This window comes from Ylistrum balloti, unplaced genomic scaffold (genome assembly GCF_031769215.1).
Source record: "Ylistrum balloti isolate Yb309-2 unplaced genomic scaffold, AGI_CSIRO_Ybal_v1 Utg371514, whole genome shotgun sequence".
NCBI lineage: Eukaryota > Metazoa > Mollusca > Bivalvia > Pectinida > Pectinidae > Ylistrum > Ylistrum balloti.
In genome coordinates, this window is record NW_026782782.1 from 110818 (window position 1) to 182906 (window position 72089).

Here is a 72089-nt window from a genome sequence, read left to right on the forward strand (position 1 = left end):
AAACAAGCTGGTCTAATATGTAACTGTATATGGTATATCACCCCAGCAGTAAACAAGCTGTTCTAATATGTAACTGTATATGGTATATCACCCCAGCAGTAAACAAGCTGTTCTAATATGTAACTATATATGGTATATCACCACAGCAGTGAACAAGCTGGTCTATTTTGTAACTGTATATGTGTATTGCCCCAGCAGTAAACAAGCTGGTCTAATATGTAGCTGTATGTGGTATATCACCCCAGCAGTAAACAAGCTGGTCTAATATGTAACTGTAGGTGTGTATCACCACAGCAGTAAACAAGCTGGTCTGTATGTGGTATATATTTTGTAACTGTGTACATGTGTCTATTTTGTAACTGTATGTGTGTATTGCCCCAGTAGTAAACAAGCTGGTCTATTTTGTAACTGTATATGTGTATCGCCCCAGTAGTAAACAAGCTGGTCTATTTTGTAACTGTATATGTGTATCGCCCCAGCAGTAAACAAGCTGGTCTAATATGTAACTGTATGTGTGTATTGCCCCAGCAGTAAACAAGCTGGTCTATTATGTAACTGTATATGTGTATCAGCCCAGCAGTAAACAAGCTGGTCCATTTTGTAAGTGTACATGTGTATCGCCCATGTAGTAAACAAGCTGGTCTATTTTGTAACTGTATGTGTGTAATGCCCCAGTAGTAAACAAGCTGGTCTATTTTGTAAATGTATATGTGTATCGCCCAAGTAGTAAACAAGCTGGTCTATGATGTAAATGTATATGTGTATCACTCCAGGAGATATTGTCTAATACTGATTATATCTACACATCTCAAGCAAACAATGGAAAAGTAAAAGTTTCAAAAAGCAGAAAAACAATATGCATTCTAGAAAGAAATTAAAATTCTTTAAATTAGCACCCATAATTCTTAAAACCTATCATGAACAATGTGTTGTTTAAACAGGGATTTGAAGGAAGCAGTATGACACTTCTCCAAGGCAGTTCAGAAAAGTTTCATCATTCACTTCTAATCAATCAAAATATACCTTAAACAAGAGCCCCTACATTTGATCCATATCACTCACTAGAGAGCCAAGGTAATTCAGTGTAATCAAGATAGAAATGTAGTCCAGCAAACCATAGGACAAATACCATGACATTTGGCTTAACGGTTCTGAAGAAGACATACAAAAAGTTGATGGAAAAATAAATTGACATAGGATAAAGCACCATTGTATGATTTGATACTACAAATGTTCTTCATACCAAATGACCTAAAATGGGTATGACCTGAATTATGAACAGTATTCATATTTTACAACATTACAGTCATAACATGCCATTTTTTTTAATCAACCATAACTTTTCTCAGTTAAATATTGCACTCTTGTTTGGTTTTTAAGGAAAGACGATAATGCATTTCTCCCTGATGAAAGGTGACCTCAATGATGGTGTGCAATCACTGTGTGGTGATGAGGCGGACAATGGTGTCTATTATTTTACTGCCCTTTGGACAAGTCAGAAGGTCCATGTGAGGATTCTGTATCTTATCAGACAGAAGTTGGTCCAGCTCTAACCTCAACTCCTTCACAAGCTCAGCAACCTAATCCAAATGGAAAAGTGTTTTACTGTTTACCCACAATGCAATGTTAAACACACCATATCTCTGTCATTTCCTGTAACTGAAAGACCAACAATCCCAAAAAGGTAGCTGGTATTTCATAAGTGATCTATTTTCCATTATTTCTACAACTGAGGAATGAAGACAATATATTATAAGTAAGTAAATAGTCTGGCCAAATATAATCTTCTGTCTTCTGTCCTTGATCAATGGGAAAACATCTTTATTAACAGACACATCTTACACCAATAAAATAGACTCAACAAAATTAATTTTGTGTAGCTTTTGGGACTTAATGACTGTTCCAAGACTGGAGTGATACTAACTAAAAGATTTCTGTAACTTATAAGGATTCGGCAGCCATTTTTACTGACCTGATGTGTGTTTGCCATAAATCGTATCCATCCATCGTCAACAGATAGAATAAAATTGCCTTTCTCCAGGTCTACATTAATACTACCACCTCCGAACAACAGCAAGGGATAAATGCTGACCATAGTACAGTCTCGAATATAGATCTGCAACAGGGCATTAGAAAACTTTTACACATTTTGTGAAGACATGTTAACAATCACTTCAGACACATGACTTTATATTACAGGTGACTTATAGGAACAAATGACTCAATATTACTGGTGACCTTTAGGACAAGTGACTGTATATTACTGGTGACCTTTAGGACAAGTGACTGTATATTAATGGTGACCTTTAGGACAAGTGACTTTGTATAACTGGTTACCCTTAGGACAAGTGACTGTATATTACTAGTGACAATTAGGACAAGTGACTTTATATTACTAGTGACAATTAGGACAAGTGACTTTATATTACTGGTGACCTTTAGGACAAGTGACTTTGTATTACTGGTGACCTTTAGGACAAGTGAATTTGTATTACTGGTGACCTTTAGAACAAGTGACTTTATATTACTGATGACCTGTAGGACAAGTGACTGTTTACAACTGGGGACCCTTAGGACAAATGACTTTATATTACTGGTGACCCTTAGGACAAGTGACTTTATATAACTGGGGACTCTTAGGACAAATGACTGTTTACAACTGTGGACCCTGACTGTATATTACTGATGACCCATAGGACAAGTGACTGTATATTACTGATGACCTGTAGGACAAGTGACTGTTTACAACTGGGGACCCTTAGGACAAGTGACTGTATATTACTAGTGACAATTAGGACAAGTGACTTTATATTACTGGTGACCTTTAGGACAAGTGACTTTGTATTACTGGTGACCTTTAGGACAAGTGAATTTGTATTACTGGTGACCTTTAGAACAAGTGACTTTATATTACTGATGACCTGTAGGACAAGTGACTGTTTACAACCTTAGCACATGTACAGATGACTGTACTTTACTGGTGATCTTGAAGACTGAGAACTGTTTCTTACTCGAGACCCTGAAGACAGATGACTTTATATTGTTGGTGGACCCTAAAATACGTATACGTATCTTGTTGGTGAACCTTAAGACAGGTGACTTTATATTGTTGGTGACCCTTAAGAAAGGTTACTATATCATTACTGACCCTTAAGACAGGTGACTTCATATTACCTGCAGTGAGTGACTGATGTTTAACACAGGTCTTTAAGAAGGTTATCTGCCCTGACTACTTACACGACTAGTCTTGACTTTCTCATGGTAAACAAGGTAAGGACTCTCATAGTGGTTCACTTGGAAGTTCACAGATGATGGATGGATGTGGATCTTAAACATAAAGTTTTGATAAAAGAAATTACTCAATGACATCTTCATGTTACAGTAGAACATCATATTACTTATTTCATGTTAACGTCCACTTATTTTTGTTTATATATGGTTACCACTGTCCGATAGGAAGCATACCAATGATCAATTCACCAACATTAGATCAGCTTTGGTTAATATGAAAATTAAACCTCATAATTATACTTGTATAGAGATGTTATTTGACACCAGGAACTAACAAACATTTAATATTAAACATTAAGAACATAATTACTTTTTACAAGTATACATAGATTAAAATGAAAGTACAAATCTTGTCCTGAAATTAATGTGATTCAACAGTATGATGATTCATAACCATACTCACATAACCATCTCCCTTTGTTTTAAATCGTAATTCATCCGCTCTTGGAAGCTTCGGAATAGCACCTGAATTAGAAAATTTACATTCAGAAGGAGAAAAACATCTGGACTCTAACCACAAAATTTGTTACCTTTAAAATAGGAGACACATTTAAATAAAGAAATTTGACAAAGGAAAATATTTTTTTGAAATTCTAATTCATTAATGAATTCATAATATCGAGACTTTCTCTTTCCCTCAACACTACGCTCAGTGAAGATGATAATACTTACCCATACTGCTCATGCTGAACTTTGCCTCGGGAGTCAGGACCTGTACAACATTAGGATACAGTGCACCTACTAGTATGGCTGCAACAATCTTCCAGTTAGAGGAGTTGATATTTGCCTGAAAGACAAACTTAATACTTTAAGAAAGAATGCACTGTTCAAAATCATCATATACTTTTTGAGACAATGCAATAAATATAACATTGACTTCATATCACTAATTGTTTCAATAGCAGCTTTCCTTATAATGGTAGACAGTTGCATAAAATCACAGTAAATCCGTGATGCTGTGCACCCATTCAGAGCCCCCCTGACCTGGATGTTCCATGTCTTTTTGACTGATTCCACAACTTACCTCAGGTTCAATTATACCACTCTGACTGATCCCCTCAACCTACCTCTGAACCTGTGATGTCATGTACCCCGTCGGAGCCCCTCTGACCTGCACGTTCCACGTCTCTCTGACTGATCCCCTCCTTCACAAAACCAATGTCTGATAGTAACTCCACAAACTGCTGTTTCATACTCGCCAGCATCTACAAGACAAGTGAGGTTCTTAAGCAAAGTTTTCCAGTAATAAGCATCAAATAACAAAGTCTGTACAAGTTTGACATAGCTCTTCTGAACCTTCCTGTCTAACATTCATCAATGGGATACTGGCAATTCTTTCTTTGTCCAGTCAATTCTTACCATACCCATATACACGAAAGATTTGATGAATGCTGACAATATTCAAAGGGAATTTGCAAATTGAATGGTAAATTCTGTGTGTGAAGATAAGAAAGGAATAAACTAATATTAACTTTTATATTTCAAAAAACTTAATTATCTATAAAATTATGTCATATATCATAAATCTGTGACATATAACTTGTACATAACACTTAAATATCCAGTGGGTGTATATCTTTTAACACAGATTTTGATGACCATAATATCAGTATTTAAACCTAGAACTGTCATTTGGACCATGGTGGCACATTTGGGTTATCTTCCAGTATCAAGTATTTAGTACAGGATATTCAGATACATGTTGGTAAAATATCCCATTCATCCCTACACCTATTGCCAAAATTTACATCTGTTGATCAGAATAATTTCTTCAAGAAAACAAGATTAAATATTATAAGTTATTACGCACCTCAAGTGACCTCTGAGACAGGAAGTTATCATGACAATAGCTATATCCAGCATACTGACTTCTTTTTCTGGCATCAATCCATCCCTGATAATAAGAGCAAAAATAGCTTTTGTTGGCATCTCATTTGATTTATGATAAGTAAATTACACAAAATTTGTAATTGCATATATATGTTACTTTTCAAGAACTGATCCAAAAACAACGAGCCAAATAAAGAACAATGTTTTATTAGAGACCTAACAGTGTGAACCAAGACCTGTTTATCATCCTACCTGGTAGGCTTTCACCATGGTCAGGTGATCAGAATTCCCAGTGGCAAATTCCACCTTTTTCTTTGTAGCCTCATCTTTCTTATCAAATGGGGTTACCTAAAAAGGAATCAGGTTTGGAAATGAGTTTAAAGGGAAATATTTCCAGAATTACAACAGTAATATCCACTGGTTCAATCAAAGTTATCACTATACTTTCTACAACACATTAAAGTAATTTTTCTTTTATGGAATATCATTACTAAGATATTTTTTATTTGTACCCAAATTCATTTAAGAGATTAACTTATCTTCTATTCCATGCAAGTTATGAAATGCACTAAATTTGAATTTTTGTATCCAATTTGATTAAAATGTTCAGTTTGTGAATAATGTAGAATATGGTAAAATGATTCATCATGATATAGTCATATCTATTCAACTCACAAAAGGAGACTTGAAGCTGAGTGAAGCTGCTATTGTCAGAGCAGGGTCTAGGCAGCGGAAAATAGCTCCAAACAGCATCAGTTTACCGACCCTGGAAAGACACAAAACAAGTTCATGTGAACATTTGAAACAGTCAAACAAGAGATCAAAAGACCTTCGCCCCAATCATCTTGTGATCATTATTTACACTTGTCTTTCCTTACTTTAACCTCTTCATTGCTGTTACTGTGTCTATAGGTTAATGAATCAAACATCATTTCACAAGAGAAACTTCTCTATATGATATTTAAGAAAAATCAATCTTCAGGTATTAAAATGTAAGATGGCTGCATGTATGTGTGTATACAATGTCTACCATTTTTTGTTTAGTATCAAAATTTAACAAACACAAGAAGAAACCAAAGGGAATTGTCCAATATGAGAAAGATCCATCAAGTATTACTCAAGAAAAGGCTGTCACAGATTTGACAACTAAGCTTGCAATTTTCTGGGCATTCCTTTTTCCCAAAAATGTCACTCAATTTCTCCAGTGCAACGAGAAGCCAAGAGGAATCTTTATATGAAAGTGCTTGATCGGTAGTATGCAATTTGATATGACGTTAATGTGAAAAATTAAGTCATTGTGGTCAATTTCAGTAAGTGCACATTTATATTACCTGACATTCACCAGAATATTTACCTGACATCCACAAAGATATTAATATGACAATTACCAAGATATTAACGTGACATCTACAAAGATATCTACCTCACTTTCAGGATATTTACCTGACTTCCACAAAGATATTAATGTGACAACTACCAAGATATTAACGTGACATCCACAAAGATATCTACCTCACTTTCAGGATATTTACCTGACATCCACAAAGATATCTACCTCACTTTCAGGATATTTACCTGACATCCACAAAGATATCTACCTCACTTTCAGGATATTTACCTGACATCCACAAAGATATCTACCTCACTTTCAGGATATTTACCTGACATCTACAAAGATATCTACCTCACTTTCAGGATATTTACCTGACATCCACAAAGATATCTACCTCACTTTCAGGATATTTACCTGACATCTACAAAGATATTAACGTGACAACTACCAAGATATTAATGTGACATCTATAAAGATATCTACCTCACTTTCAGGATATTTACCTGACATCTACAAAGATATCTACTTCACTTTTAGGATATTTACCTGACATCTACAAAGATATCTACGTGACATCCACAAAGATATCTACCTGACATCCACAAAGATATCTACATCACTTTTAGGATATTTACCTGACATCTACTGGGAGAGAGCCCAGATGATATCCCAGTGGTGTCAATTCCTGTATAATGTATAAAAAAACAGCATGACTTCAACCTTAAGATTAACAGGAAGAAAACGCAAAACAGTACAATTTGTTATATTATAGTTAACCAGTTGTTGTATTATTGTAAATTGAAAAATCATTAATATGTGTACATTTTCTAACAGATTAAAATAATACGACCAGAAAAAAAACTGTTTTGAACATTGCAAATTCAACGGTTTGTTTATTTACCGCTCAAACTGTTTATAATGTGACAACTGAATGAAAGCAGTCCTGATAACACCCCCGCCCTCCATCCAACAGTTCATTAAAGCCAAATATACAGTTATTTTTAACTTTACGTAAATTTTACCAGCAGTAAATATCAGGTAATTCAGTTTGATATCTGATTGGGGCAGAGTGATTTAATTATTTACTTATATTTATATATTTTTTATTTCTTATAATGGTTGGTTGGTCATGATACCAGGAGGACAGAAGACACAAGAGTTGACATTGTTGTAATAGGTAAACATATACAGTACACAAAGCAAGTAACTGACTTACATCCTGTTCATCCAGTGCTCCTAGATCTTGAAGACGTCTGATAGCAGCTAAAATGGACTCTTTCTCTGGAGGCTCTGGTAACTGTTCCAGTACTTCCTGTATATATTTACAAACATTTATCTGACATCTTTAAGAAAGGAATAAAATCAATGAGGAACATCAGTTTCTTAACACACTTGTCTCACTTTCTTCTGATAAAAATACCATATGGACATCAAGACCATTTGTCAGAAATCATTATATGAGTACAATATCAAGCCCTACTCCATGAAATCTAGCTTAACTACTCCAGATGTTTAGAATGTGACAATTGTTTGAGAGCAGTCCTGATGACACACCCCCACTCCCTCCAACAGCTCATTAGTACCAAAAAATATTCAGATCTAGTCCCTAAACCCTAAAATTCTATCAGAGATGCAGCAACAAATGTCAACTTTGAAGTTCTGAAGTTTAGGTTCCAAACTTTAGAAATGGGCTGCTTATAGATATTAAACTGATTTCATTTTTACATTACATTTACCACTGTAATCGATTCCCTAATATTCAAGTCATATTACAAAACTTCTACAGATCCTACGACCTACCTGAGCATGTAATCTGTTAAAAATGTCCAACATTTTTATCCTTAGAACAATCTGTTCAAGTGGAGCTCGCTGTATTTCTGTACAGAAGAGAAAGACAAAAAAATACTTACTGGCTTTTTTATTATACTGTGAGAGTTGAGAAACAATGCTTGGTTTATTTATGTCAATATTGTACATTGTACCTGGTATACCTAGCTAAGTTGATTTTTATCAATATTTTACACCGTATCTGGTATATCAATATTTTATTCAGTACCGGTCTAGGGTAATATTTACTTATATTTTATAATCTACTAAGTACATCTGTATTTATTTTTTACACTGTACCTTGTAAACATGTATCTATATTTTACACTTTATCTGGCTAGACTGATATATATTTTTTGAACTGTGGCATATATACCTTTATTTTACACAGTACTTCATTAAATTAACATATATATCTATTTTATAAACTGTACCTGGCTAGGTTTATATATATATATGTTTTATACTGTATCTGGCTAGTAGGTTAATGTAAATCTATATTTTACCCTGTATCTGATAAATCTGTATTTTACACTGTACATAGTATACCTGTATTTTGTAGCTTGTCAGGTTAATATATATCTGTACTTTACACTGTACCTGGTATGGGTTGTTCCTTCATGTGGTATTGATACCTATGACTGGTAAACAGATGGAAACAAACACCATTAGTGACACGCCCAGCACGTCCCTTCCTCTGCTGGGCATTAGCACGCGACACCGTCACTGTCTCCAAACTCTCCATACCTTTAGAAGCATCGTACCTGTATAAGTCAAATATCACTTTCAAACCTTACTTAATACACCTGCCAAGATAACCTGATGATTTGCAACTGCCAAAAATTGAAACCTTTCTTAGACATGTACACCATTTAAAACATTAGCGGATCAGGAACTTTAAAAAATGACAGAATTTACCGTTTTTCCTTCATCATGCCAGCATCGATGACATACACAATGTCATCTATAGTGATGGATGTTTCAGCAATATTTGTTGCTATGACTATCTTTGTTACTCCCTCTGGTGGTTTTCTGTAAAATTTAATTCAAACATAAGATCTCTCTAGCTTATGCAAACACAGTGCAGGTAGGTGTTTTCAGAAATATCATAAAATACTGGACCAGGTATAAAGTTGTATACATAAGATATATAGATAGGTAAATCTGTGGTTTGGGAACACATGTTCAAATACTTGAGAGTACTGTGTAGCACCTCATTAACAGATTAACAAGACATTGCAAAAGGATCTTAGTGCCCAACATTGTTTGATCTTTATTTGTTCCTTAAAATTTGTTTCTTTTCACTTCTATTCTCTTCTCTCCTCTGTCAGCCATTTTCTTTTTTTTCCACTCCCTAAATCAAACGGGCACACCTAGGGACCAAGAAGAACCTACATGTTATCACTCCTCACAAAATAGTGACAACAAACTTTCATTGTTGAAATCCAAGATGTCCAACTTTGTCTTCATGATCAGTCTTAAAATCAAACAGGCATAAAAAGGGACCAAGGGAGACTTAAATATATAGAAGTTGAGAGCAATCCATGCAGTACTTCTCAAGAAATAGTGATAACAAACTTCCTTTGTCAAAATCAAAGATGGCCACCTATTGGCCATTTCATTTTTCTGATCAGTCCAAAATTAAATGGGCACTACTAGAGACAAAATGAAACCTAACAATGCAATTCGAGGAAGATCCATCCAGTACTTCTCAAGAAATAGCAATCACAAACTTTATTAGGCAAAATCAAAGATGTCTGCATATCAGCCATTTTGTTTTTCTGATTAGTCCTTAATCAAAAGGGCACAACCAGAGACCAAGAGGAACCACTGAGAAAGATCCACCCAGTACTTTTCAAGAAATAATGATGACAAACTTTCTTTTATAAAATCAAAGGGGGCCGACTGTCAGCAATTTTGATTTTCTGATCATTCTAAAAATCACACAGGTATAGCTAGGGATAAACGGGAACCTACAGGTGAAATTCATGAGGAACCCATCCACTAATTCTTAAGAAATAACAATGTCAAAAATTGTTTTGAATGGATGGAGGGTGATTTAAACAGCCCACCATCTGATTATGGTGGACTAAAAATGATCTGCATCTCTATAGTATTCAATCCACGCAAAAGTCTGAGTTCTGCGTTCTTCATTCTTCAGATGTTTAAACGTAGTCAAATACTCCAGAAAAGTTTTAACTCATTCTATGAGTGAGTTTTTTCTCTTTTCTCTACATTCTAAAATAGCATCACAAGTGTCCAGACCAGAAACAGAGGAAACAGACAGCATTATGTAGAGTGACAGAACAGTTAAAAACTTACAAGAATACAGCATGTTGATCTTCACTGGACAAAGTGGAATGCAGCGGTATTATCTTGTAACTGTTTGAAAATAATTAACAAAATAACATAAAGGAAAAATGATGTATTATCTTTTTACCGATATCTAAAACAACTAATTGCTGATCTGTGCTCAGGATTGCAGAATTTCAATGGATCAAAGTTAGTAAGATTTCTCATCTTAATAGCTGCTATACTGAATATATGAATATTCAAATTTAATTTTAGGATTAGGGGAACTTTTTAGGAAAATCATAAACATTTGACCTTGTTATGTTTAAGATTTAATACTCTAAATTGATGAATATCTAAGTCTGAACGACAACAAAAAAAAATGCCATTCACACAGCACCAGAATACTGAGTCATTTGACTCAAAGATCCTGAACATTAATCAGCATTAAAACAGTCAAAATAGAATACAGCGTATTGTTACAGAATCAATCTTATGGAAACAAACTTCTGTTGTTTAGTAATCATAATTGAACAACTTATACATGAAGTTGTTCTTTTCAAAATGTATTTGACCAGCTTGTTGATTCTAAATTTGTTGTACAATTCTAAAATCAATAATATTCAGCACTGGTAAACCTAACTTTATACTATACTGTACTATATTGTCAAAAAGTGGTCTCTATCATAGGTACAATGTGAGCATTTCCAATGATTGGCTAGATCATGTAAGTTTTGTAATCATTTTTGTTAATTGAAACAGTTGGATTATTGGCTGGTTTTGCACTTTTCCTTACATTTGTATGTAAACTGAAGCATGATTATCTTTCTTATGTGACATATGACTTTTAACCAAAAGGAAGATGTAGTGGAACTGAAATACTTTACCTCTTTTTGTTTCGATTACCAAATGTTGAATTTGATTGGAGCATCTCATAAAGAGTTTGAATTTCTGCAAAGCCTGGAAGGAAGACTAGGACAGCCCCATTTGGAAACTGAAACAAATATTGTCGACAATCAGCAATACATTGACAGAATGACTGTGGACTGTGTGTAGACATTTTTGTAAGATGGAATAACAAACTGTATATTTTTCTACAAATTCTGAGAAATACATGCCAGTGTAAAATAAGGCTACCTCCCTTAGACTCCATGTACAATATATTTTGCACTCCAGAATCAGAGAATTGCTATTTAAGAGAAGAATGATTTCTAATCATGACATGTTTATTCTTTTTATTTCTGAGATTTTAGCACTCAATCTATGAACCATCCAGGAAAATGTGAAAATGTAAAAAGCAAAGTTTCAAAACATACTAGATATAACACTTAACATCTAAAACAATCTTTCAAAGAAAAATTGAACAAGGAAAAATTGTGAATTAATCGATTTCAGATCACAGATTTCCCCCGCCGCTTTGTGCCTTGTAATTTCAAGGTAAGCAAAATGCTCCAGAATTCTGGTCCTACCCCTTCCTTCTCCTCGACAATCCACTCTAACAAGGTGACAATGAGGTCGTAGTTGATCTTGTTCATGTCCATCAGAGCCATACATCTGCATGTTGACTTATGATAATCTGAAAACATTAAGTACTAAATATATCTTGTTATAGAATAAACAACCAAAGATGAAAATATTGAAATCATCCATAAATTTACACCTTTACATAACCACTTCTTACCAGAATATCTCATAAATAGCTGCTTCACTGTTAGATTTTCATCCTTGGCTTTTTCCTTTGGTGGCTGTGACGCCTCTGTCCTGTCATCCTCATACTGGTTTGGGTCAATGAATCCACCCCTTCCTGGCACAGCATTGCTGTGCTTGAGTGGGCGAGCATAGGGTGAGGATTCTTCCATAACAAACCTGCAATGTATGATATTGTTAGATTTTTGACTAATGAATTTTATCTTTTTGTGGACTTGTGTTACTAACTTTGAGGTACCATGTACCAGATTTATCAGACAATAAGCTTATGTCTGGTTTTATGTCTTCCTCCCCACTGTATATTGCTGTTAAAAGTACAAATATCAAGAAATACTTTCACATCATTCCCCTGTAATAATCCTTTCATCCTTATTTGAATCAGATATTGGGTGTTGACATGGTGGACATGGATCTTATTACTAAAAATACAGTAAAATTGCTGAAAATACACCATGGTGGACATCTACATAACTGGAAATCATGTTTTTTTCCAAGGTTTAATTCTAACTATTTTAGTAGTTAGACTACATAGTGAATATTGAACTGGTGAATTTCAATTGAGAAAGATTAATTATCAGTACTTTTAAGATTATTTTTTTCACTGACAAATTTATTACATGGTTAAGATTAGATATGCTGCTCTGACACCATTATCTGACATCAACATTTCCCTTTTCAAACTAACCACCTCTTTTAGGTGAACTTAGCTAATCAGAATTTCCTTTTGCACTGACCTTGTGAACTCCACAGCATCCTCAAGGAAATACTGATCAACAGGAAATGTTCTCCCTGGAAATACAGACATTACAGGATAACAGAAAATCCTTTTCCATATAACTTCTGTTCTATCTCAATTAATAGAGTCCAAATTAAAATATGATTTCTTTGAATGAACTTATATAAGATTTTGGCCATTATCTTAAATTTCACAGTAGGGAAAATTGTCCTGAAATGATGAAAAAAGAAAGATTTGAGTTGGATTTGAGATCGGAAGTTTTTTCATATTTTCTATATTTAGAAATATATCTGGAGATTATGTTGGTGAAGATATATTTAATTATCTTTTTTTTTAACCTTTAAGACGTCTTTATCAATAAAACATAATTATCATATCTCAGCGCCCGCATAAACTAAAAACTCTCCACTGTAAATGGTTACCGGGGATATCTATGATGGAGCAGCCACCGAAGTAGTCAGAGAACAACTGGGCATTGAGCGTGGCACTCATCAGGATCACCTTCAAGTCTTTACGTTTTGGCAGCATGTCCTTTAGGTACATCATCAAGAAGTCACTGTCATCACACAACATCATTTATCATTAAGATTTGAAATAAATCTGTGAGGGCCAAGGAATATTTCATTTTATAGATATGAAAAGTAATGAAATAATTCCCTCTTAAGTCTGTGGTGATCAAGTACAAGTACAGACCAGAATTTAGAAATATTATAACTTTATTTTGAGTATCATAGTCATGAAATATTCTTCAATTTTATACAATTGATAACAAGCTTTTTTAAAGGAATATCAACTTGGACATATGAATAAATACAGAGAAAGTTACGATCACCCTACCCTGCATTATGTCTATTAATGTTTGAATCTTTATGATCCTTCCCAAAATATCCATTGAACTCTTCAAGTTAGACAGCTGTCTGTATGTAATGGGAATATATAACCAATAAAAAAATAATTGAGGCATAAGTAACAGTACTACTGAACACCTACCTCTCCCCTGACTGTTCATTGACTTTGTCTATAACATACAGTACTACTGAACACCTACCTCTCCCCTGACTGTTCATTGACTTTGTCTATAACATACAGTACTACTGAACACCTACCTCTCCTCTGTCTGTTCATTGACCTTGTCTATAACATACAGTACTACTGAACACCTACCTCTCCCCTGACCGTTCATTGACCTTGTCTATAACATACAGTACTACTGAACACCTACCTCTCCCCTGACCGTTCATTGACCTTGTCTATAACATACAGTACTACTGAACACCTACCTCTCCCCTGACTGTTCATTGACTTTGTCTATAACATACAGTACTACTTAACACCTACCTCTCCTCTGACTGTTCATTGACCTTGTCTATAACATACAGTACTACTGAACACCTACCTCTCCTCTGTCTGTTCATTGATCTTGTCTATAACATACAGTACTACTGAACACCTACCTCTCCTCTGTCTGTTCATTGATCTTGTCTATAACATACAGTACTACTGAACACCTACCTCTCCCCTGACTGTTCATTGACCTTGTCTATAACATACAGTACTACTGAACACCTACCTCTCCCCTGACTGTTCATTGACCTTGTCTATAACATACAGTACTACTGAACACCTACCTCTCCTCTGATCGTTCATTGACTTTGTCTATAACATACAATACTACTGAACACCTACCTCTCCTCTGTCTGTTCATTGACTTTGTCTATAACATACAGTACTACTGAACACCTACCTCTCCCCTGACCGTTCATTGACTTTGTCTATAACATACAGTACTACTGAACACCTACCTCTCCCCTGACTGTTCATTGACCTTGTCTATAACATACAGTACTACTGAACACCTACCTCTCCCCTGACTGTTCATTGACCTTGTCTATAACATACAGTACTACTGAACACCTACATCTCCTCTGTCTGTTCATTGATCTTGTCTATAACATACAGTACTACTGAACACCTACCTCTCCTCTGTATGTTCATTGACCTTGTCTATAACATACAGTACTACTGAACACCTACATCTCCTCTGATCGTTCATTGATCTTGTCTATAACATACAGTACTACTGAACACCTACCTCTCCCCTGACCGTTCATTGACCTTGTCTATAACATACAGTACTACTGAACACCTACCTCTCCTCAGATCGTTCATTGATCTTGTCTATAACATACAGTACTACTGAACACCTACCTCTCCCCTGACCGTTCATTGACCTTGTCTATAACATACAGTACTACTGAACACCTACCTCTCCCCTGACCGTTCATTGATCTTGTCTATAACATACAGTACTACTGAACACCTACCTCTCCCCTGACTGTTCATTGACCTTGTCTATAACATACAGTACTACTGAACACTTACATCTCCTCTGTCTGTTCATTGATCTTGTCTATAACATACAGTACTACTGAACACCTACCTCTCCTCTGTATGTTCATTGACCTTGTCTATAACATACAGTACTACTGAACACCTACCTCTCCTCAGATCGTTCATGGACCTCGTCTATAATGATATGTGTTATACCCTCGAGTGTAGAATCTCCCTCCAGCGTCCGCAACACAATCCCCGTAGTACAGAACAACAGCCGTGTCAGAGATGACTGTACACAATAATTGTTATGGAGGATTACAAGTGAGTGAACATTTAATTAGGCCATTTTTAATATCTTGTGGTAATTTTAAGAAAAGGGATTAAGACTTACCCCCATGATCAAGAAGATAAGTTTTATAAATCCCTCAATTTTTCATAGCTGTATGATTTTACAAATGCAAAAAAAAGAGGGTTATCATACCATTGATTGAAAAATAATGGGAATGAGGTTTGACAAAAAATGCAGCACCTTAGACCAAATTGAAGAAGACAATGAAATTTTACACCTACCTGTACACTGACAATAAAAATCTCCTATAATTGTAAGCAAGTACAAGAGGCCCATGGGCCTTAATGATCATCTGAGTTCTAACATCATCATAGTTGTGTTTGATATTTGTGACCCGATTTTAAGTACATGCAATTAAACAAAATTGCTGACAAATTGTATTTGAGCCCTGCGACTCAGAATCTAGAGGGTTCACTGGAGCATTTGTTATTCTACAGTATCTGAGCCTGGAGAAGATTTCTGAAATAAAATCAAATTTGTCCCTTTTTGTCTTGCCCTCCAGGCCTCAGGGTGAACAACAGGTAAGGTACAAAAATGGACGACGATAGATCAGAAAAGGTCACTGACCTAAAAATGACTTCTTTTTGAATGTCCCTCATTAACCTTACTAATTAAATGTCTCACATTAAACGTACAAGTAATCTCCATACAATATTCCTTTTTCATTAGCCCCTTTACTACATACAATCTGTCAAAGTCAACTTCTTCATGGTATTTAATGTTAAATTTTTAATCTAACAGCTAGCTGTTCATAACAGTAAAATTTCACTTCACGCTGAACAGGATGGCCTGAATAGGAGAAATACTAACTAGGGGTAAAAATACAGAAAATATATAACAAGCATCCTTAATGACAAACTGCTAAAGCAGTTAACTTCACTGCTCTTTTGGTCAGCAGATGATCAAAAGAGTAGTATTGTCAACATATCAAATGCTCTATTGTTATCATCCTGTACTTTCTACTTACCTGAACTTTCTCCAGTCTGATCTGGTAACCAACAGTCCGACCAAGTTTCTCTGCTCTTTCTTCAGCCACACGCTCAGCCACAGCCATGGCCGAGATACGGCGTGGTTGGGTACACAGGATTGAACACATTTTCAAGTCTTTAGACTCCAGATATGAATCTAAGATAAACTGCGGGACTTGTGTCGTCTTACCACACCTAAAGATAACAATAAGTGTTTTTATATATATATAAACCATATTTATAAACAATAATTCAATATTTGTTTTCTAATAAGATTGGTCCCATGTATGAGCAGTTAGATAATTTGAAGAAGCTGTCATAGGTTTCTAATCATTACCTTTTTTTACAGGTTAACACAATATCTGATATGAAAATCCAATAATAAACAAAACACATTAATTGTTATATCTAAGTATATCATTATGGTATGATTTATATCCCAAACTAGCTAAAATTTTACTAATATAGTGAGATACGACATGCTGGTTACAGTTTGCTCATTTAATCTATCATCTTCAAAAGTACTGTTATAAATATACCAGTCTTGAGATCAATGTGAATGATCTGACGATCATTTTTGAGTGGTCAATATCAGTCATACCACTGACCTCAAAGACCTAGTGACTCAATATCATTGGTCAATATTTTACCCATTCATACCACCAACCAATAACACCTGGTAACTCTAGACCAGAGGTCAATATCTTACCTAGTCATACCTCTAAACACCAACACCTTGTGACACTAGACGTGATGTCAACATTTTATCTAGTCATACCTCTAAACACCAACACCTTGTGACACTAGACGTGATGTCAACATTTTATCTAGTCATACCACTAAACACCAACACCTGGTAACTCTAGACCAGAGGTCAATATCTTACCTAGTCATACCTCTAAACACCAACACCTTGTGACACTAGACGTGATGTCAACATTTTATCTAGTCATACCACTTAACACCAACATCTTGTGACACTAGACGTGATGTCAATATCTTATCTAGTCATACCACTAAACACCAACACCTTGTGACACTAGACGTGATGTCAACATTTTATCTAGTCATACCACTTAACACCAACATCTTGTGACACTAGACGTGATGTCAATATCTTATCTAGTCATACCACTAAACACCAACACCTTGTGACACTAGACGTGATGTCAACATTTTATCTAGTCATACCACTTAGCACCAACATCTTGTGACACTAGACGTGATGTCAATATCTTATCTAGTCATACCACTAAACACCAACATCTTGTGACACTAGACGTGATGTCAATATTTCATCTAGTCATACCACTAAACACCAACATCTTGTGACACTAGACGTGATGTCAATATCTTATCTAGTCATACCACTAAACACCAACATCTTGTGACACTAGACGAGATGTCAATATCTTATCTAGTCATACCACTAAACACCAACACCTTGTGACACTAGAGAAGGTAACATTTCATCTAGTCATACCGCTGACCACCAACATCTTGTGACACTAGACGTGATGTCAATATCTTATCTAGTCATACCACTAAACACCAACACCTTGTGACACTAGAGAAGGTAACATTTTATCTAGTCAAACCGCTGACCACCAACATCTTGTGACACTAGATCAGAGGTCAATATTTTACCTTATCATACCAAGGACAAACAACTGGTAATTCTAGATTTGAGGTCAGTATCTTACCCAGTCATACTACTGACCAACAACATTTGTTAGCTCTAGATCATACCACTGACCACCAACACCTAGTGGCCCTAGATCAGAGGTCAATATCTGACCTAGTCATACCAATGTACCACTGGAAAACAATCCCTGGTAACTCTAAATCAGTTTTCAATATAATACCCATTTCTCACTACTGACAAACAACACCTAATGACCCTAGATCAGACGTCACTATCTTACACACTCATACCACTGACCACCAACACATGGTGACCCTAGATCAGACGTCACTATCTTACACACTCATACCACTGACCACCAACACATGGTGACACTAGATCAGACGTCACTATCTTACACACTCATACCACTGACCACCAACACATGGTGACCAGAGATCAGACGTTAATATTTTACCAGGTCATACCACTGACCACCAACACATGGTGACCCGAGATCAGAGGTTAATATTTTACCAGGTCATACCACTGTCCACCAACACATGGCGACCCGAGATCAGAGGTTAATATTTTACCAGGTCATACCACTGACCACCAGCACCAAGTGACTCTAGATCAGACATCCAAATCTTACCCAGTCATACCACTGACAACCAACACCTGGTGGCTCTCTAGAGCAGCTAGAATTTCATCTTGCATGCTCCAAGCTGGTAGATTTTGTCTCTGGTTCATCATATTCTGCAGAGCTTTGGAATTCTAAAATAAGTGTAAACATCATTTTCACTATTATCTCTTATAATACATGTGCATGAATTCAACATTTATAATGTACGAGTACCTATAAATCCAATGCAGAAATGCACATAATCAGAGTATCTTAACATCAAAATTTCACTTAGAAAAATACTCAATTTTTTTCTAATTCACTTTAGACTTATGTTTACTTTTTTATAGCTATTTTTTTATAGTATATGTATTGATATTGTCAGATTAATTGGCTCCTTTAACAGAAAGTAAAAACATATCTTTATTACAGTATCACTATTACATAAAATTATTTCATTATAAAACAATTTACTTCAAACTGATTCAGATTGAAGTTTTTGACATTTTAAGTTACCGGATACAAATGATACACAATAGATTTGACATTCTCTCACCTTTTTCCTTTGGTATTCATCTTTCAACTTTCTGTTCTGTTTCAGTGTCTCACCCATGTTCATTTGTTTCATGATATTACTATCTTTTGTATTGAATCGCTTTTTTTCCATCTTAATTTCTTCTTCGTCTAACTGGTTTTCACGTTCTGCCATTCTAATCATTGTAGCTGTCTCTGATTTATAGTCTTCCTCCGAGGATGTCTGTCTTTTGAAAGGAAACATAACTGCAGATTGTTCCTCCTCCAGTTTTTGTTTCCGTCGCCAGGACTGGTTACACTCAGGCTGACTGTACTCTAGTGGCGGTTTATTATACAAATGTACAACAGTTGTTTCATCGTCCAGAACACTGACTAAAGAAAACACAGCAGGTGCATGCATTTCCGCACAGTCGATAGCTTCTTTTCGCAGGCGCTCTGTGATAAGCAGACACACATGAGGAGGAAAATTTGGCAGAGTGGAGGAAAATCCAACAATAGGTGCCTCTACAGGGTACAGATTATCTTCAGGAAATCTAAATTCTAATTCAAAATCTGGCTTATTTTTCATAAGCTCTTCGTTTGGTATAAAAATCTTTTGAACAACTTTTGGAATTTCATGAGAATAATGACATTTCTTTCCAAATCGACAAAATCCTTTCAAATAGAATCTACAAACTTCAACATTTTTATCTTTTTTCTCCTGAACTGTCTCTTCCTCCTCTGGTTTTGGAGATTTTATCAAGTCTTTAAGAGAAGGAAGATCTAGACATAGTGACCAGACTTTATTGGGAATCTTTTCAGTAAAATTGTCTTCATATATTGATTTCAAGGCCATTATTTCTTCATTTCTTTGTTCTTCGATATCTTCCCATGTCAGACCAAGTTCTGCTAGGATTTTTTTGGGGTCCTTTTTATCCTCATCTAAGAAATTCTCATCAGAACTATTGTCATTTCCATTGTCATCAACTTCTGTCTCTAAGTTTATGTTGATGTCAAAACATTTACAGAATAAGTATTCAAATGCTGTTCCTATGTCACCATCATGTAACTGTAGAGCTTCGACGCATCGTTTCTTCTCATACCCATATCTGTAATCAAACACAATGTACTCAAAGCATACCCATCAATTAGGCCGTATAATCATTCATCTTCAAAGTACCATTACTACCGTAAACATCCTGCAATAAGCCCAGGGGCTCCCACACTTGTCATCTTATTGAAATTCGGAGGACTTGCAAAAACAGGATGAAATTGGATTAGTTTATGATTCTATATAACTGCAATATACATAGGTGGACTTATTACATATTACCAGGCATAAATAAAGTAAGGTATAAAATGATAATGCAAATGACACTCAACTGAATAATAATTTTAACCATGAAGTGAAAATTTTTAAAACTGCATCATACACCTGGTATGTGTCATGTGTCCTTTTAGGACTTACCAGTGATGTTAGTGGCCTAAACACATAAATCCAGACCCAGGTAGATTAAAATCGAAACCTATCTAAAGGAGTACAGATGATGGTGTGCACTTATTCAGCTGTTAAATGAATCTGGTTTATTTTTTATATTGGCATCTCCCTATAAAATTTACAAAGCATGATTATAGCTATCCAATAACAGTAAAACAGTAGTAATCACTATCAAATCATATTGTTTGTATACAGTCCATTATTAAGTATACCTGCAGCTCTGGTAGCTTTTTATGATACCTTCCTGAGATATTTGTCTATCATATCTGAGCATATTTAAAGTAGTGTAAAAAGTTTGAGTATGAAATTGGTCTTTATAAATGAAACTTACAGATATTTGTGATGATGAGACCCTGAGTTAACAACTACGACAACACAGTTTTATCTATACACCAAAAATAACTACATCATGCAAGTGCATAATTATTGTTATCAGTGCTTTCATATTGATTAAACTTTGGGAAGATACTAATTGAACACTGAGTTTGCTCATATTTATAAACAGCTATAACTCCAAAAATCATGAGTAGGCATCAAAGTTTTTCAAACACTTATGCAGTGATTATTGTAAGATATTCTCATGCAAGTCCAGACTTGAGTGGTCGGGTCTATGTGGCGCAGTGATAATGCACTCAACTTTCATCTATCCGTCCGGGGTTTCATTCCCAGAACGGATGTGAAAAGGTATGAAGTCACCTGCCTGACCATCTGGGTTTACCGTAGATACTCTGGTTTCCACCCACAGTAAGACCCCTGTTCATTTCCATCAAGGCCAACAAGAGTAATTTAATACAAGTTAATAGTTAGTTTCGCAATTGCTGTAAAATAAATAAAGTCCATCCTGTCTTTGAAGAGTACCATTACTAAGAGATATAGTAGGTTTTGAAAACTTATGCCAGTCCCATAAGAAAAGCAAGATTTAAATACTTTAGTCCCAAAAATCATTCTCAAGATAAATCCTATCTACCTGTGAAGTCAGAAGTTGATTTGAAAATCTTGTATTTATGGACAAACATTTATAAACAGGAAATTGCTTTTCATATCAGGTTTACCTCATCAGTTTGTTAATGGCGATGTGACTAATGCATTCAGCATCCATTTTACTGCCCTTCTTTTTGCCGTAGTAGACCTGGACATCTTCTATCTGTAAAGGATCTTTGGTCATCCAGTATTGGTCCTCAGTTCTCATATCTAACTCATCATACTCCTCCTCACTGTAAGGTAATTAGGCTTAACATTGGCTAAACTGCATTTATCAAGTAACATCATATGTAAATCCTGATATTTCATAACCAGTTGACAAAAAATAGTTTTATAAAATTAGATACATTTCATGCAAAATATGTTCACCTTACCAAAATTACATAATTGCATATTGTATATGTGTAAAATATTCATTCATGGGAAAAATAAATTTAATGATGATACCTAAAAAACAGATATATGTGTTGTCACCACAAAACTATAGACAGATTTTATATTAGAAATATTTATTTGAGAAAGAGACTTAGTGAGAATGATTCTAAACAGGTGATAGATTTTACAGTCATACGTAATACTTTCCAATAGTGTACATCAAGCTCATTACCTCATAATGTCAGGTTCTTCTCCATGGAGATCTTTGAACATGTCTCGTACCATATCCTGGTTTTCCTCACTCATATACAGTGTTTGTAGTTTAACACGGACATCCTGTCTCCTGAAATTTTTAATATAATCAATAATATATACATTTCTGGTTTGACCTTACCAACAAAATTGATGTTACACTTTGGTAAACATGAAGTCTGGCAACATTTCCACCAAAACTGAATAAGCTATTTTGCTATTCCATCTGTTGTCAGGCTGATTAATCAGTTTGTATAACATCCAATGAATGATGATTATTACTTTTTAAAGTAACATAAATAAAAACAAAACTGTTAAAATGCAAATTCTTTTTCTATTTTGTTGTTACTGGTCTGTAAACTGCATTTCTTTTTGGTATTTCAACATGCGTCATTTAAAACAGCATACATACCAGTATGCAACAAAAAAGAAAAATCTTTTCTTAAAAGCCAGCTGTAATTCCACTAAGATTACTATTACTTAATATACCTTAAGCAAAGAAGAGTAGACAATGGTTAGAATATACCAACTATTAACAAGCAAGGACAGACATCAATTGCAACAAGTTTTGGTACATTGCTAATTGATTTATTGGTTTGTCGACTGGTTTCGCCCGAACTATGTGGGCTTCGTCAGAACTATTGACAAGGCGCCACTGCCATATTCTTAGTGTCAAGCTTTGTGGAATTTCATTTCCAAGCATATAGTTGGTAATCAAAATAACCATCATACTTACAACTAAAATTTTTGAATAGTTATGAAAAATATGAACTCTAAAGTTCTACAATGTGATTACGTGGTGCATTTTGCACAAAAATATTTCAATTCATGTATGTTTAAACTTGAAAAAATGGAAGTCGTAAAGAGCACAAAATGAAAGTTTAAATTTCGTGACATTTTTACCTCAATATTTCACTATTTTTACTTTAAAATCTAATTTAAGGGAGCTAATGAACTTCCTGTAAATAAAGAAAACGTTTTATAATATTCTTTCTATTGATCATGAGTCTGGGATTATGTTGGTGATTATTTTTCATAAAAAAAGGACCAATGTCACCTTTTAAAGCTGGTAATATAAAAGATTAATAGAAACAAGACAATTTAGTGAACTACAGCTTCCTACTGAAACAGCCTTGCCAAGTTGAATCCATATTCCAAGTATTAAGTTCCAGTGACAAGTAGTATCAAAGGTAGAGCTCCGACAAACTTTGTCTTTGATATAGCTTAAAGGTCAAAATGTAGGTCACAGTGACTTACTTTTGACACATGACACATTGCCTTTCCAATGTGAACCCATAACCCAAGTATGAAGGTTCAGTGAAAAGTAGGGTAGGAGATGGAACTCCACCAAACACTTTCTTTGATCTAGGTCAAAAGGCAAATGTGGGTCGACACAATTATTTACTTTTGATACACAACACACTGCCTCCTCAAGTTGAACCCATATCCCAAATGATCAATCAATGCCTACACCGAGCAGGGTATATGAATTACCTTTATGACTGCATAAGTAACATACACAACAATTATAACATACAAATGGCATACAACAGGATTGGCTGAAAATATTACAAAGTTATCCCCCTTTTTGCCCATGTTATATTTTCTTGAAATTAACCCTTTTTACTTCAAGTGTCTATTGTTAATATCATTTATCATTAAAATATCTTGACCAATTTAATATCCTTTCAAGCTTTCATGTGAAAAATAAACATACTAGAAGTCTTAAATAGATACCACAAATAAATTTAACAAACTGAAACATTGCATTGGCAGTTTGAAATGCATGTTTCTGAAAACTTAACTATTGAGACACAAGTAAATCTTATTTCCTGTTCACCTGACATATAAGGCTGGAAACCTTAGTGATTGTAAATGAGAAATGTGTTGTCTCTTATGTTAAGTGGAACTAGTGAGAGGGACCCGAAACATGAACCTTTCACATAAGGGGTACTCCATTCGTTTATTGTATCGCCTGCATAGAATAAAATCTGATTATTTAAATTTACTGATAAAATAATGAAAATATTTACTGGAGCCATGAAACAGACAGTTCAAGATGATATATATCTAAAAGGAATGGGTAGATGTGTCGTTACATTTATTGTTTATCTTGTAACTTGTGTTACTAAAACAGCATCAGAGAACACTAGATTGTCATCTGGGTGTAAGGAATCAATTATGGCCTGTATTTCAATATGGGTGTTTCAACTGGCAGGTAACATTGGTGTAACAAGTGTAGAAGATTATGATTATACAACAGGTGTGAAAGTTCAAAGCTGGATGTAATGATGAGCCTGGTCATTATGCTTTGCATACATGTACATATGCTTATGGGATATTAGTAACAAGTTATTTCTGATGAATGCTTGCTCATTTTTGCAGATGTTGTAACTGACCAGAAACCAATGTCTGCCAGCTAATCAATCAATAGATATGACATAAACTAGCATTTGACTTCACACTTCACATTAAATAGTCTCTGTCACTAAGCTGATGGAGCATACTTCTATGGCTCAGCATGTAGAACCGTTGATTATTACCACAATGACTCAAACTTGATTCCCTGAAGAGCATTCGGCAAGAATGTGACTATCCCTCTTCTTTCAAATATTCATTGTACATGTATATTCAAGTGTTTTTCGTCTTGGTCAAATCATATGCCATTTCAGGCTATTCACATTTCATGTTTGCGTAATATTAATTTGTATATATCAAAATGCTACTTATAAATGAACGGAGCGACCCAATTAAAGAAATACTGTAACCTTGGTCGGTCAGAACTCCTGTGTGAGTCACTCCATTGACCCCTCTCACTCTGGCCTCGACCTCTGTCACTATAATGGCCTCGCCCTCTGTCACTATGACCTCGACCTCTGTCGCTTCCCCGAGCCCCTCTTGAACTACCACCTCGTCCACGGCCTCTTGTAGATGGTTTTCCTGTCGGCACCATACTACCAGGTCCTTCCAACACAATATCATCGTAGTCGTAAACGTCACTTTCATTTGCCTTCCTGCCGCTACTGCCACCACCACCTCTACCTCTGGAGCGATTAAATTTACCACCACATCTATTCGGCTTGCCACCTCTTCTACTCATTTTGATTATATATTGCCAGTCAGAACACCGTTGCACATATGGTGTTCAACTTTTGGTAGGTGTCAATTATAAGCTTAAATTTAAAGCAACATTAGATGTAGCCCATAAACGTTTTTCTGACTATGATGATAACTCAATATACTAGATTTAACTTCACATTAAAGACTTCCACAACAAAGCCCATTCATTGCCTGACGATACCAAACATGGAACCGGACTATGCTTCTGCTTGTCATGTCTAGAATTAACATTGACTACCGTTTTTAGAGGAGGGCATTTCATTTTATACGTAATATTTTAAAATTTGTTCATTTTATGTTTTAAGTTATTGGGCATACAGTGGGTTAAAGTTATTACAACTTATTTGGTGGACATTTTTACCTTAGAAAGAGCAAGTTTTATGCATGTATACATTTGACCCAAGAACCACTAAATAGTAAAATACAAAACTATAGCCCTTTTATTTTTCCGTTATCACCAAATTTTTAAAATGGCATGAAGTGGTATGCACTTAGTATGGTCATATTAACTATGATATCAAAATTACATTAAAATGATATTATCATTTATTTCCTAATGATCACTTGTAAATATGTATCATAATGTGTATCTGTATAAACTCCTATATTAATTTTTCTGATTTACATAAATATTTACACCAGTGCAAACTTTATAGGGTTTGATTACCTGGTTGATACAAATTATTTTTTTAAATGGAATTGAAATACAGCCAATACATTATGCATGGCAAACAGCTACTGACCTCATCTATGATTACACTCATATACATTCATGGCCATGATGTATTGCCAAACAAGGCTAGTACCTGTGTATAATCCAAACACAGTAATGTTAGATGGCTCAAAATGTATGAACTTGTATATCTTTCAAATTATTTTTCATGTTTCAGAATCATAATGTATGGATTTGTGAAAAGAGATGTCAAGAGCAGTGTGTACAAAGCAGTTTCAGATTTTCTTGTGAAAAATTCAGCAGATGATTGGAGAAAGTTGCCAGCCAACTCAGCGTCATTCCAACTCATGTTTGGAGAAAGGAATAAATTGCCATTCGGAAGACTAGGTATATGTAAAAATCATAATTGTACAGGTGTTCAGTATTAACTTTATTTATTTGAACAGATATATGAGTTGTGTAACAAAGGTAATTATTTTTCACTGCATTCACTCTGAATCAAACCCCCAAGACCTCTGGCTGAATAGACAAACACTTGAAGTATTCTACCAAATGAGTTCAAAATCTCTTTTAGATCTAGTTCTTAGCAGAAGAAAATCTTTCTTCAATTTCTCTTTTAATATGGGAATTCTACATGTAATTCCAAAATTTAGGACCTTCCAAATCAGTATTTCCTGCATAGATTTTTTTAAATTCTGTAGCTACTTTTATTTGTGTATGCTTGTGGACTTGAGAAATTTCTTTCAAATATCAATGTACATATTTTTGACATGCATTCTAGTTTAGAAAGGAAAATCATATAAAAAGAAGGTTACATACATCCTTAAGTAAACTCCATATGCAGCGTGAAAAATGTAAATTTGTATCTTCCAGGACATGACCCCGGATTGGTACAACTGGTTAACTACTACAGAGGGTCAGACATTCTCTGTAGGAAGACAGCTATGGTCAGGTACAAAGTAACTGTTACATAGAATATGAAATCAAAATGATCTACCTTATTGAAAACCAAATATGTAGCCTTAACCTACATATCCATGTCTTCAAACATGTCATACTTAGTTATGACAAACAAGGACCTCATATTGGTGTCATCAATGATCAATTCTTTATACCAGTAACAGGTAAATTAATTATTCTAAAGACATGGTCTGGTCTGGCCTGGTTACTGACTTGTTATGACAGACAATTTTTTTTTTTTTTTTTTATTATTTTAAATGTTTTCATTTTATTAACTTAGTGACACAAATTGTAGATACCATATTTAGATAATTTCATTTGTTTTACTTCATTTTTCTAAAGTTAACTAACATTTATGAATCAATGTGTTGTTTTTCTTTTTCTTTTAGATTATTCAAGGATTTCTACAAATCCACTGCAAAGCCAGCTCCTAAATGGTTACCAGAGTCCTTTATACTTTGTCCAAAAGATATTACAAAAAACTTGCAGAAAGCAGGTGAACATGGAGCTGTATTACTACGCAAGTCACCCAAACCTGATGAGAGGGAAGACTTTATAAAAGCAGCTGAAAAACTGGCAAAACAAGAGGCAAAACCTGTTATATGGATAGCAAAATCTTCAGCGGGCTCAAAAGGTACTGATGTTTTATTTGCTTAGGAAGTATTAGCCATTTAAAATGCCTTCCAGTTAACAGATTGTACTAATGACGTCATATTGGGATGTAAATAGCAAAACTTTGGAATACTTTACAGGAGATACAATCACAGGAAACATGTGATCTCATTAGCTTGTACTGTAACTTCCTCGTGTGGAATAAGACCTTCTAGATGTTTAAACAGATGTGAAATTTCAAATCAAAGGACCGGGCACTGATATAGGTCAATTGGTAAATAATTAGACTTAAGATCATGTTAAGATCTATGGTAAGTGATTTGACTCTAGTGGTTTATTTTTCTCAGGAAACTGAAATGTTGTTGAAATATTGATTTGTCCTTTGGCAAGACACTTTACCCTAATGGCTCAGGATGAAATGTTATGGTTCTCCTGTATGTTGCTCAGTGGAGTAGTCACCAGCTACTTCAAGGATGCCCTGTCGAAAAATCACCCTGGCTGTCGAGGGGCAAGCAAACATTCACATCAAATATGTTATTGACTGAAACGCTGATCCATACTTTTCAATAAATGACATGCTTGATGTGCATATTTGTTTGCCTCTCAACATCCAAGGTTGATATGTGTTTACAGTAGATAAAGAAAGTACTGATATCGACAGCCTGCATTATTCTTTCTGCAGAACACCTATTTATTATGACATTTATTTTTTTCTTTTATTTACTTTATTTATCATAAACATTTTCATACATGCAAAACAAAAATTCAAGAAACAACCTTGCAAGCTTCATGCACATCATCCTTGATATCATTGTTGTTGTCATTAATGTCATTGTCTTATCACCATTATGTCATCCTCCTTCTCATCATCGTCATGACATTTATATGATATTTCACTTACATCAATGAAAAAAGTTATGCTTACACATGATATATTTTTCAGGTTGTTGATACTACATGGTAATCCTGAGAGAAGTCTTTGTATTCTGTGTTTCCTCTGTTTTAGGAGAAGGAATCATGATATCAAGTAATCCTGAGGAGCTGATACAGTTTGTAGATACACAGACACAAGGATTCATCGTCCAGAGATATATAGAAAAACCTTACCTGCTGAAAGGCGACAGAAAGTTTGATATCAGGTAAATGCTGTTTAAGTATTATATCTATCATAACTAGTCACTGAAGTGGCGCCAACCTCTAGACATCTGATATTTGGACAAAGCCCACAAATCCAGAGTAACAGGTTGCATGAAAGGGTCATCATGGAAAAAGATGGTATAATCAATTCTATTGTATAGTTGTATAGTGTTCAGGAGAGGTTCTATCTCATGTTTGAACATTTTCACAATAGTTAATCCAAAAATTTGGAATTTTAAAATCTTGAACAAAAATCTAGAAATATGCGGTGATTTTTGCATTTTTTTCCCATATTTGAGCTTGTCAACTCTATGAGCAACATCAGGTTGATCTGACAAAATCAGGTGAGTTGGTAATACCGTTAGTGCCCTAGAAAAGATTCCAAAATTGATCACTAACTATTTAAAGCTTAATGTTTGATTTGATCATCATGTTACAGAGGTACTGAATTAGGGGATAGAGGTGCTTATGACAATCCATATAGTATTACACATTTGAAGCATGATTAATATCTGTATGTGTATGCATTGTAAGATTGTAATTTGAATACAGTGTATGGATTGGCACTGACATAATTTGGAGAGAAACATGACATTTACACCATATCATGACAGTGAAAAGAGTTATGGGTATTGTCATCCCATTCATACTACTTGGAGGTCTTTTTTCTGAGGGGATGGTATTGTTTTTCTGTTATGGCTATTATTGGTGCATGGGTTTATCACCAAATATTCAATTTGCATGGATACAATACTACAGCGTAAGATGCTGATAGAAATCCTGACCCTAAAGCTGATGATTTAGGCTGTAGGTGCCTACTACCATTATTATATTATTGATCTATTGGTAACATGGTTATGTGTTGATACCTTTGTCATGGGGTTATTCTTTTTCAGAATGTTTTTACGTGAGGGAGAAAATTAGATATCAAGTATCTTTATAAAGTCAGAAAACAGGACAATACCATTATTGTATTTTATACAGCATTTTCAGATTTTTCAGCCAAATAGTTGTAATAAACAGGATGTGAATCCAATCGGTTCTTTGTGATATCCATTGATATCCAGGATGACTGGTACCAGCTACAACTTCATATAAGTTATCAACTCACAGAGACAGATGATAAGATGATGATATGAGGAGATAATGTAATCCTGCTTAAATACTAGCAAGCAATATACTGCTTGGCTAGAGAGAACTTCTCTTTAGCTTGATCGGGTAAGCGTCAGATTAGTAATCCAGGTATCCCAGGTTCCCATCTCCTCGTGAAAAAGGAGGTGAGGTTGGATGAGGGGGTATTTCTTGCCTCAACTGAATTCAATTGTAACAGAAAAAAATTTCAAACTTGGAACGTTTATTGATGTTTTCTACAGTGAACTGTTGACCATGAAATGTTATACAGAACTGAAAATTATTGCTTTTCCATCATGTCATTATGTGTTAAATTTGGCTGTAATCATTAGTGTAACCATTCGGATGAAATCAAAAAGCATTAAAGGTGTAACATGTATTCCAGTGAATCAGGATTTGATTTGATATATCCCAGTCAGTTTACCATTTGTCATTGTTTTGGCCAGTTTACACTTTTCTATCATAGTATGCAAGCTTATAACATTTAATGTATGAGGTTTTTGGGTCACAAACATGTTTTCGTTTTGTTTCCAAAAATGAAATCAAACAAAATCCACCAGGAATATTACTAGCTATAGGAATATGTTCCATGTTCATCCGTGTCGCCTCGGTGATAAAAACAGAATAAGAATGATTCTAACTTATTTCTTCATTTTTTATGTTGCTTCAGTTTTTATCACCTTTGAAATTAGATGCAGCAGCAAGTGTTCCAAATGACCTATGTTATTGAAATAAATATTCAATACAATACTGTTTGATAAAGTTGAAGTGCTATGTTTGAAGTGAGTATTTAGGAAATCACATGGGCAGTGCTATATTAATATATAGACTAGGTACCAGGATATATTATCTAAAATATCAGATCTAGTTTGAAATCCTGAAACAATCTTTGTGACTAATACAACACATGAAATGACACGTGATAATAGAACAACAATATTATAAGAATAATCATCATATCAAATTTATTACAACAAAAGTGCCTGCATTACATATAAGCTCATCTGAAATGAAAACATAATGACTATTAAAGAAGAGCACTACAAATTTTGTGAATTCCCACCAAGGATTCGCTTCATCAGTCAAGGATTTTTTCAATATTTAGCATTTTACAACAGTTTACTATAAGTTTTACAATAGTGAATGCAAAATCACAGAAGTTTTACAGGAAATACTTGGCTGAAAATGCAATAGATGTAGAATTACTAACATGTACATTATAACATCTGCTAGATATATGCATACCAAAAAAGCTGTTATGAAACAGATTTGTACAATAAACAATAACAAAATCATTTTTTACACAACAAAAAAAATCATGAGCATGTGTACTATTACAAATATATCAAAACACAAGAATGTATTATTACAAAACATTGCAAAACACAAGAATGTTTTATTACAAAACATTGCAAAACATAAGACATTTATTATTACCAAACATAGCAATACATAAGAATGTGTTATTGCAATACATAAGCACTGTATTATTGCAAATTATTACATAACATAGGCAAAACATAAGACATTTATTATTACAAAATATAACAAAGAATAAATAAATACTACTACAAAAGGTGACAGAGTAAGACATTTACTCATTACAAAAAAAGGCAGAGCATAATATATTTATTATTACATAATAAAACAAAGCATAAGACATATTTTAGTACAAAATAAAGCAAAACATGATATTTACTGTAAAAAAATATTTTCTAAAAATGAGATATGTATGGCTGTGAAAGAGCACTAAATTTTAAACAAAAAATTGAGAATCAGAATATTAAACACCCCTCCAGAGAACACTGTAGTTGGTTGTAGACATCCTTGCTAGTTCATCCGTTTCCACACTCATTCCTGCTGTGACTGGCATCTCCAAGTCCATCTCTCCTCCCAGGGATGAGAGGATAAGGGCAGATAACTCCTGGACCTGGTATTGCTTGGTAGATCTGTACTGGTCAAACATCTTGCGAACACCCTGGATGATGGACTTACGGGTCAGTAGGTGGAGGACTAGGCTGTGGGCATCGTCTATTGTAGATAGAAAGACCTGGCGGTCAAGGCGGATCAATTGGTCATCTGGAATGAAAAAAAAATTTATTGTACACTATTTATGTCCAGAGGATCAAAACTGTCATATATAATTATATTTATCCATTCTCCTGATACACAGTAGCCATTGGGATTTGAACTGAAGAAAATGTGTATCTATGCATGAAATGAGTTTTTCAGGGTATGGCAAAATGATTATTTTAACAATAAGCTATTTATTCTTTTTGATTTATGACTTGAAAAAAAAACTAGTGAAAAATTTATATTTTAAATGATTATAGTTACCTAAGAAGTGAACCTGCTTGGCAGCTCTATCATGGGCAATTAGAAGACTGTGGAGTTTCTTGGCATAGCAAACAATGTCAGGTGTTGGCAACTCAGCCATGGTGCAGAGTAGAGGTCAACTGGTGGTAAAGTAGATGTTGAGAAGTTGGTAGTGATGATGCTAAGGCAATATTGATTTCAACTTAGAAAAAAAATGATTATATAGACTCTGCTTACTTGTGATTGGTTGCTTCAATTGGTTACTTGATTGGTTGCTTAGAATGGACTCCACCTACACTTGAATGCAAAAACAAGCTTTTCATGATGTCTTAAAGGAATGTATGTGTTAGAAGTGTTCACTTCTGATAAGATCAAAGGTCTCTTGTCCAGGCATGGCTTGGTGTTACGGTACAGGTAATGAGGTCAGAGGTGGTAATGTAGGTCAGATCAAAGGTCTCTTGTCCAGGTATGGCTTGGTGTTACTGTACAGGTAATTAGATTAGAGGTAGTAATGCAGGTAAGATCAAAGGTCTCTTGTCCATGGATGGCTTGGTGTTACTGTTCAGGTATGAACGTCAGAGGTGATATTGGAGTGAGGATCAAAGGTGTCTTGTCCAGGTATGGCTTGGTGTTACTGTACAGATAAGTAGATTAAACATGGTATTATTGGTAAGATCAAAGGTGTCTTGTCCATGTATGGCTTGGTGTTACTGTACCGGTACTTAGATTAGAGGTGGTAATGGAGGTAAGGTCAAAGGTCTCTTGTCCGGGTATGGCTTGGTGTTACTGTACAGGTAATTAGATTAGAGGTGGTAATGGAGGTAAGGTCAAAGGTCTCTTGTCCAGGTATGGCTTGGTGTTACTGTACAGGTAATTAGATTAGAGGTGGTAATGTAGGTAAGATCAAAAGTCTCTTGTCCAGGTATGGCTTGGTGTTACTATACAATGTGTACAAGATGGTTGTATTCAAGAATTGAGAACAACCAACAAAATTCTGGTAAATGTCGCGGTATAAAAACATTGTAGATTATTCCAACTTGAAATTGTATCTCACCTAATCTTTAACATATAAATATGAATTTATCATAACTAAGTATAGGTTATCATACTGTGTATTAAAGTATAGAAACAGTCAGATATAAAGGCATTAGACAGTCTCAACGACAATGTCCCCTATGCAATAAGTGATGATATCAAGATGAAACTCATTTCATTTTGTCATACCCAGTCTACTAAGACCTCCAAACAAAATATATCAAACCCTGGTATTTCTGTCTTCCATCTGAATTCAAATTTACTTAATTATTCTCATGCATAGATGAGAAACCTTAAATAAGTATTTATTACAAGCTACGTCTAAATGAAAATATGTCTTAAATATCAACTGTGTAAATGTTTCACTGACCATTATATGTTTTCTTTTGCATGTTGATAAATGTTATGTTCTCCACCATCTTATGATCATTGAATGAAATATTTACCTATATGCATATTGTATCTTATATGCTATTTGAAGTTGAAAAGTAAAGAAATAGGAAAAGTAAATGTAATTCCAATAGAGATAGTAATGGCAAAAAGATTTTAGGTGTCTTGTCCAAGTATGGATCGGTGTTACTGTTCAGGTAATTAGATGAGAGGTGGTAATGGAGGTAAGATCAAAGGTCTCTTGTCCAGGTAGGGCTTGGTGTTACTGTACAGGTACTTAGATTAGAGGTGGTAATGGAGTAAAGATCAAAGGTCTCTTGTACAGGTATGGCTTGGTGTTACTGTACAGGTAAGTAGATGAGAGGTGGTAATAGAGGTAAGATCAAAGGTGTCTTGTCCAGGTATGGCTTGGTGTTACTGTACAGGGAATTAGGTGAGAGGTGGTAATGGAGGTAAAATCTAAAGAATCCTGTTCAGGTATGGATTACTTTAACCAATTTATGATGACAAGAATACCGGTATGTCCATTTCTTTATGCAAAGTATTTTGACCAATTTTGTGGAGTAACATTTTGTTAAAACATCACTAGTGTAAAGAATTATATTGTAAGAGACATTTACACCTTTATTACTATGGCAGTTTCTATTCCAAACTATGTGTTTGGTTTAGATCACTTCCCCTACCCTCATAACCATAGTGATATAGAATTTGTTTGCTTGGTCACTCTGTAGGTTGGCAATTATGGTGTAGGTTTTACTATTCTCATTCTCTACACTAAAAGGACTTATTGAATGCAATGAGATTTTAGAAACATGAACAAGAGTTGGTCATCGGTTATATACCATCTTTAGTATATTGAGATTACAGGTCTAGTTTGTGATGGTGGAAATTGCATATGAATATAAGATCTGGTTTCAGATAAATCATTATACATGCTTCCAACACATCTTAACACAATTCTGAAGGCGTAACAGTTTAATGGCTGATATTTTAAGCAGTTGCTTTAACTTTTGGAATAACCTCTGATAGGACTACTAGTTTAAATGACAGTACTTACAAAAGATTTTTTTTTGTGTTGACATGTCCACAGAATCTGCTGATCCTTTACAGTTTTACTGTTGAAATCCTTGATTCTCGAATTTTTTAAAATTTTGTTTCAAAATTTAAGGTTCTGTATCTTTCCCAGGGGTGACAGTTACAGGAAATTGCTATTGACAACTTCTCTTTCAATTTCCTTGTTAAATTTTGACTGTTGATTGTTTGACAGGTTTTGCTCCATTAACAGGTATATGATACTGTTTACTTGTTATCTAAAGGCTACCAGGGGCAGATCCAGGATTTCGACTTAAAGAGGGCAAACTAAAACATCTCTCTGTACCCCATATCTTAACTACCCCTTTATTAGCTCACCTGGCCCAAAGTGCCAAGTGAGCTTATGCCAAAGCGCAATGTCTGTCGTCTGTCCGTCCTGTGTATGTCAAGTTTTCATTTAAACAACTTCTGAAATACGGAAAGGTGTAGTTATCATATTTGGATGGAAGATTCCTTTGATGAAGCCCAACAAAGTTTAAAAAAAGAAATGACGTTGACCCATCTTCAAATGTGTTAAACCTTTAAATGACATTTTCTGATTATCCAGAACATCTAGGATAGTGGTATTATTCTGAAATGGGTCCTCCATATGGAGTAATTTATTATATTGCTTTAAGCATCTACTGTAGAACATATGCAAAGATATAGTATTGTTGGTCATAAAGATCCAGACGAGCGATACAGGCCCTCGGGGCCTCTTGTTTATAGTTTCTGATTCTAATTCTATTTTTTTCTTTGATTTTGTTTGTTTATGCAAAAAAAGTGAAGTTCCATGTATGGTGAAGACAGACAGATGTTTGTCCTTTGTCTAAGACCAGGCATATAGCCAATGAGGTTGCAGGGTCAATGGAAAAGCCCTAGTGAAGGTTTAGGGAAATGATATCCTTAAAAGTTTGAAAGACATCAGGATGGTGTGGTGACTATTTTGATAATGAAAATGTTACATAAGAAGCAGGGTACTTCAGTAAAGGTATGTATGCTCCTAGCCCTGTTGACTGCCTATGATATCCTTCAAAACATCTCTAAATGCTCTTTTTCTTGAGAAGAGCTTTAGAGATCATTCTTATTATATATAGATTGTCCCATGTGAAAATGCAATTTTTGGACTATGACATCAATAAGATAAAATCACTTGGATTTTGACAGAAAAGGCTTTATGCCTTTATTTCTTGAAAGAAATGTAGGAATCCTTTCCAAAAACATGCATGCTTCTGTTTTCCTTGGTTCCAATGGTGTTTAGTTTACTTTTGGGTACAAAGGAGAAAATGGTCTATAAAAACATATGTATGTCTTGTATTTAGACAAATAATCAGATTTCATAGGCCAGATTTTAGTGATGCTTTCTTATCCATGTGTAGTTTTGAGATATTTCATCTAGTGCATGATATGGCAATGTACAAAGAATAAAATTATCATCATAAATAAATAAATGAAATATATAAACAACAACAATTATCCAATGATTGTTTAGACATTTATTACACATTTGTAGCACTATCACAAACTATTAAAGGTGCATCTGTGATCTGAAAAACCTCAGGACATTCATTAAGTGATTTTATATCAGTTTATTCAATATTAGAAGTTCTACAGTTCTACAAAAAATGTACAGTAACAGTTACACAATACAGAAATATTTCGACAATAAGAAAAATTACTTAACATACATGATATTTCTGGGGTTACTTTTATATAAAAGCATCAAAGATTTTAAACAGAAAGACACCCTTACATCACTAGCATTCAATGTAATCAATAGAGCACTGCCTAGACAATTAAACTGTACATTATTATGAAGTAACAATTTGATATATACGATGATATAAAACTTTTGAGTAATACCACAGTAATTTCAGTTTGCAAGCAGTTCTAAGTAGATAAATGTTCAACATCACACACCCCTCCAGAGAACACTGTAGTTGGTTGTAGACATCCTTGCTAGTTCATCTGTTTCCTCACTCATTCCTGCTGTGACTGGCATCTCCAAGTCCATCTCTCCTCCTAGGGATGAGAGGATAAGGGTAGATAACTCCTGGACCTGGTATTGCTTGGTAGATCGGTACTGGTCAAACATCTTGCGAACACCCTGGATGATGGACTTACGGGTCAGTAGGTGGAGGACTAGGCTGTGAGCATCATCCAGTGTAGATAGAAAGACCTGGCGGTCAAGGCGGATCAACTGGTCATCTGGAATTGAAATTTTTTATTGTACACCATATATGTTCAGAGGATCTCATCACAGTAGCCATTGGGATTTAGAACTAAAATCATGAACAATAAAATGTGTATCTATGCATGAAATCAGTTTTACAGGGCATGGCACAGAAACAATAAGCAATATATTATTATTTGTGACTTGAAAAATAATATTGGAAAATTTATTTTTTAAATGATTATAGTTACCTAAGAAGTGAACCTGCTTTGCAGCTTTATCATGGGCAATGAGAAGACTGTGGAGTTTCTTGGCATAGCAAACAATATCAAAAGTTGGCATCTCATCCATGGTGCAGAGTAGAGGTCAACTGGTGGTAAAGTAGAGGTTGAGAAGTTGGTAGTGGAGATGCTGAGTCAGAATTGATTTCAACTTTGAAAAAAAAATGATTATATAGACTCTGCTTATTTCTGATTGGTTGCTTCAGTCAATTTCTTGATTGGTCACAAAGGATGAATTCAAAATTGATAGCAAGCTTTTCATGACGTTTTAAAGGAATGTACAGTTATGTGTGAGTAGATAGTCACTCAGGATAAGATCAAAGGTCTCTTGTCCAGGTATGGCTTGGTGTTACTGTACAGGTAAGTAGATGAGGAAGTGTACTGTAGGTAAGATCAAAGGTCTCTAGTCCAGGTATGGCTTGGTGTTACGTACGGGTAATTAGATTAGAGGTGGTAATATAGGTAAGATCAAAGGTGTCTTGTCCAGGTATGGCTTGGTGTTACTGTACGGGTAATTAGATGAGGAAGTGTACTGTAGGTAAGATCAAAGGTCTCTTGTCCAGGTATGGCTAGGTGTTACTGTACAGGTACTTAGCTTAGAGGTAGTAATGCAGGTAAGATCAAAGGTCTCTTGTCCAAGGATGGCTTGGTGTTACTGTACAGGTATGAAGGTCAGAGGTTATATTGGAGTTAGGATCAAAGGTTTCATGTCCAGGTATGGCTTGGTGTTACTGTACAGGTAATTAGATTAAACATGGTATTCTTGGTAAGATCAAAGGTGTCTTGTCCAGGTATAGCTTGGTGCTACTGTACATGTAATTAGGAGGGGAGTGTACTGTAGGTAAGATCAAAGGTTTCATGTCCAGACATGGCTTGGTTTTACTGTCTAGGTGATTAGAAAGAGGTGGTAAAGTTGGTAAGATCAACAGTGTCTCGTCCAGGTATGGCTTGGTGTTCCTGTACCGGTAATTAGATTAGAATTAGGTTGGGACTTGGTTGTGCATTGTAAATTTTGAACTTCATTTTCAAGATGGCCTGTTTGATTCTGAATTTCATTCAATATATAAATTTTTGGCCAAACAGCATGTTTACACATACAAGGTACAATATATGTGTGAAATACAAGATTCTTAGCAAAGGAAGTGAAAAATTAAGTAAGAAATTAATCCTTAACTTATTTGACTCAACAATAAATTTATCTAGTTGACATAATTCTTTTGTATTTTCAAATATAGAGTTGATTGACCTCACCAAAAATCACCAAATCCTAAACCAAATAATAGATTGTTTACATATTGCATCCATTTAAAACTGGTTCCTGTTCTCTTTTTCAGTGGAAAATGATATCCACTATTCAAAATACAGTTTTCAAAATCAACTTATTTTGACCAAGTTTCCAAGAATTAAATTTACAGTGTACATAACATGTACTTTTCTTTTTCTTTATGTAGTCTCTTACAGAAATTTAAATATCTATCTTTTGCATCCAGGACCTCCATGATTCACATGCATAACACAATATGCTGCTCTCATATGTATCATATATATGTAACATTGTTAGTTCATCAAGCCTGAGCAAAGCCAGACAAAGTTTGTGAAAAGAAATGACCATGACCTTTATTCAAGGTCACAGGGGTCAAATTTGTTAAAAACGTGAAACAACTTCTCATGAACGAATAGGCTTAGAGACATGATATTTGCCTAAGCCCTGAGGTGAGCCCTACAGGTCCATTAGGCCTCTTGTTTAACCTTAGGTTTGCATATTTTGAAAGTAAAGCGAACATTGCTTCTGGATACTGTTGAATGCATTGTTATACTTTATAAACCCTGATATATGTCGATTGATCACCACTGATTTGCCATATTTCATCCATATTTTCCCATCCTTGGGAAATTTTGTCTTATCAATATCTACTATGAATTTCCATTGTTCATCATAGCTAGCCAAATAATCTAACAACTCTTTTTAACCTTCCACTGTTTCCGAGAATAACACTAGGTCATCTGCATATAGCATTAAGATTAGATACAACTTTAAATGAAAAGTGCTTAAAAAACATCTACATACATTTAAAAAAGTATCAAGAGATAAAATTAACAACTGTCATCAACATCAACATGGATAAAATCTGAAAAAAGCACCATTAAATCTTAGAGAAGATGATATGTTTTTATATACTGTCTTTATAATTCACAAAATTTGCATCTAATATCTAATTTAGACAATTTATACCATAAATAAATTAACCCGATCAAATGCATTTCTAAAATCAACAAAAAAGGAATAAAGTCATATATTTCACATAATGACATTGAAATAATTGAATAGCATCTAGAATGCTATGTATTGCCAGGAGGAAAACCAAAATGGGATCACTGATAATATCACCTGACTCTGATATATATATCAATATTGTGATCAATATAGATGTAAACAATTTACCCAGACAACTACGTAAATACCTTGGACATTATTGGGTTCAGTTTTATTTTTTTTTGTTATTACTGCAACAGACCATTTTGAAGGAAAACAGTCAGAGTCTAAAATTCAATTAAATGATATACATAATGTTGGTAGTAATATAGCCTTGCCAACTCTAAGATAGTCATTCAGTATCAGAGATAGGGATAGAGTCATCAATCTTGGTACATGTAGTGTTAACTTTTCTATTTAACTCATCTTATACCTTGATCAGTACTCATGTGTAGGTGGTCGGGTGGTGCAGTGGTAATGCACTCCTTTCACCTAGTCGACCGAGGTTCAATTCCCGGAGCGGGTTTCCCGGGGGTACTCTGGTTTCCTCCCACAATAAGACCCTTGCGAGCATTACATCCTGCCCAACAAGAGTGATTAGAATAAGTTGGCATAACTTGTTTCGCAATTGTTGTAAAATAAATAAAGTTTATATATACTCATATTTAACTTAATGAAAAAGTTTCTTAGCTTGGAGCAATTCATTTGTGAATTTAGAAACATGCTCATAGTTATCTTTACTATACTGGTTGACATTGTCAGGTAATACTTCTGACTCATTAAAGGTATCATGATTAGTGGAGAGAGTACCAGTATCCAAAAAATCTTCATTACATCATCATGCCAGTGATATTTTGTCTGCACAGTATGTGAACAATTGGACACTGTCGTGTATAGTACAATTTTTCACTTAATAACATATACTCAACAAAAAAAGAAAAGTTAACATGTTTCCTTGGCGAATACCTGTAAATGAGTGAAAACAAAATGGCGTTTGTGCAATATTAGAAAATGGTAATGTTTTACATTACAAAATCCAAGGGGGTTTCCAAAATCATTCAAGCGTGAAAGTCTGCGACTAACTTGTATCTTTGCTTGAATTTCATAAACATTCAAACTGACAACTGTTCCTTAGATCCTTAGGACATAGAAATCACTGAATCTTGCTATCTATCAACTTTATTATTTTGCCCCAGCTGTCACAAGTACAGAGAGAAAGGGCTGTAGGCATGATCCAGACTGGGGAGTCTTGCCGTCGAGTTGCAAGACATTTTGGTTGCAGTGTTAAGACAGTTTGCCAGTTGGTAAGTCGTTTAAACCAAACTGGGTCAACATCTGTTCGTCCCCGAAGTGGCTGACCAAGTAAAACGACCGCCAGGGATGACAGTCGTATACGATTGATACACTTGCGCAATCGATTCGTAACCGCAGTAGAGACTACAAGGACATTGTTTGGGCATCGTGTGTCTCCCTAAACAGTCCACAACAGGTTGAGGGCCTACCAAGCACGGCGTCCCTACACTGGACCCAATTTGTTGCGACGTCACCGTAATAATCGGCGTAACTGGACCCATGTTCACCGTTGTTGGGCCTTACGACAATGGAACAAGATTCTGTTTTCAGATGAGTCCAGGTTTTTTCTGCAACACAGTGATAGAAGGTTCATAGTGTGGAGGCGACGATGGGAGCGTTTTGCGAACTGCTGCGTCGCAGAACGGGACCGCTTTGGTGGCAGAAGTGTAATGGGGTAGTATTTGTGGGGGGACTCATACCAGGCTTGTTTTGTTAAATGGCAATTTGACCGGCATTCGATATCAGGACGAAATTTTAAGAACAGTGGTTCTACCATTCTTAAGATGCCATGGCGTTGGCGCCATTTTTCAACAGGATAACGCACCAGCGCACACCAGTCGCGTCAGCAGAACATTCTTGCAGCAGAATAACGTAGATTGGCCATCTAAATCACCTGATCTGTCACCGATTGAGCATATCTGGAATGTTCTTGGGCGACACGTGAGAGAACATCAAAATCAGCAGGCAAACTTGCAGGAGCTGGCCCAAGCTTTGATTGCTGAATGGAACAACATATCTCCTCGAATTATCCGCTGCAGTTCTGTTTACTTCGCAAACGGTGGCCATTCCTGTTGCTAATGGTGTTACCTTTGAAATTGACCCCAACGTCCAGCCGAATAAAATCAACTGAACAAAGTTTTATAATGAATCATGACTGCAGTTTTATCAGAATTGATCAGTTACTTTATTCGTACATGATTGGTAAGCGTTTATGAAGGGGTTAATTAATTAATCACAGAATAAAGTAGTGTTACCTTTCTTTTTTTGTTTAGTATATATTGCTGGTACAACTATTGAAATCACACATTAACATAGTATCATTTTTACTGGTATGTTGTCTTACACTTTCTTCTAATTAATACTTCAATTTGTAGCAGAACAAAAGTTTCACGGATAACTTCAGTAACAGAAATGAGGTTCAAGTCTATCTACTCCTTGAGAATGAATGTTGTGTCTATGTGGAAATACGAAGTATAACCTTTTACTTCCATTTCATAATTATTTGTAATCCAAATATTTGTTTTTGAGTAAATTTGAGAAAAATATTACATTTCTGTTATTTTTGCAATACACCACTAATGTTCCATAAAGTACAATCAATATATGTGAAACACTCTCATTCTTAACTGTCATAGTGATTGTTGGATTGATGAATTTAAGGAATTGTTTCTGCATCCTTTGTCTCCTAACGTGGCCGTTAGCAGGTATGGTACTGGACCTGTGTATAATGTTCAATATGTAATTTATCTATGGTCAAACACACATTTTCTTTTCTTCCCTGGCCTTCTGACACACTGGCCAGTTTTCTATGTGTCTCTTGAATTTACCTTCAGAGATTGGTAAGATATGTAAGTTTTACTAGAATTAGCCTTTATACATTCCTTCTGTCAATATTGACTGAATTCTACAACAGTGGATGTGGTCTTACCCTCTTTCTTCTCCCCCGTCCAATGTACTAGGTCAATTACAATATCTCTCCTTAGGATAATTATAGTTATTTGCAGTGAATCCATGACAGTCTCAGTCGTCTCTGATATCTTATCGACCTCTTGGCTGTTTATATGATAAATGCATAATGCAGAAATGAAAACACTGAGAAAACAAACAGAAAATATGAAATGACATGTATATTTATATTTCAAAATTTAATATACCACTAAGACAATGAAAAACTACACTAGTAACACAACATTATATTACAAGGTACGAGAATTTAGACACAAAAACATACAATGACAATGTATAACAACAAGATATGATAACAATATAACATTATGACACAGTGGCAAACATTAACAATGACAACAAATCAGCACAACATGGTAACACAAACATTACAAATTTACACATCATAAAAACAAAAATAAAAGGATAATATACCAACAAAGCACTAGGACACAGAAACACAGGTGTACATTAATGTCAACAACAAGCACTAAGTTAACCATGAAATTCATATTAGGTATCCTACAGATATAAACAAAGCACTTAACTATACTATAATATTTCATTTACCTAAACAGTAAACTTACAACAAAGTTTTGGCATCACACACCCCTCCAGAGAACACTGTAGTTAGTTGTAGACATCCTGGCTAGTTCATCTGTTTCCACATTCCGTCCTGCTGTGACTGGAATCTCCAAGTCCATCTCTCCTCCCAGGGATGAGAGGATAAGGGCAGATAACTCTTGAACTTGGTGTTGCTTGGTGGATCGGTACTGGTCAAACATCTTGCGCACACCCTGGATGATGGACTTGCGGGTCAGTAGGTGGAGGACAAGACTGTGGGCATCGTCCAGTGTAGATAAAAAGAGTTGGCGGTCAAGGCGGAGCATCTGGTCATCTGGAATAAAGAGGGAGTTTATATGAAAATTTTCATTGACATGATATTCTATAAAAATACTTGTAAGTTGTATTCTTAATAAAAGCCATTCAGAAAAATATTAGATTATATATTACTTATTTTATGTTTTTTTATCATCATGTGTTTTTCATGTGATTATTTTATTCCAAATTGTTTCTTGTGTACATTCATTTTTTTATATACAAAAATCATTTACTTTTATCACAATGTCATGATATACAGTGTAAATGTATACAGGGAGAATAACATTTTGCCAGATTTTGTACATGAACATGGAATCTGTTGTCAGTAAATACACATTACCTTCATAATTTTTTATTGAGTCCTTGAAACAATTTCATTCAATCCTCATATATTTCATGTATCTGCATGTCTCTGAAGGAAAAAAATCATTTATTGGCTTTTGACTTTAAAAAAGAATGTATCTGCAAAATAATATTAAACATATTAAAAATCTAATTTGATTGTTATGTTTGATCCTATTAATAGAAGAAATAGACAAAATAATTGATATTTAAAGTTTAAACCTGATAACATTTATACTTATGATAATTACCTAAGAAGCTGACTTGCTTGGCAGCCTTGTCATGGGCTAGCAGAAGGCTTTGGAGTTTCTGTGCATAGCAGACAAGGTCAGAAGTGGTCATCTCAGCCATGGTTCAGTGTAGAGATAAACTGTTGATCAAGCAGTGCCAAGAGATGCTCAGGCAATAGTGGTTTCAATTGGTAAAAAAAATATATTATATAGACTCTGCTTGCTTCTGATTGGTTAATTCAGTTTATGAGTTTGATTGGTTGTTTGAAATGGACTCCACCTACATTTAGATCAAAAAGTTATAATCATTTTTAATTACACTTCAAAGAAAAGTACAGTTAACTGTGAGAATAATGTTCACTCCTGATTAGGTCAAAGGACTCTTAACCAGGTATGGCTTGGTGTTACTGTACAGGTAATTAGATGAGAGGTGGTAATGGAGGTAAGGTCAAAGGACTCTTAACCGGGTATGGCTTGGTGTTACTGTACAGGTAGTTAGATGAGAAGTGGTTATGAAGGTAAGATCAATGGTCTTTTGTCCAGGTATGGCTTGGTGTTACTGTGCAGGTAATTAGATGAGAGGTGGTAATGAAGGTAAGATCAATGGTCTTTAGTCCAAGTATGGCTTGGTGTTACTGTACTGGTAATTAGATGAGAGGTGGTAATGAAGGTAAGATCAATGGTCTTTAGTCCAGGTATGGCTTGGTGTTACTGTACAGGTATTTAGATGAGAGGTGGTAATGGAGGTACGGTCAAAGGTCTCTTGTCCAGGTATGGCTTGGTGTTACTGTACAGGTAAGTAGATGAGAGGTGGTTATGAAGTACTGTACAGTAGAATACGTACTGAAGGTAGCTTTGACAAGGAATGGCTTGGCGTTACTGTTAATGCACCTTCTGATTTCACAACAAGAAATCTTTAATGATATTCACTGGACAATAAATAGTAAGGATTTTTTTAACATATAAAGGAAAGTCAATATACATGTAATCAGAGAAATTATCAGACTATTTCATAATATGAGTTCTTTTACTCAAGAAAATGGAAACTTCCAGTTATCTTGTCTGATTTACAAGGTATTAAGTTATTTTCTAGAAATACAGTAAAATGGATATAAGTTTATGTACCTCCTTCAGCACCAGCACCCACATTGTTCCCTGCATAATGATGGTCCTGTTTAACTTGCTGGAACTACCATACTAGTAAGCTTTGACTCTATGATATCTTGTTTGCTGAGCTTATTGTCATGTGAGTAAACATATCAGAGATATATCCCCTGATATCTAGGTGTTGTTGTGTTTTGGCTGGGTACATGGTAAATCCATTTTGGAATTAGGGCTAGTTTTCATGCAACTGTAGTTTATAATATTTTTGATCGAAATGGGGGACTGATCATGATTGTATAGCACAATTACCCTATTGCTCTTAAAATTCATTGTATTGTTTTGTAGTATCTGTTTACTGATATTCAGCTAGTAAACAGATTGTAGGGGAGGAGGCTGTATCCGGACTGTCCCTTTATGGTATGGACCTCATCTGTTAATCAAACTAATTCTATAACAACTTCATTCTGAGAAAATCCTATTGAAAGGGAACCTAACAATTTACCCTTATGAAAAATCTAGCCTGTATATTGGGGGACCATTCCCACTTTAATCTACAGTCTTGTAAATTCACAGTAGATTGACCTGTGTGTTCACTGAAACTTTGAAACAGGATATTTATAAAATTCACCTCAAATTAATATATTGTTATTTAGTGGGATGGCGACTTTTGGCTTGACTTTGAAAGAGCAATACATCACACCTCTCTGTCCCACCTAAGATTCTAATAACTTAAAAAAACAGCCAACTACAATACATATATCGACAGTGTAGGATATTGATACTTTTGTGTTAAAAAGTTTTGATACTTTTAACATCCAGGAACTGAAATATTTTTTCCTGTGAAGTTATTAAAAGTTTTGGTATAGAAACTTTTCAATTTAACTTTCTACATGATTACACCAGATAACAAGAGAGGCCTATATAAATCTTCTCCATAAATCTTCTCCATGGTGGTGATCAAGTCAAAAACTTGCACACCCCTTCTCACAACATTCAACTATACACCATACTATCATTACGCAACCACACAAATACACAGTCTTAAGTACTAGCAACTATCAATATAATTCATAAATAAATTCAACTTTTCTGAAAGTATAAATAATATGAAATTAAAAAATTAATTTAATCTATTAGGAAAGAGTTTGATTTGCATATGAAATTTATCATATTCCAAAATATAAGATGGTGTTGTTTGTGAAATATGATATTATTGACACCCCCATTTTGTTGAATATAAAGTTTAGGATGTAGTGGTATAGTTTAAGTCTTGTATAGGTGGTGATTCTTTTCTTTCCAAACTAAGTCATTACAGACTATATCTATGTGGCTGGGTATCCAGACAAAGCATACAATATATATCCACTATTCATAAGTTCGGTATCAAGCTTTTTCGTACTTAATACAGTTGAATTTTGGATTTTATACACTGGTGAGGTGAAAGCCGAAAAGGAAGACAATTAAACTACAAAAATTCAGCAGTTTCTCCATTGTTTTAACCTGGTTTGTCCTTTACATCTGTTTGGTCACCTACCTAGGTACCTTTGCATTACAGCTTTGGGTGACCTATACATCATTCAACTATCATTTTTGTCTTGAAATTTTAAAACCGAGGTTGAATACCATTTCTGTATAAGTGTTAGGTGGCATGAAATGGCAGTACACAAAGCTTTAACATTGTTATGTGCTCTAGATACAATACAACACTGTCATCTGCAAATTGAGTAGTATTAGTCTGTTGTGGTTAAAGTTGGTGACACCACACTCCTCAGTCAGGGTGGGTAGAGGAGGAGGAGTGGTTCCTTTTCAACAATATAAATATTTGAAAAATACTTCCTGTTGAATCTGCCTAATATCTATTTCTTAAAATTATTTTTATGTATGAATTCATATTTCCATGAACAGTAATACCTCTTAGTTTATACACAAATCCCTCCTTTCATAACAAGTTGAAGGCTTTTTTTCAAAGTCTGTAAAAACAACCATTAAACTCTCTTTCTTTGATATGGCATTTTTAATCTCACTCTTTAATTTCATCAGCTGATCTATCATACTGCATGCCTTTTAATACCATAATTTTCCCAAGTATATGTCATTATTTACTGTTGAACAATATTTCTGACAGTATGTTCAATTGGCATGGGATATTATTCTTTTACACACCGTTTTTTTTTTTTTAAACTGGTATTCAACTTCAAATTCTTTGTTTGTATATGATGATGTGGGCGAACATATAACGGCCAGTTTCTCTGAGTTGGTTCCATGTTATGGTTTAAGTGTGGTGGGAGGGTGATCGGAAAAAGAAGGCTTATTGAAAATATATTTATGAAAGAATAAAAAATTTAATGAGGTATATAGCAGATAAAAATTCACCACTTTACTTGTCTCAAAATTGTGAGTTATTGGGTATATTTATGGATTGTTGTTTGTGCCCCGGATCTAACAAATCTATCACATTATTCCATCTCTCTCTTGATAACTGTCAAATGAACATTGAATTACCCGAGATGATGGTGGGAATCTTAGGGTAGTGAATTGAGTGATAGAGATTTTATTTAAAATGCAAGACAGAGGTCGAAGGTAATCATATCTACTTTATAAGATAATTAAATAATCTATTTCTTATTTAACAGATCCTGGGTCCTACTTGATACCAACTATAATATCTATCTATTTCGGGAGGGTGTACTAAGGACAGCTTCAGAAAGCTACAAAGCAGACGACCTTGATGCAACCTTAGGACATCTGACCAACCACTGTCTACAACTTGAGTTATCACCAAACTTTGGGGCATATGAGGAAGGAAATGAGATGTTTTACGACCAATTTAACAGGTACGTTTTATTAACTTTAGGGAAGGGGTTTTATTGTTTCAGTGAAAAATGGGAGAAATGTGAATAAAAATGTCCTTCAAAAGTTAAGATATTATAATAAGATGTCAGCCATCATAAAATTTGATTATCATCAGATGATTGGCTGATCAAGTCACCCAACATCTGTTGTCCATCCATGATCAATTTTTGATAAAACTTTATCTTGAGAAGATACAGGATGGATCTTTCTTAGATCTCATATAAAGTTTCCCTTGGTCCCCAGTTGTGCACTCTAGATTTTGGGATTGATTAGAAAAACAAAATGGCTGAGAACAGGTGGCCATCTTGGATTTTGACAATGAAAGTTTGTTATTGCTTTTCCTCCAGATTCTCTTAAATTCGTTAATTTAAGGAAGATAATGGTCCCTTGTGTGTTTTTATTTTTCAACTATTTTATCTTGTCTAGAGTTCCTTCAACCAATTTCTTTTAAACTTTGAATAATTTCTATAATTAAGACATGAACAGGTACTTATTCACCAGAATGATAATCAGTTATTGCTTTATTTCCATATTTCTGTTCCTTTGGATACATTAGCTATTTTTCTTTGGCAGAAAAAAGGATGTTCACGTCTTTCAAAATGATTTGACATTATCTGATCAAAAAAATCTTTCTCTTTCTAATTCAAAAATAAGCTATCATATTGGATAGATGTGTGATACCCCTCGCCCCCATGCCATCAGACAAAATATGGAGCTTGTGAAAATCCTCATAAGTGTTAATATTACTCATTTATGTATATACAGTTATGTAACTCATCTAAGTTTGTTTCTATTTCAGATATTTGTGGAAAAAGTCTTCTGTAACCATGGAAGCAGTGATTATACCACAGATAAAAGAAATAATTAAAACCTGTCTGTCCATAGTAAAAGAGGTTGGTATATTCACGCCCCAGTGATTTTATGAGACTCAGATATTTGAGTCATTGACTCATGATTTTCCTTTGATATGCCCTCAAATTTTGAAAACCCACTCTATCTCTAAGTAATGGGACTGATCAGAATTTTAGACATGTTGCGGTGGACCCACTTAAAAGATTCCTACAATAATTACTGTACCCATGGAAACACTTCAGTAGCCTTTAAAACCATGACATTGAATTGTGTTTCCTGGAGATGTTTTGGATTCAACAACTTTGTTTAATCAGCAGCTTTTATCTTGTTTTTAAGCAGTTTCCATCAAACTTCATACCTTTAATAACTATGATAAATGAGATATTTTTCCTGAGATATCTTCACTCAGATTCTAGGCATCACTTTTCATTTCAAAAATATTTTAATGTTAATGCATACATTTAACACACACATATAACATTACAAACAAATGCAATAACAATTGGGATCAAACAACAGGCTAAGCCTATACAAGTTTTTTCCCACAAGATAGCCGGTATTATAATATGTTTTATAATATGGATTGATTAAAGTAGGTAATAGTTTTGAGGTATAATAATCACATGTATTAAGGAAGAGAAGAAGAAAAGTACTCACACACAAGGCATCACTTTTAACCTTGGGATGCTTATGACCATGACACGAAGTTTTGGGCTCTTGAATGACATTTCAATTTGAAATTTTTGTAAAAGTATTTGCCCTTTTGTTTGTTTTAGCTTTGTCATATTTTTTTTTTTTCTTGTCAATTGAATTACATTGACTTTATTGACATGGCATGATATTGTGTTTTCTTAGTGGTGATTCAATTAACAGTAGTTTGATACAATAATGTATTTTACTCTGTCATTGTTTTGCCCTGTATTAGTCTTATTATTGAATTGCGATAATTTTTACACCCTACTTGAGCATTGTACACCAGGCTGAGTTGGCCTGGTGTTACTTATGACCTCTGACCTTCGGAAAAGATGTAGCAACATTCTATGGTGAATTCTCTATTACCTTTGACCTTACAGTGTACATATGTATATCTGTAACCTATGATCTTACAGCGTATATGTACAAGTTGTCTTGGATACCAGAGTTTCCAGCTATTTGGCTTTGACTTTATGTTGGATGATGACTTGAAGATCTGGTTACTGGAGATCAATGGAGCACCTGCTTGTGCACAGTAAGTAGCAACTACATAGGGGAAATAACTCTAGTATTCCTCAGAAATATATTGACAACCCTTACATCCTTACAAAATATTTTGACAGACTTGTCTATTCATTAGAAAGTTTAGGGTACATATAGATATCTTATTATTGTTGTTCTTTCATAACTCCAATATACAGTGACGATTTTACAGTTGTATAACATACATTTCAGTATCGTAACCAGATTTCAGTGAGATGATGGTAAATATTATAAAAAAGTCACAAGACAAAACAAATTAAAAGAATTGCTATTTCACTCGAAGTGATGCTGGTAAAAGCCGAACAATGAAGACATCTTATTCCTCATGTGATGTTGAAAAGGATTTGGAGATATGTGTGGCATTATTTCACATTATGAAAACATCATCATTGGCTAAACTTTGATTTTTAACCTCAACAGGAAGCTGTTGCCGGACCTTGCCCGCAGTCTAGTGCAGACAGCTATTGACCCAATTTACCCACCATCAGACCCTGGAGGAAGGGGAGAGAACTGGTTTAATCGTATCACATAAATAATGGAAAGAAGGATCAATAATGGTTCTTCTGTTTCACTGAACATTCTATGTGTGGTAAGGAAATTTTCTGCATGAATATAACGAAAAATTGTCATTGTTTGCAAAATTAGTTTCAGGTGTTGTAGTGTCTTAGACCTCTACAGTGTTTTCCAAATCATTATAGCAAGTAAAGTTTTGTATTATATTATTGTGTGAAAATATGTGTCTATAGGTGGGCCATAACAGCTCAATCAGATGAGTGCTTACCTACACAACTTCAGATGCCCGTAGAGTGAGAGATATCAAGTTTGATCAAAGAATGACATCGATCTACTGTCAAGTTAAAATGAACCAGATGCATTAAAATTGTCTTTCGATAGATATCAGTATTCAATGGCATACCAGAAGTCCCCTCCATTCCTCCCCCCCAGGTTACATCATATGTATTTGGAAATAGTAGTGACAGTAGTCCACTGAAGATGGGTACATACTGGTAATTGTTATTTAATAGACAAATCTGAATCTCGTTACTTAATAAAGATATATATCATCGTCATTGTTGTGTAAAATTGAAAAAATCCTTTTTTACATACTTATGAAATCTTTGCAGTTTTCATTCATTGGATGATTTTTCAAGCCTTAGAACATTACACTTTTTGAACTTCTTTTGATACTTAAAATATATTATTGTATCCAAAAATTATAAATTTATGCTGCATTTCCTGTAACTGTTCTGAAAATAAACAGTAGGGATACAAGTTTGTACAATGTATGTACAAGAGTTTGCAGTTTATTGATTTTAAATTTATTTGAAGTATAGTTTATATACATACTAAATTCCTATATTTTGAAAACTTCTTACCCAATTTCGACAAATTCAGCCATATATGCTCTTTGATTCTTGTGATAAGTTATGTACACAACTGTCATCCTGACAACATATTTGTATGTATTCAAGTAACAAGAGATGTTCTGTGCGGTGAGATTGTACTAAGTTATCAGTAGAATTACCAAGGATACATTTGGGTTTTTTTTTTTTTTTTTGTAATTTTTTATTTTTAAGCATTTTTTACAAGTATAGTTAACATCACATAAGCATACACACACTCCACACACAGAAACTTCCATACTTGTATAGGATTGCAATCAATAACTTAAGTATATTGTAGATAATATCCTAGTTTACACAACATTCTTATCTTCATAGTTGCCATCAGCATTAGAATATTGCAATCAGGGTTCATCCATAGATATATAATTAAGAAAATATGGTTTTCAAAAACCAATTACCATTTCTATATACACAACAAAACACATGACTTTGTCATCTTTATTACACACGCACACACACTTTCCTTCCACATAGAGAGACAGAGAAAAAGAAAGAGAAGAAAAGAGAGGGTGATAGTGGGCTAAACATTCATATCACATCTATGTATCTCACTCACCAACAATTTTTAATCTTTTTCACTTACATTTTGAAACCCTCACACACTTTAGAGGAGAATAGCAGAGATAAAAAGAGACAAGCAAGGAACAAGACAGAGGTCTTTGGGCTAGTGGAAGAGAGAAAAATTATATTTGAGTATATTGAAAATCTAAAATACACAATGAAAGGTCATTTTATTCTTTGTAAAGTCTGCTAGTCCTGGAGAAATATTTAGCTTGTTAACTATGAGTATGATTGAAAGAGAAAGGGGTGAAGAAAAAAAAAATATATATATATACTATATTGGCCTAGTAATTATAATGTTATTATACAGCATCACAGAGTAAAGCCAACTGAGGGAAGACTACAGTATTGATACTACACAGTAAAATGAAACTACATCGGTCTATATAATGCATGCAATTTTTCAGCATAATCAAGTTATCCTAGTGCAGATTGTAAAATGTTTACATACATTATATTTGAAAGTACTCATACAACAATAGACACATCATAAATCCTACATTATTAAGGGTTTTCATTTTACAGTGAAGTATATTTACCTGCACAAATTATTATGCAATTTCCATCAAAGACTTCCATTTTCTCCATTCATTTTCAAATCTGATCTTTTTGGAGTCCCTTGACTATTTGCTATATATTTCTGAACAGAGTAATATTCTTTGATATAATTTACAAGTGCATTAATGTTTAATCTTCTATGATAGCATCTAGTCTTATAGATATAATTCTTAATAATTATTAGTATTACATTGTCAATTTTTGCTGATGTAAGCATTTGATGTTGTAATGAAAATCCAAAGAGAAATTTTTCTTTATTATAAGCAAAAGGAATAACAAGTGCTTCTAGAAGTACTTCAAGACTTTGTAAAAAATTTTGTACTTCCTGACATTCCCACATGATGCGGATTATGGTTTCCTGTTCTACATTGCATAAGGGACAGAGTGGACTGGCAACTAAACCTAATCTGTAGATAAAGGAGTTCGTTGTCAGAATATGATGGACTAATCTATATTGAAACCATTGTAGTTTTGTATTTTTAGTTACTTTAAAAGGAATTTTGTTTTTTATACATTAAGGGCTTTAATACATTCCTTACATTATAGCTAGACTTTTCTTATACTTTGGCCTAGGTAGGACTTTAAGTGAACATGAGGTATACTCCTGGCACACCAAAAGAAAATTAACCAGCAGTGTAAACAGTTGCTGGATGTTATAGAAACAAAGTTGTAGGTGACAGTAACAGATGTTTCAGGTCATTTCATGTTTGCTTTGTTTAACTACAGCAATTACAAAGAGGAAACTTATAAACGATATCAGCAAAGAGTCTTGGGTGGGGGGGGGGGAAACCTCACTTTTGTTATTTACCTTTTATTTTTATTTTTTTAAGCTATTATACTGGCCAAGCTGTGATATATAATGTTTGATGTTGAAGTGATCATGATTATGTTATATGTCAGAAAATAAATACAAATCATATTTGTACATTTGTCTCAACTCTTGTTTATGATATTATACTATAAGGAATAATCCCAATACTGCTGTGTAAACAGTAACATTGACTAAAATTAAGCTGAGAAGGTCGAGGTCGATGAACTCACCTTACAAAGTTATCGTACCACGTCGTGAACGTGATCAGACGACTCGAATATCACATGACTTTCAACGACTGGGACCAGACTGCGAATGTTGCATAATAAACAGCACAGCTTGTTAGATAGAGTTAAAGCACCTGGATAATCCCTGTGTGAATCATCTTCTGTAAAAAAACACATCCTGAATATCAATGTGGATTGCATAAGGAAGTACTGCTTCAATTAGTGTTTTGTCTGAGCCCCCTATTGACATTGGCACATCAAGGTATTCATAGTGCTTTGAACGTGGAAAATTTCAGCAAACATTGATGATACATGGTGTGTTGGTAATGGGAAATATAAAGTCAATACCTAACCACAATCTGAAGTGTTTGTTTACCCGAGAAACAGTTTGCCTCTACTTATACAAATACAAACCAGGGAGATATCTTTATCGAGAAAATGTTTGTAAAACATCATTTTTTTTAATTAAGACAGGTATAAGGCGAGAGATATTTGGCTTCAAGTAAGTTACAGTCTCATAGAGAGAAAACACATTAGATTGCACCAATGTAGCCTGTGTTCTTCATGACATAGTAAGGCGTTTCTCCAAATATTTCGAGGGTCAAGATGCAGTTGCATTTGATATTTGACCTCTCTGAGCATTCGATATTTGACCTTATTGAAGATTTGATATTTGACCTCTCTGAAGATTTAATATTTGACCTCTCTGAAGATTTGATATTTGACCTCTCTGAACATTCGATATTTGACCTCTCTGAAGATTTGATATTTGACCTCACTGAACATTCGATATTTGACCTTCCTGAAGATTTGATATTTGACCTCTCTGAACATTGGATATTTGACCTCTCTGAAGATTTGATATTTGACCTCTCTGAACATTCGATATTTGACCTTCCTGAAGATTTGATATTTGACCTCTCTGAACATTCAATATTTGACCTCTCTGAAGATTTTATATTTGACCTCTCTGAAGATTTGATATTTGACCTCTCTGAACATTCGATATAAGACCTTCCTGAAGATTTGATATTTGACCTCTCTGAACATTCAATATTTGACCTTCCTGAAGATTTGATATTTGACCTCACTGAACATTCGATATTTGACCTTCCTGAAGATTTTATATTTGACCTCTCTGAACATTGGATATTTGACCTCTCTGAACATTGGATATTTGACCTCTCTGAACATTCGATATTTGACCTCTCTGAAGATTTGATATTTGACCTCTCTGAACATTCGATATTTGACCTTACTGAAGATTTGATATTTGACCTCTCTGAACATTGGATATTTGACCTCTCTGAAGATTTGATATTTGACCTCTCTGAACATTCGATATTTGACCTTCCTGAAGATTTGATATTTGACCTCTCTGAACATTCGATATTTGACCTCTCTGAAGATTTGATATTTGACCTCTCTGAACATTGGATATTTGACCTCTCTGAAGATTTGATATTTGACCTCTCTGAACATTCGATATTTGGCCTTCCTGAAGATTTGATATTTGACCTCTCTGAATATTCGATATTTGGCCTTTCTGAAGATTTGATATTTGACCTCTCTGAACATTTGATAGTGGAATTCTCTAAACATTTGATATTGAACCTCTCTAAAGAACTAGTAAAGCTAACTATAAAGCATATAAAGGGTCCCTGTGGAGTTTCGGAATCCAAATATACTTGGTTTATGTTTTCCTCTTTCGAAAACATTAGTATTGGAAGAATTGAGTAAGAACGGACCTAATCAAGCAAGCAAATCTCGATCGTTCATTTCGAAAATAAAAACAATGTTTGTTTGAAGATTTTGCTTCCGATTAAAGCAAATGCATCAAGCAACTGAAATTTTGTTTTTACGTCTGAGTCAAAAGATGGCACCGAAAACGTTTAAACCTTATGTAGATATTTATTTCAGGACCCTCTCGACTGGACAACTTTATGGCATTGTGCACTGTTATTACTGTAGCATTTTGTATTCTAAACTTGGCATTCCCATGACGACAGTGACCTCCTCAATACTTTACAACTATGATGTATTGCTAGGTGGAAAACTACAGCAGTTTCACATAATCTGCCGAAGGAGGAGACATTACCAGAAATAACAGGTACTTGTAGATAAAATACTTAAACATTCTAACAGACCACATGTATGCTTAAATAAAAGTGTGATCAGTGTCTGATAACTGGGAAATATAACGTTGTGGCGTATAATCTTTGTTAAATGGAGTCAAGGAAAGACGAGCACTGATTAATAGATTTTGAAAAAAAAATTAAAGGAGCTATTTCTGTTGTTGTTTAGCTAAACATAGACATGTTTGACTCCTGCTATATACAAAGTATTCAGTCTTCGTGACACGTTACTTAAGAAAATTGATTTAAAGACGAATATAACATCAACAAATGGTTACGGATTTATTTGAAAAAAAAGGAAAGTTACAACAATCCAATTTTGTCAACTTGTTACAAGGTATTTATTGAAGAAAATCTCAAAAAATGTTTCTGTATATCGTGAAGTTAAACAAAAAGACATATCTTTATTGAAGGTGTTTTAAAAGTAGTTAAAAAGAAATCATTCACAACTGTCTGGGTTTAACTGGTTACCTTTGTTAAAACTCGGTCACGGGTACTGCGTCATTGCACTGAAGTCGTACTAAAACAAACTGTGTGTTATTATTTATGGTACAATACAGACGAACAGATCACGTGTCGCCTTATGATGAAAATTATAAGAAAATAATATTAACAACATAACTAGAATACGGTTAAACTAGCAAGTACCCCGTTGTTTGCTACATATCTCCATAACGTAGGAATCTTATCTTCACCTATGAACAAGTGAGTTAACGTTTTGGCGTATTGACTGGTGACGTAAAGGTCTTGATTTTTGGTAGGATGACTTTAATTTCAATTCTGACAAACTTTTGGTTCATAACGTCATAACGAAGTGTTCATAACTTAAAAGCTGCATAATTTGACCTTGACCTTAAGTCAGTTGACTTATATATTTCCAACCAAATATGCTGCATAATGTTATAGCAAAATGATTATCTGTGAAAAGATCCAAAATCTGACAATGACCTTCAGACCAAATGACCTTTTGACATTGTTTTTGACCTCCGTGTGTATTTTTGTAACCAGAACATTTTGATCACATTTTGGGTGCCCTCAGACAGTTGGGTGCCATCAGACATTAGGTCCGAATGCCCTCAGGCAGTCGGGCTATCAGACATTAGGGACGGGTGCCCTCAAACAGTCGGGTACCGTCAGACAGTAGGGTCGGGTGCCCTCAGACAGTTGGGTGCCATCAGACATTAGGTCCGAATGCCCTCAGGCAGTCGGGCTATCAGACATTAGGGACGGGTGCCCTCAAACAGTCGGGTACCGTCAGACAGTAGGGTCGGGTGCCCTCAGACAGTTGGGTGCCATCAGACATTAGGGTCGGGTGCCCTCAGACAGACGGGTGCCATCAAACATTAGGATCCGGTGCCCTCAGACAGTTTAGTGCCATCAGACATTAGGGTCGAGTGCCATCAGACATTAGGGACGAGTGCCCTTAGACAGTCGGGTGCCATCAGACATTAGGGTCGGGTGCCCTCAGGCAGTCCGGTGTCATCAATATTAGGGTCGGGTGCCCTCAGACAGTTGAGTGCCATCAGACATTAGGGTGGGATGCCTTCAGACAGTCGGGTGCCATCAGACATTAGGGACGGTTGCCCTTAGACAGTCGGGTGCCATCGGACATTAGGGTCAGGTGCCCTCAGACAGTTGGGTGCCATCAGACGTTAGGGTCGGGTGCCCTCAGACAGTTGGGTGCCATCAGACATTAGGGTCGGGTGCCCTCAGACATTAGGGACGAGTGCCCTAAGACAGTCGGGTGCCATCAGACATTAGGGTCGGGTGCCCTCAGGCAGACATTAGGGTCGGGTGTCATCAGACATTAGGGGACGGTTGCCCTCAGACAGACAGTCGGGTGCCATCGGACATTAGGGTCAGGTGCCCTCAGACAGTTGGGTGCCATCAGACGTTAGGGTCGGGTGCCCTCAGACAGTTGGGTGCCATCAGACATTAGGGTCGGGTGCCCTCAGACATTAGGGACGAATGCCCTTAGACAGTCGGGTGCCATCAGACATTAGGGTCGGGTGCCCTCAGGCAGTCCGGTGTCATCAAACATTAGGGTCCGGTGCCCTCAGACAGTTGAGTGCCATCAGGCATTAGGGTCGGGTGCCATCAGACATTAGGGACGGTTGCCCTTAGACAGTCGGATGCCATCGGACATTAGGGTCAGGTGCCCTGAGACAGTTCAGGCAGACGGGTGCCATCAGACATTAGGGACGGTTGCCCTTAGACAGTCGGGTGCCATCGGACATTAGGTTCAGGTGCCCTCAGACAGTTGGGTGCCATCAGACGTTAGGGTCGGGTGCCCTCAGACAGTTGGGTGCCATCAGACATTAGGGTCGGGTGCCCTCAGGCAGTCGGTGCCATCAGACATTAGGGTCGGATGTCCTCAGAAAGTTGGATACCCTCAGACATTAGGGTCGGGTGCCCTCAGGCAGTCGGGTACCATCAAACATTCGGGTCCGGTGCCCTCAGATGGTTGATTGCCATCAGACATTAGGGTCGGGTGCCATCAGACATTAGGAACGAGTGCCCTTAGACAGTCGGGTGCCATCAGACATTAGGGTCGGGTGCCCTCAGGCAGTCCGGTGTCATCAAACTTTAGGGTCCGGTGCCGTCAGACAGTTGGGTGCCATCAGACGTTAGGGTCGGGTGCCATCAGACATTAGGGACGGTTGCCCTTAGACAGTCGGGTGCCATCAGACGTCGGGTGCCCTTAGGCAGTCGGGTGCCATCAGACATTAGGGTCGGGTGCCCTCAGACAGTTGGGTGCCATCAGACATTAGGGTCGGATGCCTTCAGACAGTTGGGTGCCATCAGACATTAGGGAAGCGTCAACGAACACGATGACAAGAGAACAAACCATACATAACATATCAGATGTGTCTATATCGCTGGGTAAATCATTTGTTTGTCCATCCCTATCTCTTTATTGAGTAATAAATATATAAGCATCACCACACTGCTCAACTAGGTCAGAATGACACTTGAAAATTACAAATAATAACTACAGTTCGTGTATAATGAATTTAAGTAATTAGTTTCCGTACCAATATGAACTCTTCTTTTCCCCTACGAAATGGTAGTACTGAGTAATTTATGATATTGATTTTCACGACCAGTTGATAGAGTGTTCACTATTGCGTAACTAGGTCAAGGTGACACATTACACATTATCTGATATTAAAGGGCAGTGACACCTTGTCGTCTTTTGGGTTTTTTTTTGGGGGGGGTGGGGGTGGGGGAGGGGTTCTTCAACATCATATCTTTTTTATAAATCAAATTACTTAATCGGGTTTATATTTTGAAAACGGACACAAATTGTAACGTTGATTTGATACAGTAGTGAAATAATATGGTGATCGGTAACCGTATAGAAATTTTCATTTCATCTGACAACCAGTTAAAGACAGTTAAAGATGGGGAATTTGTTGGCTTCCTCCTTTTAAACCGAAAACAAAAATACCTACCTGCTTAACTTTTTACAGAAAGTATCGGATCTTTTATAAAAATTCTGAAAAAAAAACAAAGCACGATAGTGTGTCTAAGTTTTAAGAAATAAAAGATATTGATATTGAGTGGAGTGTTTTATAGAGCATGATGTTGAATGTCGGTCTTATAACTGACGAATAGTATAAGAAGTATATTTCTCGTATAAATATTTCCTCGCAAAATTAACAGCGAGGTGGCACGTTAACTACATCTTTATGTTTTACTTTTTTATAGCGGGTTTGTTTTCAAGAAATTATTATCATATGTTAGGGACTGTACACTCGAAAAAGATAAACCCTTGGTTGCACTAGAAATAGTCATGTTATCCGCATTATCTTAGTAAACACCATCCTGTCACCTAAAACGATAATAGCTGTAGTTCCACAGCTATTTTAATGAGGCTTCACCATGGCTCCTTTTAATTATGTCGATGTTCCTCTATTTCTATAGTAATTGGGTTTTTTTTATATCATAATCAACACTACGTTTTACTCGAGTTTTGTGAGTACAGTATTTTAGATATATAATTCTAATTGTCGCCGCAATCATTACAATATCATCCCACGGCCCCAGCGCTTATTCAGTGGTTCATGAAATTTTTTAATTGTTGTCAATGGAAAAACAAGTACTATCAGAATACAACTGACTCAACATCAATCTGACCTGTCTCAAACTATTTTCCATTTTTCTTTAAATCACATTTGAAAGTTTACTCTTACCACTGGTTAAATCTAACTCACCTTTGAGCAACTGAAGCCAGTTGGCAAATTTTTACTTATGAAAAAATATGTATCACTTCCTTACCTCACCTTATTTTTCTGTATAATTGGACCCTCACTCTCACCCATCCAACTCTGCTTTTAAAAAGCATGCGAAATCAGTGGTTTGTCTGAAAAATTAAGACCCAAGACCAGGAATGTGGGCAGAAAGGAAAAAAAGGTAAAATACCCGAACGAAGTAGTTTGTTCTGGAACAGCCCATTAGGATGAAATCACTAACAATACTATTTCAAGCATAACCACCAGCGTGTCATGCTACACAGACTATCCCAATGTTAAAGAATTTCGCAATCACACAGCTGGTGAATCAATGTAACAAAACACCATTGTTTATGGTGTTACTGGGGTCAGCGACAGATATCTTCGGCCAATCAAGATTCAGTTGAAAGGAGAAAGGGATTCCCCAGGGGCTATTTTTAACAGAAGCTATGGTATGTAATGACGAGTTGCTATGTTCATGCACACTACAATGGGACACCATCTACGTATCATGGTGAGTATTTCTATTCCATATATTGTCACAATCTGATGTTTCACTTATGTAAATAAGATGGGGATGAAACATAAAACATCATATAATACTCTTATGTAAATTTCTGATAGCTACCATCGACATGGCCATATTGTAAACTTATTAACTTAACAGTGGTATATTTTATTTCATGAACGTCAGCTATTACGGCCTTTTTGCGTTTGCTTTTACCTGGCGCGAAAAGATAGGATACTGACAGAAGTAAGAAGTGAAAGTAGATAGAGGGATAAAGGGGTCGGGATAGAGATCGGGTCGACCGTTCCGGTGTTGTAGAGTGTGGGATAACTAAAAGGGGATCGGCATAGAGGTGCTCCTGTGTTCCTCTGATGTAAACTATATGTTAGAAGTTGACTCCGTAAACTTAAATCTGACCACAACTAGACGAGGTGCTCGGATTGACGATATAAAATATATTGCCTTTTTTGTAAGTATGCTTTATTTTTTTATTAAATTATTATAACTTTAAATCCAAGCAAAACTTTTTTCCTTTTTAAAATCAAGACACGTGGCTTATGGAAACGGCCTCTTGTCTGTAATCAGATAGTGATGTCGTGACAGATAGGCTTGTCTGAAAGGTCCATATGCACAGCTATAAAAACCGGCGTTATTCATGGGCAGTTTGTCTTACTCTCCTTTACGCAGGATATGAATTCCAGGTAAACACAAGGTTATAGCTGTAGTTGCCTTGTGTTAACATTCATAAGTAGTCACAATGCAACCTCATGTAGAGCGCCCATTGTGCTTACAGAAATTGTTTATGTCCTTAATCTATCAATTCATCATATATTTCGTCAATGTGTTACAAAAGTCTGTAACATACACGACGTTTAAATTGAGCATAAGCATCGTATAAAAAAAACCTTAAACTACATACAAAAAATACGTAACGATTTAACAAAATAAGAAGGGTATTAGATTACAACGGATACAAACCGACTCTTCTCACTTCTGATGGCTATTTATGATTAGCTACGAGTTATCAGATGACAAAATGATAACAAGTTTTCATGTTTTTTTTTTGGGGTTTCTTTTTCGGAAGCCGAATTGACTATAATACATTGTAACTATTTTTTTTTCTATAATCTAATTACCGCCTCATCACACTATTTTCGACCTTAGTGTATATAGTATTGTGGTACGTCCGTACACTACGTACGTCAGCGTTAATATGTGTCTTTTGTCTGATGAAGGTAACCGTGTTGTCTTTTTTGTTTTATTTGACCGTGTTGTCATCGAAACGTCACGCTCTAATATTCTTTTCCAATGTTACCATATAAAGGACACTTATAGAAAAAAATCGCCCACGGCCTAGTCATGGCCAAAGTGTAAACCATTGATGTACCTGTAGTTGTCTGAGATGATGAAAGCTGTCGGTGATGTTAAATAGTTATTTACTTCATTTAGAGTTCGAACTTTATCAGTAAATAACTGTGGTTTAGAACTGAGATATTCTAAACAAGACACAACAAGATTGTATCATAAAGAACGCATCAACCTGATGTTGTCATTGTTCACCTTTCGATGTAGAAATAACCTTTTTCTTCCAACTCCCATAGCTTGTTTGTGAAAATGTAAGTGTACTTGCTGAAATGATTATTTATCGATGAAGGAGAGATAGTCAATTTTTCCCCGGGTTTTGACAAAACATGAACGTTATATTTGAATTATTTTAAATGTACAAAAGTCCTGCGTTTGGTACTTTAGATTTTTTTGTGGAAATTACTTCAAACAGCTAAACGGTTTTACAAAAGAGCTACCCACAAGTGTATAGAATCTCGATAGGTTAATTTACAATTTATAATTAGATTTTTTAAACGTCGTTTTAAATGATGTCAAATGAAAGGATTGTTCAGAGTAAACCAATTGTAAACTATTATTTGAGTAAAATCATAGGAAATGACGAATAAGTAATTAAATTACATTCTTAAGTTGTCTTGGCTTTCTAACGCCTGGGGCGAAAAGTGTAGCTATTCAAAATAGGTGTAGGATTCTACCAAAAAGAAGGAGATGGGGGACTAAATGTATTGACCACATAATTCAATTAATTCAAAGAATTTACACACACACAAACAGAAAAATTCCCCATCAGAATACTTAAGACACTAAACTTGTAGTGACGAACAAGCAACTTTAAAAGGAATTTAGAATTCGACATTCCAATAAAGTCTGTTACTACTTGAAAAAACACATATTGTAAATATTATTTTGGATAATAAATGTCACAATTTAATGGTAAATAAACCAATATTGAAAGGCCAATGATAAAATAAAAAGGTATTTATATATTTCACAAGAGAGTCTCTTAGATACAAATTGTTGAATAGAAATAAGGTTTTATCACATAGCTATTCAATACAAGGTCATATTTTAAAATTATGTGAAAATATATTGACATTGACATAAAAATTTTACAGTAATAAGCGATAATGAACTATTGGTGACGTTACACGGTACTAAAGTGTTCATTCCTACTATTCATATAATGTGCTCGAGTTTCGTGATTTTCCATTGAATTAAAACTATTTGGCCTATATCGCCGTCGTTATTTACCTGACCCATTTAAGTAAGATTATTAAAGCATCATATCGTAAATATCGTTAACCATCACCGAAACTAATGTTGTACATATCTAATATAGGAAATGTACTTGCAAATTGCTGAAACCTATAAAAGTGTAGTATGGATTGTATTGTTTATATAAAAAAACAATGTACACGACATGGACAGGTGCGTGACCAAACATTATCATGCCTCCGAAGATTAAAAATCACAATGAAATAACTCTCCAGTAATGTGAATGTGTTTAGCAATAATGATCATACCAAACCCTACTTATATGAATCATGTCGCTATTTCATTTCATCTGAGAAAGATGTTATTTAAAAAAAATCAGATATACCTATGTACACATCCTTCGTCAGGAAACCATGTCATGACGTAAATTCCAGTAAATCTAGTGATAATGCATTCGGGGGTCACAGAGGACAAATAATTGGCTATCAACGCTCATCGTTACTACTTTATATAAAAATGTTATACACGGTGAACGTAAACCTTCAAACACATGACATTTCCTATCTCGAAATGCAAATATGTAAATAAATCTTTAGTTATTGTGAAAAAGGGGGACAACACAAGTAAATAGCACCTTTCAAAACAAATTAGGAATCCTATTTACCACAGAATGTTAATTCCGACCATTTCATGCTGGTTGGCACGACAGAAGTAACCCCGCGTTATCGCGTTGGCGGGGTAGTTGTGTCGCCACCATCATAGAACCAAATAATTAAATATTACAAAATGATTCAAATGTGTTGGCTTTATCACGGAAATCAATGGAGTATACTTGGAAAATTCATACCGTTGAGTGGTAAATCGTTGCAAGCTTAAAGATCAGAATTAGGGTTTGAAAAAATACAACCTTTTCTAAAGTGTCAACACACTGAAATGTCATAACCGGAACACTGTAGAATGACACTCCTGACAATCACATTATAGTGGCTAAACCATTCTTCAGTAGAAGGTACCTAGGTCTGTTACATGACAGGGTAGTTCTACAGCTTTCTTTATTAGTGATTTGTTTATGTATATATATCGAATAGTTATGTAGGTCATTCTACTAAGGAATGCTGGGAACCCTTTGGCAAATATGATTTATCGCAGCTGCCCCTAGATGTGAGATAAAGCCAGGGTTGGCTGGTTAGGTGGTCCCCCTTGGCTTGGTCAGTTTCTAGGTAAGATGTACATTTGATATTTAGTTCCGTGTCTCATAAAATCTGCATGTCATTCATTCTATCTTTTTCGCTTCGGTTTCATTACCTGAGTGTTAACGGACACTGGCATATAAAACATTTTTGTATTGAGGTCTGCATATATAAAAATAAAATTTCCGGGTAGTCTGTGCTAAAAATAGATGCTATTTAAAGAACATCTGTTCCATTATTTGGGTTTTATGTACATTTCACATTGTGTTTCATCTCCGAGCATTCCTATCACGATGAAATAGCCCTTGACAATTGCTCTTATTTCTCCAATTACGAATTCCTCGGAACACTTTTATACATGTATGCAAGAAACACGAGCTTGAATTGTATTTTAACAGAGTTCTTCTCCTGTGTTGATATATTTTACCCGATTAATTAAATCTGCCTGATTATTCTAATTCATTTTGACTTTGGGACATTAGAGTATAGCATGACTTACCTTTTTATGTTCCCCGTCAATATTTGATTATGGAATCAATCAGTTTTTACGTATCCAGTGTCTACATTTTTTGTGTCTCCTGTCAGTATTTTGGTGTCTCCTGTCAGTATTTTGGTGTCTCCTGTCAACATTTTGGTGTCTCCTGTCAGTATTTTAATACTGCATCGCTCACTGTTTTGTTGTCTCGTCAACATTTCGGTATCACCTGTCAGCATTAAAATCTGACATCACTAAAATTTTGTCGTGCCCAGTCATCATTTTGGTGCCTCCTGTCAACATTAAAATTTGGCATCACTAACTTTTTATGGTGCTTCTACGTAGGGTACCTACTTACATTTTCTTCCCTGTTACTATAACTTTGACAATGAACCAATAACGAGCATTGTTTATTTTGATTCACAAAATCAATATGTTTTGTATATGGCGATGTAAAACGTTGCCTTTGTCTGGTGTATACTGGACTTTATCTAGTCAACATGCTACAGAATGTCCAGCCTTCTAGGATGGACCAGGCCTAATATATGCAGTTGAAATGTCACTAGCCCAGACCCAATGTCATTGTATTGTATTTACCACTTCTGGTTATCTATGTGTATGTGTCACAACATCCATACTCCATAATACAATGTTTTATATGTCATTATGGCATGCATGTCACAATAAGATGACGTCATGAAGGGAATCCCTGGAAAAGTCCGTGCCTATTTATTTATTTCATTAGGAAGGGATTCCCAGTAAATAACACCCGTCTATTGTTGTCACGTCATTTAGATTCGTGCCCTTTTTAAGTGTTTTGTGGACAGACTTGTACCGGCCCTAGGGGTTATAACTGATCACACTTACTGCGATATAATAGGACATTGTTGAGTACAATTCTATACACGTGTTGTTAGCTTAATGCAATCGATTGCGAATAAACATACAATCAGTTTGGGGGGGAAAAACTCCAAAGTAGCTTAGTTATCCATACTCTATTACTGGAGCAAATGCCAAGATCACGTGTGGCATTCAAGCGTTTTTTGATAGTCAGCATCAATATCCCCAAAAGGCTTGTAACCCTGTAACCTGTACCGATGTAATTATACATGAAAATGATATTCTATCTTGAAATTCAAGAAAAATGTTAATTATACAAACTACTCATCACACTATCAACCTCAAACTGCTCTGTCTATTGACCCGGAATATAGGGAAGATAAAAACCCCGGTGTTGCTGTCTTATATAAACCTGTAACTGTCATAGCCAACACATAACGATCAGTACATTGACGGGTATACATCATACAATGGATTTCGTTACCAGTACAGTTTCATCGGTTAGTACTTGTATCACATTTCTTCAGATTCTATAAATTATAAGGAATATTTATGTTCGCCATTTTCTTATTTCCATCCAAATTATTTGAAAACAAAATAGATCGATAAATTACGTCAAAATATCAATCAAAGACGAAAAAAATTTAAATTCCAAAACAGGTTCGATAGACTTTGATGCGAGTTTTTAAAGAGAATAATATTGAAAACCGAAATGTTTGTTAATTAAGTTTATATAAGAAAGAATCGAAGTGGACCAACATTGGCGTGTCCTTATTCGGCACAACATATATAGCCAAACCATGTATCTTTTGGTTATCTAAGAGACTTTTCACCACATACTATTCGCAATTTAAGTATTTGATGCAAACAATCATATTTTCTAAAGGGATTTTTTTGTGGCCAACGTGATGGTAATGCATAAATCAAAAGAACAAAAGTTGACATAACATAGATAAAACCATTACTTTTCCTTTTACAGGTCATATTTCACCTTTGAGCATTATCGATACTAAAGTTTTATTATTTTTGTTCAAATATTGATGTAAAAAGTTCGAAAAAGAGTGTACTTTTGTTTATTCAAGCATATCTGCGAACATCGTAAATGTTCATTTAATATGCCCGTGAACACTATAGTCACTACTAGTATCAAATTTACGAGAAATAATGGAGTATACAAGTGACAGGTCGACAACAGAATCTGTAAAACGAATATGGTTTTGTACCCTGTGATAAGATGTCGTACCGTGTGGTGAGCAATCAAGTTTAACATTTAGCATTTAAACTTCAATGAATGAGAGGTAGAGCGGCTTATTGTGGAGATATCTATAGGAACAGGTATAGATACTCTCCTTAATATGCAGTTCTATTTCATCGTTTGACACTTGTCAGAAAGCAACAAGTTTTCTGACTAACAAAAGCAAAGGAGAGAACTGCATGCCAACAGAACCATCCATGGTAAGTTAATACAAATTAGTTAAAATTGCAGCCTTTTGTTGCCTGTACATTTGAACAACATGGAAGCCGATGCATTTGTGCAAATTTTGCGACACGTTTTAAGACATTCATAATGAGACAATCATTCTAATGTCGAGTGTCAAGAAGAATTTGTGTAGATATTGATTTCCACAAATGGTATTGCAGTCAGTCAGTTGTTATTCTAACCAATCTGTGTGTTTATCTTTAATTTCAGACATTATCGATTTATCTCGGTTTTTATCTTCACAGAATTTCACCGTTACGACGCTAACTACATCATTTCCTGTCTGTTACCCTGATTATCCGGCAATGGACTGGCTGTACCTCGTGAACGGACTGGTCGCACTTGTTGCCGTGATTTGTTTCTACATGATCTTGTCAGGCGACAGCGATATATTACTTCAACTAAAGGAAAGATTCGGAAAATCTCCAGGTACGTGTTTTAGTTAGAATGTCATTATAATTGCTACATGTTTATTCTCCTTTGTCTCCTGTGGTTAGAGTAACAGGCCAGAATACACCTTATCATGCGTGATGTTTTCAAATGATATTTCCTTCCTTTATCGTGAAAATGACATCGTAAACATATAAGTATCAATAAATGAAATGACTCTGGACAAACTCCTCACGTATCTATTATGTTTTGTATTTAGAATGTTTGGCTGAAAAAGTGGTTTGGATCACTGGAGCCTCCAGTGGGATCGGAGAAGCTCTTGCTTATGAACTTGCACGTGCACGATGTCGTCTGGTGTTATCTGCAAGGCGGGAAAATGAGCTTGAACGTGTGAAAAAAGAATGCATCCGTAAGCTTTTTCTACATAACATTTCCATCAAAATTTATCTCCATTCTTTATCAGTCTATTGCCAGTACAGCGTAATTAGGAAATTGGTGTGTTATTTCAGGACCAATACCAAATAAACTCTTTTCATTTGCAATATACTTTATAGTGAATCAATGTTTTCTAAGAAAGTTAGTACCATTACATTTTATCATTCTAGGCATTGGTGGTCTCAGTCAAGACGATGTTTTAGTATTAAAACTTGACATAAAGGCATATTCGGACCACGAACCTGCTGTTCAACAAGTCTTAAAGACGTTTCAAAAGGTATGTATTGTCGTGTTATGTACACCATATCATAGTAATCACCACGCATGACGTATCCGGTGAAGTTTTACACAACGGAGATACTAGTATTAATAATGGTAATTGTGGTCAGTTTTATCTGCACTAAATTTTAACACATCGTACGGTAGGTTCCTAGTGCTAAACCTGTGTGTCTACGATTAAGAAAACGTAGTGTCATCACAGACATCCTATCGGGCCATGATGTAAAATGGACCTTTTTACTAAATATGAAAAATATTTTCATAAACAATTACATTTCATTTCATCATTTGTGAGAGTGGGGTTTTACTTCATTAGCAGAACGCAATAATAAATTTAACAATTTTACTTGAGACTTGCATATACAAATGTAAATTTTTAAAATACATTCCATTACAACAGATAGATATATTGGTCAACAACGCTGGACGCACTAACAAAGGCGAGTGGACAACTACCTGCCTGGCTGTTGACCTGGAGCTGCTGGCTGTCAACGTTTTAGGGCCGGTATCCCTAACACGAGCCGTACTCCCTCATATGATGTCTAGGAACCAAGGCCACATTGTGGTAACCAGTAGTGTGGCTGGCAAACTAGGTATGTTTTCTGAATTAAAACACAAATCTTGGTTACCTGTGGTGTGACTGGTAAACTAAGCGCCATTTCTGTCCTAAATCACGGGACCACATCGTCGTCACCTTACGTGGTAAGATGTATAAAACATTTTGGGTGTCAGTTGTGGATAGTAAAGTGGCTACATGGAGACGGTCATCGATGAAGCAGAAGACTTTTTTTCCGGAACATGTTGTCTTATTCTCTTTAAGCTTTTTAAAGACTATCCCTGTAATCTCTTCTTTGTTCACACTATGTCTTAGTTTCGTCGAATTTGAGTTCTAATGAAGATTGTGTTGATGTCGCATTGAATATTGCTGTGGCAGGTAAACTATGTAAGTTGTGTAGGACATTGCACTACAAGTATTTAAACCGGTTAGCTAAGTAAGCTTCTAAAACACACCGTATTTACCATTATTGCGACAGATAAACTATTTTAGTTTTCTGAACCAGAATTTAATAATATCACACACCATGTGGTAGTTAAACTAGGTAATCTGTCTGTGTGAGGTTAACTAGGTGGGACGTCAGTGGTAGTGTATCTACAAGCATTGTGCTGATAACATAAGACGAATATGTTATTCAACATAGACATGCATAGTTATATTTAGACGAAAAGTAAGATATAGTACACTCTGCAAGCAGGATCTTTTTGCACTCATCCTTCACATTGCCTCTTTGACCTTTTCAATTCGTAAAAAATGATGCTGATATACGTACTGGTGTCGTCTTAATGACTCCTATAAACTTAAATTTTAAGCGCTTATTACCGTCTGATTCACCTGCTACCTGTATATGTGTATATATTTCATAGTGTATATATTTTGTTTGTATTACGTATATAGCTCGTGTTTATCTTGATCGTGTGACGCTAGGTACTCCTCCATACAAGTGCATGACGTATTTATATACTTATATAACTATATACAATTTATCCTATATTTAAACCCACTATTTTCATGAAGTGTCTGATGACATGTTTGTAATTAGGTGTCTGATGCTTGCAGGTGCAGCATTGTATGCTGGCTCATATTTTGGATCAAAACACGCACTTCAGGTAAAATATACGTCATTACTTTTACATGCATTACTTGTTCCATTAAATATTAATTTGCTTTTATTAGCTATGTAGTGATATTGATGTGAGGTCAATGTACGTTTGATGCAGGGTAATAAAATGTTAGATGGTAAAGCTCTTATTGAATATATTCACTTTAATCACCTTATCTTTAAACTATCTATTGCGCAAGCGTAGTCAAAATACAGCAGAACATTAAAGATCCCCTTAAAGATTGACCTCTTGGGTATATGACTGTACAAATTCCCAATCTGGTGATAACAGGTTCTCAACAGGACACCCATACCATTATCAATCAATATAGTTACTCTGAGTTACGCGACAAACACTACATTATGACCGCCTACTAAGAACAAAGCCTTATCCATAAAAAATTCTGCACATGATTAGATTCTTTTGTCTACAATATATATATTTAGGGATTATAGAATCATCTTTGTATATTTCCTCGCCATATATGAAACCCTTAGGACCTCCAATTAAAAGGCTAAATACGATACTTTATGGTATGCTTTAATTTAGTAAAGGAATTTTAAGAAAAAGGAACAAAGGCGTAGTATTAAAATATCACTTGCAAATTATATTTGTGACAAAATGTATGTGACTGTGTAATGTCTGTCTTCTCTGTGATTTGTTAATGCTCAGCCATGTTATATTCATTAGGGCTGGTTTGATTCTCTAAGACCAGAAGTATATAGTAAGAATATAGCCGTCACTTCCGTTTGCCCAGGACCTATCTATACCAACCTATTACAGGATGCATTAAAAGAAAAAGAAGGGGAGGTAAGTGATTACACAGTATCGATACCACTGTAGAAGATTGATGTCTAATATTTCTTCGATGATCATTGTAACATATCAACGCATCTTCAGTATTTTATAAATTGTTACATTTCCAACTATTGTAACACGAGCACACAAAAACATGTATATATAATCAGGTAGTAGAAATTAAAAGTTTCAGATTAGAGTGATCTGCTATTCATTATAGAAGATAGTTGTCTGATTCAAATCTTTATGTCTTTATAAAGGTTTTACAAGGTAGAATGGATCCTAATAAAAATCGGATGTCCTCGGCGAGATGTGCTCGATTGATGTCTGTGGCCATTGCAAATCGTTGCGATGAAGTATGGATCTCGACAACTTCTGGTCTAGTCTCCCTTTATCTAAACCAGTATTTCCCTGGCGTTTTCAAATGGTAAGTAGCAATACAACTTTTCTCCTCATAATTGATATCAAGGTGATAATTCTATTGAATCATATACGTAATCACTAACCAGGTCAATACTTTTTATAAAAAGACTAATCACTGTAATTTAGGATAATAGATGAGAATGCATATGAATTTTGCTTAATAAGAAGTATCAATTCTCTTCCATAAACTTATTCAGTAGCTAATTGTTTCTGTTATTTTTACAGGCTCATCAAAATCTTTTCAAATAAATTAATGGCTGATATTGACAATGAATTAAATACAAACGAGGAAAAACAGACCAAAACAAACTGAAGAAACATATAGTGACAAACATGACGAATACTAAACGAGAGAATGAAAAAAATCCATCAATGTGTAATTTCGCGCTGTTAATTCATAATGTTTTAAGCATTCCGATCACAGGTATCGGTAGTTTTCCTCAGCTTCATTAGCAATTGAGCAGTATTTTTGCCTAGCGAATGTTTGTCCAGACACTCAGGAATATTTATTCAGCCTAGAAACCGGTGATAATTGCGTCGAATAATCATACAGAACTCATAGGAAATTCTAATCAATGACAAATTATCAAAGAGAGAGAGAGACAGAGAGAGACACACAGAGAGAGAGACACGGAGAGAGAGAGAGAGAGAGAGTAAGAGAGAGAGAGGTGTAAAGTTTGCTACGAATCCTTTCACAATGAATCTGATCGATAATTTAGTTATTGTGACGTTAGATTAAACTGCTTTGTAATCATCCGCCTGTCATGATACCCAGTCCTGAATCTACAGTATTTGCGGTTGATTATTCAGTTGCCTTTCAAGTGGTTGTGATATTGTGTGTGAGAGTATGTGTGTGTATATATAGAAATGTGAATGTGTTTAATGTGTATTATATGTGCGTCGAGAGATTCATAA

At 35.2% G+C, this 72089-nt stretch overlaps 6 protein-coding genes across 7 annotated transcripts; 2 read left to right on the forward strand and 4 right to left on the reverse strand.

The window, feature by feature from the left end:
* Positions 1–352: 352 nt before the first annotated feature.
* Positions 353–25635, reverse strand: LOC132562798 (putative ATP-dependent RNA helicase DHX57). The gene is made up of 27 exons (XM_060227568.1): positions 25304–25635; positions 22516–22626; positions 21980–22141; positions 19473–20538; positions 18947–19068; positions 16667–16862; positions 15515–15639; positions 13439–13572; positions 13015–13069; positions 12255–12439; positions 12043–12149; positions 11461–11567; positions 10604–10663; positions 9200–9313; positions 8882–9045; positions 8255–8331; positions 7671–7766; positions 7090–7139; positions 5797–5887; positions 5374–5469; positions 5102–5185; positions 4359–4496; positions 3964–4078; positions 3695–3756; positions 3238–3327; positions 1973–2116; positions 353–1580 (listed from the first exon to the last, which is right to left on the reverse strand). The coding sequence occupies exons 1-27, from the start codon at positions 25633–25635 to the stop codon at positions 1437–1439; spliced, it is 4227 nt and encodes a 1408-aa protein (XP_060083551.1). The 3' UTR covers positions 353–1436.
* Positions 25636–25639: 4 nt separating this feature from the next.
* Positions 25640–51366, forward strand: LOC132562797 (tubulin--tyrosine ligase-like). 2 transcript variants are annotated; one of them, XM_060227567.1, is made up of 9 exons: positions 25640–25690; positions 26546–26715; positions 27202–27280; positions 27678–27922; positions 28907–29039; positions 47898–48098; positions 48917–49010; positions 50079–50197; positions 50626–51366. In XM_060227567.1, exons 2-9 carry the CDS (start codon positions 26553–26555, stop codon positions 50735–50737), a joined length of 1146 nt encoding a protein of 381 aa, XP_060083550.1. In that variant the 5' UTR covers positions 25640–25690; positions 26546–26552; the 3' UTR covers positions 50738–51366. The 2 variants fall into 2 exon arrangements, with proteins under 2 accessions (XP_060083550.1, XP_060083549.1); XM_060227566.1 differs by lacking the exon at positions 25640–25690 and adding an exon at positions 25866–25924.
* On the reverse strand, positions 31952–32605 carry LOC132562792 (uncharacterized). Its single transcript, XM_060227562.1, has 2 exons — positions 32506–32605; positions 31952–32247 (listed from the first exon to the last, which is right to left on the reverse strand). Exons 1-2 carry the CDS (start codon positions 32603–32605, stop codon positions 31952–31954), a joined length of 396 nt encoding a protein of 131 aa, XP_060083545.1.
* LOC132562794 (uncharacterized) lies at positions 36893–37504 on the reverse strand. The gene is made up of 2 exons (XM_060227564.1): positions 37405–37504; positions 36893–37188 (listed from the first exon to the last, which is right to left on the reverse strand). The coding sequence occupies exons 1-2, from the start codon at positions 37502–37504 to the stop codon at positions 36893–36895; spliced, it is 396 nt and encodes a 131-aa protein (XP_060083547.1).
* LOC132562791 (uncharacterized) lies at positions 43309–44281 on the reverse strand. The gene is made up of 2 exons (XM_060227561.1): positions 44182–44281; positions 43309–43604 (listed from the first exon to the last, which is right to left on the reverse strand). Exons 1-2 carry the CDS (start codon positions 44279–44281, stop codon positions 43309–43311), a joined length of 396 nt encoding a protein of 131 aa, XP_060083544.1.
* Positions 51367–66944: 15578 nt separating the features above from the next.
* On the forward strand, positions 66945–71487 carry LOC132562800 (dehydrogenase/reductase SDR family member 7-like). The gene is made up of 10 exons (XM_060227571.1): positions 66945–66959; positions 67100–67165; positions 67436–67619; positions 67840–67989; positions 68186–68292; positions 68695–68887; positions 69910–69959; positions 70644–70763; positions 71012–71178; positions 71400–71487. Exons 1-10 carry the CDS (start codon positions 66945–66947, stop codon positions 71485–71487), a joined length of 1140 nt encoding a protein of 379 aa, XP_060083554.1.
* Positions 71488–72089: the final 602 nt, after the last annotated feature.

Coding starts and splice junctions, on each gene's coding strand:
- LOC132562798 (XM_060227568.1), bottom strand. CDS start 25,635: ATGAGTAGAAGAGGTGGCAAGCCGAATAGATGTGGTGGTAAATTTAAT. Junction 5,186..5,373: donor CCATGGTGAAAGCCTACCAG/GTAGGATGATAA, acceptor TCTTATTATCAG/GGATGGATTGATGCCAGAAA. Junction 4,497..5,101: donor TGTCTCAGAGGTCACTTGAG/GTGCGTAATAAC, acceptor CTTGTCTTGTAG/ATGCTGGCGAGTATGAAACA.
- LOC132562797 (XM_060227567.1), top strand. CDS start 26,553: ATGTATGGATTTGTGAAAAGAGATGTCAAGAGCAGTGTGTACAAAGCA. Junction 26,716..27,201: donor ATTGCCATTCGGAAGACTAG/GTATATGTAAAA, acceptor TGTATCTTCCAG/GACATGACCCCGGATTGGTA. Junction 49,011..50,078: donor GTCTGTCCATAGTAAAAGAG/GTTGGTATATTC, acceptor ATGATCTTACAG/CGTATATGTACAAGTTGTCT.
- LOC132562792 (XM_060227562.1), bottom strand. CDS start 32,605: ATGGCTGAGTTGCCAACACCTGACATTGTTTGCTATGCCAAGAAACTC. Junction 32,248..32,505: donor CAAGCAGGTTCACTTCTTAG/GTAACTATAATC, acceptor TTTTCATTCCAG/ATGACCAATTGATCCGCCTT.
- LOC132562794 (XM_060227564.1), bottom strand. CDS start 37,504: ATGGATGAGATGCCAACTTTTGATATTGTTTGCTATGCCAAGAAACTC. Junction 37,189..37,404: donor AAAGCAGGTTCACTTCTTAG/GTAACTATAATC, acceptor TTTCAATTCCAG/ATGACCAGTTGATCCGCCTT.
- LOC132562791 (XM_060227561.1), bottom strand. CDS start 44,281: ATGGCTGAGATGACCACTTCTGACCTTGTCTGCTATGCACAGAAACTC. Junction 43,605..44,181: donor CAAGCAAGTCAGCTTCTTAG/GTAATTATCATA, acceptor TCTTTATTCCAG/ATGACCAGATGCTCCGCCTT.
- LOC132562800 (XM_060227571.1), top strand. Junction 67,620..67,839: donor AAGATTCGGAAAATCTCCAG/GTACGTGTTTTA, acceptor TTTTGTATTTAG/AATGTTTGGCTGAAAAAGTG. Junction 67,990..68,185: donor TGTGAAAAAAGAATGCATCC/GTAAGCTTTTTC, acceptor TTATCATTCTAG/GCATTGGTGGTCTCAGTCAA.